The 53,424-nt window shown below is 43.5% G+C and overlaps 1 protein-coding gene across 2 annotated transcripts; it reads right to left on the reverse strand.

Annotated features, from left to right (window-relative positions):
- Positions 1-1,267: 1,267 nt before the first annotated feature.
- Positions 1,268-50,691, reverse strand: LOC125277554 (polyribonucleotide nucleotidyltransferase 1, mitochondrial). 2 transcript variants are annotated; one of them, XM_048206019.1, is made up of 28 exons: positions 50,486-50,691; positions 49,437-49,497; positions 16,745-16,819; positions 16,440-16,545; positions 16,262-16,311; positions 15,367-15,430; positions 15,247-15,294; positions 15,040-15,153; positions 14,769-14,955; positions 14,400-14,451; positions 14,270-14,327; positions 14,086-14,182; positions 13,897-13,999; positions 12,325-12,395; positions 11,896-11,932; positions 11,755-11,821; positions 11,586-11,675; positions 11,453-11,506; positions 11,217-11,326; positions 11,073-11,144; positions 3,229-3,292; positions 3,069-3,152; positions 2,907-2,990; positions 2,021-2,127; positions 1,878-1,930; positions 1,723-1,801; positions 1,570-1,617; positions 1,268-1,481 (listed from the first exon to the last, which is right to left on the reverse strand). In XM_048206019.1, exons 1-28 carry the CDS (start codon positions 50,590-50,592, stop codon positions 1,332-1,334), a joined length of 2,292 nt encoding a protein of 763 aa, XP_048061976.1. In that variant the 5' UTR covers positions 50,593-50,691; the 3' UTR covers positions 1,268-1,331. The 2 variants fall into 2 exon arrangements, with proteins under 2 accessions (XP_048061976.1, XP_048061974.1); XM_048206017.1 differs by having other exon boundaries at positions 1,878-1,933; positions 50,486-50,690.
- Between the last annotated feature and the right edge of the window lie 2,733 nt (positions 50,692-53,424).

The following is a 53,424-nucleotide window of genomic DNA, read 5'->3' on the forward strand; positions in this document are numbered from 1 at the left end:
ACAATTTTTTGTCATGATTCGAGCGTTTAGAAAAAATTATGAGACAGCTGTTGTCAGATTTCATTGGTGATTACAAATATGTAATTTAATCGAAAGCTTGGCAAACAGCTTTGGAAAATTTGATGTTTCCCCATTCAGAGATATAGGAGCTGCACTTGAATGCCTGATAAGTGTTTCAAAGATGGCCACCGAGTGAAATGACTTGTCTTAAAGGGACAAGTACATGGGGGGGACTCTAAAGTGCTACCATTTAAATTAATCATTTGATAGTGCACTTATTGTGTACATGTTTTTACATTGTACTTATATTTAATGAATACCTGCATGTAATTACAGCTGTAATTAAAGGATTAGTTCACTTTCAAATTAAAATTTCCTGATAATTTACTCACCCCCATGTCATCCAAGATGGTCCTCAGGTCAAAGTTTGAACTAATTTGTCATATACAATATGCTAGTGCAAGTATATAACAATTAGTACAAACTTTGACCTGTGGAGGGCAGTAATACACTTAACAGTGTCTACACTGCTGGAATTCTAATAGAGAAGAAGAAGAGAACTAGTTCAAGATGAGCATTTATGGTTAAAACTTATATAATTTTTAAAAAAAAATTCGAAAATGGCTGATGGTTTCTCTAGATAAGACCCTTATTTCTCGTCTGGGATCATGTAGAGCTCTTTGAAGCTGCACTGAAACTGTGATTTTGACCTTCAACCGTTTGGAGGCTATTGAAGTCCACTATAAGGAGAAAAATCCTGGAATGTTTTCATCAAAAACCTTCATTTCTTTTCGACTGAAGAAAGAAAGACATGAACATCTTGGATGACATGGGGGTGAGTAAATCAGGAAATTTTAATTTGGAAGTGAACTAATCCTTTAATTTCTGTACTTCACTGTTGCACACCTGTCCTAACCTCACCTGTATCCCACCACATCAACACAGTAGGTAAAGACACCTAATATAAATCTGGATCCTTTCTTTGTGTTTCATGTCTTAAAACTTTCCCATGAGGATTTATTTTCTAAAATGCTTCTGGAGAAAATGAGCTCTCTGTTGCTCTCCATTCGACACATGTGCACAGTATTCTACATTTAACGGACATAACATCCCTACGTTGTGTGTGTGGGATGCTTTCTTTCATTAGTACAACATTTGGACTGTTTCTCATTTGAAACAGCTGCAGGACAGATGTTAACACTTTCACGTGTTTATTTGAGAGTTTTGCGCCCTTTTGCAAACAAGTAATGCAGAAGTTCAAGCTGTGTTGTGAGGATAATGTAAGCAATAAGACCGTTTATTATAAAATATACAGTGTACAAAAGTCAGCTCTAGGAGTCTGGGATCTGCTCGCCGGGCGCTCCTATAGAGATGCTGTGTCTGTCGCTCAGACTCCTCACCACCGCCGCCGCCGGAGACTGAAGCACCTTACGAGAGAGTCTCATTCTGCCGTCCGTCGGGTCCCGGCCGAAATACTTCACCTGAAAGAGCCAAACACGTTAATGAAGAAGCTCAGCCGTGAGTTCACGAAGGATTCAGCTGTGTTCATCACGGGAAATCTCACGGCACCTGGATCTGCTGGCCGACCTCCAGTCCAAGAGCGCTGGGATGCTTAATCTGGAGAAGACAACAAACAATCCTTCAGAACATGACTGCGTTCCCAGACAGCGCATGTGTGAGAGATACGGCCGGGCTGATGATATTAGGGTGACGTGTTCTCACCCGTTTGTGGTCCAGCTGTGAGTTGTGTAGGAGCACGGCGCTCATGTTGGGATACAGCTTCACCATCACGCCAATGTCCCTGAAACACAAAATCAGCTTCAAGCCAATGATAAAATCTGTGGAGACTGAGCTGCCGTGAGAGGCTGCGGCACTACCTGATCTCTGTGATGGTGGCGGTGTAAACGGATCCAAACTCCAGCTGCTGCTCCTGCTACAGATACAGACAGAAGACCAGCGTCAGCGTCTCACACAACAACACACGAGAGAAGAGTCAGACGAAAAGCAGCTGCGCACGTACATCATCTTTACAGATGTCACGGATGAACTCCTGGGCTTCGTTCATGGCACTGGGTGTCGGAGCAAACACGGAGAACGTCTCCTCGTCCACCTGACTGATCGTCACACCTGACGGACGTAAGAGCAGAGCTTCATCAGCTGGTGCTGGCTAGGTTACTTACAAATCGTAGTCTGTTATCGATTTCAAATTACAAGACGAAAATTGTTGTAAGCAATATAATCTATTACATTACATATTTTAGGTAATATACTTACAACTGAATCGGATTACTTTTTGATTACATTTGTCTGTATCGGATTACTTTTCGATTACATTTGTCTGTATCAGATTACTTTGATTACATTCATCCGAATCGTATTACTTTAGGCTGAATAAGATACTTTTAGATCACATTTGTCTGAATCGGACGACTTTCAACCATATCGGTTTACTCTTACATTATTTTTCGAACAAATCAGATTACTTTAGGTTACATTTGTTTGACTCGATTACTTCTAGACTAAGTTTGTCCGAATCAGATTACTTTTAGATTACATTAACCCAAATCGGATTACTTTAATCTGAATCTGATTACTTTTAGATTACTTTTGACCTAATTGGATTACTTTTTAGATTGCTTTTGACCTAACTCATTTAAATCATACTGATTGAATAGTATAATGTTGTACCATATTGATGTAATACAAAGAGAAAGAAAATATAACCATATTTATATAATGCCTTTATATATAAATCTCAACACTTGTAAATATGAAATGGCAATTTGTGCATTTTAATAAATTATAAACAATATACTGCCATTGTGTGAATAATGTAATCAATAAAAACGTAGCTGTAATTTAATTATGAGCATTTTAAAAGTGCTTGAATCTGATGTAATCCTCACCTGTCTGAGCCTGCAGTCTGCGCAGATTAAATCCTCCTGGTCCGACAAACCGAGCTCGTCTAGATAAAGGCACACTGACGTTCTCTGTGGAAGAGAGTTCACAGCAGGATCAGAGAAATACAGCGGGAATACAAACCGAACACGAGGAGGAACTGCTCATACCCACGACCGGACCGTTCTCCTTCCTGGAGCTCCGGGGTTTGGAAATGCTCTTATTCATGATGCCTAGAATCTCTCTTTTGGCCACTGAAAGAAAACACAGGAAACGGCACGTCAAACACTCACTGTGTGCGTCCCATGATGCTCGTGGAGTGACGCGTACCTGTCGCCTGCTGTATGGCCTCCATCACGATCTTCAGAGGAAGTCCTGGGATTTTAATATCAGCCTGTGGGAAACAGCAGTGACCGATCACCAAACATGACATGATGGAGCATGAGGAGTATTACAGAAACATTCTGTCTTGAGATCTAAAAAGTTCATTTCAGATTTTTCTCATTCGTATTACAGAAGCAAATCTTAACTTGATTTAGGAATCCAACTCTTTCTTACAAAATCGTATCTTATCTGAAGTTAGGAAATCTTAAAGTACTCCATTGAGTTCAGTAATCTACTCATATATGTCGCAGCTCTGATTTTAGGTAATGTACTTTCAACTGTGTAGTGACTCTTCTTAAATTGTCCTGTTAGTCACTTCTTGGGTCTGCTGACTGTTAGACGCTTTCTTTGCCCGAAAAATTCATTGTCCACCAAGTTGCACATGCATTTCTTGCTGTTTATTATGAGCTTGATTACAGGAAAATTAAACTGAGAAAATAAACTGATAGAAAAGGTAATACAAACTTAATGAAATCAAACAACTTTGGCTGTCAGACAAACAGAAGGCAAGGTCTAAAGACCACGGCTGCGTTCCACTCCAGTTTTAGACATGCACTCGCAAACTTCCCTAAGCACTTCCCCTCGGGGGAATCCCTGCCACCATTTTTAAGTGCGTTCTCACTCCGTAGAGGGAAGTTTATATGGACAGACCCTCGTCCACTTGATTTTGACCGAAGGAGTGAGTCTACTCTGATGTACACTTCAAGCAGCTCTATATCCCACAATTCAACTTGATTGTGACATCACAGCAGATCAAGCTTAACTGAAGTGTATGATATATTCTTTATTTTAAGAATCAATCAAATAAGAGTCTATAATATATTAATCGCATAATACTTGTAGCTACCTTATGTTCACAGTCAAAGTTTATACTATTGATATTTTGTTTCATTTGTGTAATTTTATTTTTCTCCAACAGCTCATATACCTATAGAATTTTATATATTTTCTCCAACAACTTATAAGCATATAGAATGGTGCATAAAACAAATTCATAAGTAGAAAAGGGGTTTAAATAATAAATCAGCTCCATACTGAATTCTAAGTGATCAAGGGCTTAGTGTGTTTCATTTAAACCTTGTGTTCCTCCAGTAGTGTGCACTCGTGAAACGTAAGCAATGATGCACATCCAAGTCCACGAGACGGAGGGAAGTTAGCGAGTGAAGGGCATTAAAATTTGGGCGCACATCTCAAGAAAACAAAGATTAACAATTATCCTTCAAATAAGGCAAATAAATGGCTCCTAAAACTGGCCCCTAATTGTATTTGGAATATTTACAAAAACAATTACATATAATTAAAGATATCAAAGTAGTCATTGCTATATCTACAGCATCTACAGTATGTACAAAAAAGAAAAAAAAAAAACAATACTTATCTTTGCTAATGAAGGGGAAGTTGATCTTAACCTTTGTGTAACGGACATATTTTGGTTATGGGTTGTTCTAGGATGTTAATGGAAGTCCATTTCTGTCAGGCGTGACCTCTTCAATTCTTCCAAGAATACAAGAGCCACGAGGAGCAGTAGAATCCACCACCAACTCTACATCACCAACTACAACGTTTTTTCTTGTCTTATTCCATTTTTGAGTTCTTGTATAAGAGGCAAGAATTCATGAGTCCAACGTTTCCAAAATATGTCCGCTATGTATTGGACTTGCATCCAGTGGCATCTTACATCCAGGTCTGTCTTGCGAAATAATCCAGGTGGAAAGACTGGTTGGAGTGAGAGGCTCTAAATCTTGAGGATCATCAGATTCTGTAGATATTGGACGACTATTTAAAATAGCCTCTACTTCACATATGTATGCAGTCCTTCTTCAGTTAAGTGTTGTTGTTTTAAGACAGAGAGAAGTACCTGTCTAATGGACCTGATCAGACGCTCCCATACTCCTCCATGATGAGATGCTCCTGGGGAATTAAAACTCCATTCTATTCCATGATGACGCAAAGCCTTTTGAATGTGATCTTGGTTGAGAGCAGCAAGGGCCTCTCTTAGTTCCCCTTCTGCAGCCACAAAATGTGTTCCATTGTCAGATCTTATGTGTTTTACTTGGCCTGAAACGCCTAATGGCCTGGATGCAGGAATCTGTGTCAAGTGAATGAGCAACTTCAATATGAACAGCTCTATGGTCATACAGGTGAATATTACTCCATAACGTTTCATTGTAATTCATCTCTTTTTAATTTCGATGGGCCCAAAATAATCTACACCCACATTACTGAAAGTGGGTAAATCAGCAACCAAACTTTCATAAGCATAAATCAGCCATTTTCTGTTGTCCTATTTTTGGCTCGGTTTCTTCTACACACAATGCAATCAGTTATAATTTTACGTGCTGACGAATTGGCATTGATGATCCAAAATCTTCTGTGAAGTTCAGAGAGCATTAGATTTCTTCCTGCATGCCCCAATTTCTCATGTATCTGCCTGAGAATTGATGTAGATATGTGGGTTAGGTTGAGCAAAATAGCAGGATGATTTACCTTTTCTGGAAGAGCAGCTTTTGATAAACGCCCTCCTACACAAAGAATGCCATCTTTCATCATTGGATCAAGCTTGTAAATTGGACTTGCTTTCCTGATGTTTCCTTGAAAATCTCTTTAGCAAAATGTTTTGCTTGAATGTACTGGATTATAAACTGCTCTGCCATCTCCAAGTCAGAAACATTTAGGCTCTGTTTACCCAGTAGGATTTTGCTCTGCTTACTTTTTTGTTGGAACTCATTTTCCACGCTTTGTGTAAATGGCCTTGAATGACTGACTGTTGAAATTTGGTCCTTTATTTTGAGCGCCAAGTCTTTCAAGATTTTTTTTAGTCTCAGGTACCAGGCTACTGTGACTTTAAACTTAGTCCAACTTGAAAAATAGGACACCAATTTGTCTGTAGGGTTGATTTCATCTTTAACAATTACATTCACAGTTTGCCTTTTCCTTATCTCTGGATCATCTTCGGACAGAGAGTGGATTTCTGTGTGCGTTACTGAGGGCCAATCACATTCTGCTCTCCAAAGGATGTCTGGACCATGAATCCATCTTTTATTTTGCAGGAACCTTTCTGCATTCGGACCTCTCGAGACTTCATCATCAGGGTTTGTTTTTGTGCCTACAAATTTCCATTGCGTCAATTCTGTAGCATCTCTTATTAAGGAGACTCGTTTTGCAATGAAGGTGTGGAATCTTGTGTGTTCATTAGCTATATATTTCAGTACAGATTCACCATCTGTCCAAAAAAAGGAAGGTTCCAAGTTCAGATGCAGCTCAGCTTTGATTACCTTGTCTACCCTGGCAGCTAGAACTGCTGTGGATAGCTCCAATCTGGGAACTGTCATCTTTTTCAGAGGGGCAACTCTGGATTTCCCCATCAGGAAGGTAACATGCACTGCATTTTGTTCATTCACAAGTCTGAGATGACTCACAGATCTATACCCTTGCTCACTTGCATCAGCAAAGTGGTAAAGTTGTGCTTTTGTATGTGTGCCAAAGTGTTTTGGCTTTACACACCTGCTTGCTTGGAAGTTGGTTATTTGCCCAAGATCATCTTTCCATTTCACCCAATTATCATTTAACCTCTTTGGTATCTTATCATCCCAGCCGATATTCATTCTGCAAAGTTCATGTAACAGCAGTTATCCCCTGTAAAAGGAGCAAGAAACCCGAAGGTCATAAATTGAACTTGTGGTGGACAATATTCCCAGTCTGATATGTGGTTGTGGTTGGACTGTGACAATGACTGTAAAATTATCACTTTCCATACACCAATACACTCCCAGTGCTCGCTCTAATGGAAGTTTGTCTTTATCCAGGTCTAGGTTTCTTACTTCCCTAGTTCGATCAGGTTCTGGAATGCTGGACAGCACCAATCGACTGTTGCTTACCCATCTATAAAGATGAAATCCTCCTCTTTCACAAACATCTGTCAAGTCTTGGATAAGCAAGATTGCTTCCTCCTCGGTGGCTACAGACTTCAAACAGTCATCCACATAGAAATGAGATAAGATGGTGTCAATGACTTCAGGCCTGTAATACTGCTGTTTTTCTAAGTGCATAACTTGCACAGCTGGGTGAGGATACGGCTCCAAAGATATGTACTGTCATGCGATACTCTAAGGGAGTGAGACTCACAGCACCTCCTGGCCACCAGAGAAACCTTAAGAAGTCAACATGTTCTTCTGCTACCTTTACCTGGTGAAACATTGCTTCAATGTCACTCATGATTCCAACCGGTTCCTGAGGAAATCTCATCAACACTCCAGTGGGTCTATTCGTAAGATCAGGGCCCTGAAGCAACTCAGAATTGAGAGAGGTACCCTTGAATGAGGCTCCACAATCAAAGACTACCCTTATCTTTTTCTTTGGATGTCATGATTAGGTATATACCAGACTTTCCCGTTTGTACCTTTGAGCTCCTCCTTTGGCACAATTTCTGTAAACCCTTCGCTAATAACATCAGAAAGAAAGCTGGCATATTCCTCATGAAATACAGGGTTTCTTTTGAATTTTCTTTTTAGGCCTTCAAGGTGCTGCTCAGCCATTTGTCGATTGTTTGGTAATGCAACATCATTCTTCTTGAAAGGTAATTTGAGGCTGTAATGTCCATTAACAATTTTAGCAGAATCTTCATCAATTTTCATGAATTGCCTGGCCTTTACTGAAGTCAGCATTATATTGTGATATCATTAAATCATGCAGGCTCACCAGTCATATTCGGTTGACTTGAACCGACTTGCATCGGCATCATGTCCACTGCCTGTTCCACTTAGTGGGGCATTAACCCCCCATCCAAGTAATGTCCTCACTGCGTATGGCCCATCATTTCGGCTGTTGATAATTTCCCAAGGCTCTAGGACCTTGGAGGCATTGGTGCCAATTAAAAGGCCAATATCTGAATTGATTGTGAGAAGTGACACCTTTTTTTTTTTTTTTTTAGGTATGAGCATCTTGATAATTAATTTTGTGTTGAAATGTTGCATTTGTTGACAGGCATGGAAGTTAGTGTATACACATCTGGAAGGGTAATAAAAGTGTTCACATGTAATGCACTCACTTCCAAACCAGATATCATATGACTAACTGCCTTGTCTTGGTTTATCGTTCACAATAGTATGTTGGTTTGGAGTGAGAGGCCAAGTTGATTTATGAGAGCTGTGGTGCAAAATGTGGCAGAGCTGCCCGGGTCCAGAGATGCATAGGATTGTTCCCATTTGCCTTCACCTTCACTGGCACAGTTTCTAGTACATCATCATCCTTTTCACCTGCCCCAATATGACCACAAGTGTTAGAAGAGATTGTCTGATTGGCATCAAGAGGTGGTTTTTCAGTTACTGTTCCTTTACCTTCTATCTTCCCTACGTGTTTTTGATTGTAAATGTACATGTTTGCGTCTTGTGTAGGCTTTACTCATGTGGCCTTTAACAAGACAGCCAAAACATATTCCTTTTTTCTTTAGGCATTGGATCTTGTCTTTGTGCATTTTCTTTTTAAACAGAGGACACTCATCCAACAGATGGACATTTGTACAAAACAAGCAAACAGGATCTTTAGAGAATTTTATACTGTGGGTTTTCAGCAGATTTCACTGCACTGTCCACAGTGGTAGCCAAACTACTTAATGAAATCAAACAACTTTGGCTGTCAAACAAACAGAAGGCAAGGACTAAAGAGCATATGCTCCCAGCAGGCCACACCCAGACATCTAAGCTTCTCCTGTCCTGCAGAGGGCGCACATCTCAAGAAAACAAAGATTAACAATAATCCTTCAAATAAGGCAAATAAATGAACTGTCATCTATAGAGGCCCACTCTATTCCAATTTCTTTGAATTTATATTTATATTCAACAGATGCTAAAAAGTTAAATAAGTGTACTAAAAACCCGTATACCAGAAATACCATAGCAGTTTGGTTTGGATCTAGGGGAATCACCACAACTCTCACCAGTTTTTGGTAATGAAAATTTTCATCCTGGTAGAGCTGATCCAGGCTTTAAATTCTGGTCAAGTCAAGGTATTAGCAAGGTGTGTGATCTTTATAACGAGGGAAGATTTATGTCCTTTGAGGAAATTAGGAAAAGGTTTGGAATTCCACAAAAGCACTTTTGACTGAGTCTGACTGAGCCTACTCTTTCTACTTTGAGGAATACCACACAAAACTGTTTGAAAGGAAGAGGTCAGATTTCTGTGCTATATAAACTGTTTGTTGCCAAATCAATTTCATGATAGACTTCAAGCATGGCGGTCCGACCTGCAGGCTGACATAACTGAGGAAGAATGGCAAACAGCCCAAACTCAGACAATGAAAACCCACTTGAGACTGCTTCAGTATAAATGGTTGAGTAGACAATATATTACTCCAGTTAAGCTGCATCATTTCAACCCAAATATTCCTGATAAATGTTTTAAATGTAAACAAGAGAAGGGAACTTTATTCCACTGCATGTGGGAATGCACTAAAGTTAATTGCTTTTGGGTTAAAATAATATCATAAGCCTAATCATTGGTAAAAGAATTCCTCTTGATCCAAAGCTGTGTATACTGCATGTCTGCCCTCTGAATTTTAAAATCCCCAAACATGAAAGATTATTGTTAACTCTTTGTTTGCTAGAAGCTAAACATGTAATAGCATGTACTTGGCAAAAAGAAGAAAGTCCTGGCGTGTCTCAATGAATAAAGGGGATGACCTCATTCCTTGCCTTAGAAAAGATTACCTTTTTTCTGAAAAACAAACTTTATACCTTTTGGTCCATCTGGAAAGTGCTCTATGAGAGTCTAGATGGTGACTCCTTTGGAATTGATGGACACAGAGTATATAGACAAATATGTTATTGATGTCTTTTTAAATTATTATTATTATTGTTATTATTAGTTTTATTTCTTTTTCTTTTCTTTTATCCAGTTATAATGGAAAAATTTAAATGTTGTTTAAACGTGTGATAATTTGATAAATAAAATTGTTGTTCAAAAACAAAAACAAAAAAGAAAGAAAAGACAAAGCTTATCTACGGAAGAGGATTAGGGCCAAGCAATATTAAAAAAATAAAACCATCTCGAGATTAAAGTTGTTAAATTTTGAGAAAAAAATCGTTAAATTTCGAGAAAAAAGTCGAGATAAAATGTTGAGAATAAACTCGTTAAATTACGAGAAAAAACTTGTTAAATTTCGAGAAAAAAGTCAAGATAAAATGTTGAGAATAAACTCGTTAAATTACGAGAAAAAAACACGTTAAATTGTAATTTAACGAGTTTATTCAACATTTTATTTAGACTTTTTTCTCGAAATTCAACAACTTTAATCTCGAGATGGTTTTATTTTTTTATTATTGCTTGGCCCTAATCCTCTTCCGTACTTATCACTATATTTTGTGAGCATCTGTAATTATTTTTCAGTGTTTTGTGGTCAAAGAGCAGCACATCACTCGAGTCTTCAAAAGTCTTTCCACCATTAAATGTAACAGTTGTTCTTCATCTTGTAATATTATTATATTAATAAATGAAATGCCACTTTCAGACACGGCTACTGTAATGTGATTTTTACTGTTGGCTTTTAAATAAGTTTAAAGTGGGGTAAAGTGGGACACCAGTGGAGTAATCCTAAAGTTAAGACAGTTTTTAGGAGTTTTTGTCAAGTTAGGATGCTTCTGTAATACCCTTTTCCTATCTGTTCTTAAGATAAGATAATGCACTCAAGAAATGTTCTTCTATAATAGCTTTTGTCTTAAATGAGCTCCTAACTGAAACTGACAAAACAGATAATACAGGATTCTAAAGTGAGGATCTTTCCTTAATTCGTTTACCTGTAGAGCCGTGATGCCTTTGCTGCTCCCTGCCATCTTGAAGTCCATGTCTCCGTTGTAGTCTTCTATTCCCTTCATTCATAAACAAACAGGATGAACACACGGCTCAGCTGACGCTCTGAGAACAGATGCTGACGCACCTACCAGAATATCAGTCAGGAGTCTGTAGTCCTGAATCTCTGATGGCTTCTCAGGACTGGCTTTAGAGATCAGGCCGATGGCGACGCCGGCTACAGCCGAGGAGACGGGCACACCTGAACAAACACGAAACACACCTGATGAGTCCATTACATGAGCAAAACAATCCAGAATCAGTTCAGATCTTTAAAGAGCACTAACAGGATCGATCATAAGACTGCTCTGCTGTCATGTGATCATACCTGCATCCATGAGTGCTAAACTTCCGCCACACACCGACGCCATCGAGGAGGATCCTACAGACACACAGAAGACAGACTCAGGACACGTTCATACAGACGGCTGAGAGCAGCGTGTGTGTGTGAAGTGCCGTACCGTTGGACTCCAGCACCTCAGATGTCACGCGGATGGTGAAGGGAAAGTCTGCAGGAATGACGGGTCTCAAAGCTTTCTCTGCCAGCGCTCCTAATGTCACACACACAGCAGACATAGCTGAGGTTTAGAGGAGAAACAGCTGAGGTTCGTACGCTGGAAACACACTCACCGTGACCGAGCTCTCGGCGGTTCATTCCTCCCATCCTCCCGATCTCATTGGTGGCATATGGAGGAAACTGAAAGAAAACGCTCAGTGAATGAGCTGCACTTCACAGCCTGAGATAAACATGAGACTAAAGCGCTCACTCACTTCATAGTGCAGCATGAAGTTCTTGTCTTTGATTCCACTGGAAGAGAACAAACATCCGATCAGAACGGTCCAACCTTCACTGTGTGAAGCTGTTTCAAGACTTTATTTCTTTATTATTATCTACTATAATTTTGTATTTATATTAATCATGTTTATTTATTCCTTTATGTTTAATCATTTATTTAATAGATTAATAACTAAATATTTAATCACTCATTTATTTGAACGTATTTATTTACTTATTTATTTTAATCTTATTTTTTATCTATTTATTTAACTTGTTTTGTTTTGTTCATCTGTAGACCTCTCCAGACTCCAGTTTGAAAAGCCCTGATTTAAATGACTGATTTGACGTGACTCACTCAACGAGCAGGATCAGCTCAGGTGTGTGGAACACGTTTAAATCATGTGTTTGCATGTGTTACTGACCTGAGCGCTGTGGTTATCACGTCAGTCTTCATAATGGACTCCAGAGAGTCAAAGGTCACCGTGCACAGCACCTGCACAGACATTCACTGACCATAACCACAGGTCTGTTGACCATATCACTCCACTACAATATTTAATAGAGATGTAACGATACACTCATGTCACGATTTGGTACTGACCACACTATAAGATTCTCTCATAATACCTTAAAGCCAAAATAGAGTTAAAATGGTACTTCTTTTATTACTACTTCTAAGACGTAGCATGTTCTGTAGCGTGTGCTGTAGCGTGTGCTGTAGTGTGCTGTATCAGGTGCTCTAGTGTGTACTGTACCGTGTGCTGTAACGTGCTGTAATATGTGCAGTAACATGTGCTCTAGCGAGTGATGTACCGTGTAGTGTAGCGTGTGCTGTAACACGTGCTGTAGCGTGTGCTGTGACGTGCTGTAACACGTGCTCTAGCGAGTGATGTACCGTGTAGTGTAGCGTGTGCTGTAACACATGCTCTAGCGTGTGCTGTAACACGTGCTGTAGCATGCTGTAATATGTGCAGTAACACATGCTGTAGCGTGTGCTGTGACACGTGCTGTAGTGTGTGCTGTAACACGTGCTGTAGCGTGCTGTAATATGTGCAGTAACACATGCTGTAGCGTGTGCTGTGACACGTGCTGTAGTGTGTGCTGTAAAACGTGCTGTAACACATGCTGTAACACGTGCTCTAGCGAGTGATGTACCGTGTAGTGTAGCGTGTGCTGTAACACATGCTCTAGCGTGTGCTGTAACACGTGCTGTAGCGTGCTGTAATATGTGCAGTAACACATGCTGTAGCGTGTGCTGTGACACGTGCTGTAGTGTGTGCTGTAAAACGTGCTGTAACACATGCTATAACACGTGCTCTAGCGAGTGATGTACCGTGTGCTATAGCGTGTGCTGTAACACGTACTGTAGCGTGTGCTGTTACATGCTGTAGCATGTGCTGTAATGTGCTGTAGTGTGTGCTGTAATACATGCTCTAGCGTGTGCTGTAACACGTGCTGTAGCGTGCTGTAATATGTGCAGTAACACATGCTGTAGCGTGTGCTGTGACACGTGCTGTAGTGTGTGCTGTAAAACGTGCTGTAACACATGCTATAACACGTGCTCTAGCGAGTGATGTACCGTGTGCTATAGCGTGTGCTGTAACACGTACTGTAGCGTGTGCTGTTACATGCTGTAGCATGTGCTGTAATGTGCTGTAGTGTGTGCTGTAATACATGCAGTAACACATGCTCTAGCGTGTCCAGTACCATGTGCTGTGACGTGCTGTAGCGTGCTATAACACGTGCTCTAGCGAGTGATGTACTGTGTGCTGTAGCGTGTGCTGCACAGTGTGATCTAGCATGTGCTGTAAACCGTGATGTAGCGTGTGCTGTAGTATGTGCTCTAGTGAGTGATGTACCGCGTGTTGTAACGTGCTGTAATGCATACAGTACCGTGTGCTCTAGTGTGTGTTGTAGCGTGTGCTCTAGTGAGCGTGTGCTGTGACACGTGCTGTTGCATGTTATCTAGTTTGTGTGATGTACCGTGTGCTGACCTGTGTCTGACCCCTCTGAAAGAGAGCCGAGCCATGGAGTGGTTTAAACACGTCCACCTCGCAGGAGATGTTGCGTAGAGATGTGAGATCTCTTCCATCACACCTGTCACATGAAGCAGCACACGCGTGTTACAAAACTCGCCAACACAACATCAGCGCTTACATGAAGAGCTTGAGTATGAAGGTTACCGTCTGTATTCATGAAGAACCAGATTCCTGAAGATCTCTCTGGAGACGCTGCTGAAGGCCTCCACCACCTCAAACGTCTCCGCCTGCGGAAACTTCTCTGCAGACATCAAACAGCACCAGCATTACAAAGTGTGAACACACGATTTAGAAACGCTGATGAATGAGCGCATCCGTCGTCACACACCTCTGATCTGCTCCTCAGCCTCCAGACGGATCTTATTAATCGCGTCATCTCTGGATGTCTAAGGAAACACACACACATTTAATACCACATGAGATCAGACACAATGCGCCGGAGTGGTGCTGACTCTCACCTTGTCATGTGTGAAGTCTGTAAACACAGCGTAGATCCTATCAGACGTCAACCTGAGGAGAAAACAGCCAATCACACAGCCATTCAGTGTCTATAAACTCAAAAAACAACTCAAGAGGAGCATTTTGATAAATGTATCAATATATTGCTTATTGAAGAACAGATCAAGTAAAAATATAATAAATATTTAAAATATGTTTGAATAAATCTGTCATGAAACAAGTGTTTATTAAACAAATCTGAATCAAATTGTGAAATGTGTGTCAATGCCCAGCACTAACAAACACAGCAGTTTTATGGGTCAATGTCACGAAGAAAAGTCCAGCTCATATTATTTCACCCCCAAAATGCATAAATCATTGAGCCTCACTGTCGTGTGAAATCCACCATCTCCGCTGCGGCAGTGAAGAGTTTGGCAGGAGTGCGTTTGGTCACTTTCATCTCTCGGCTCATCTGCTGAATGGCCTGAATGATCTGCTGCGTGTGTTTGACGCCCATCTTCACCGCGTGACTGAAGTCCTGTTGTAGGATGTTCTCTGCCGCAGCCTCTATCATCACTACGCACACATGACACAACCACCATCAGCACGAGAGCACGGAGCATTGTGGGTAAAGTTGAGCTCTGCTGAAATCTCACCGACCCACTTGGCTGGACGGGGCTCCGGCGATCACGAGGTTCAGCGTGCTGCCGTTCATCTCTGAGCGTGTGGGATTGATGATGAATTCTCCGTCCACCAGGCCAACGCGCACCGCACCTGAAACGAGCCACAGCGGGAGCTTCACTTCACAAACACACACACACACACACACAGCATTCACAAACACAAGAGTACAAGCGGCGGACTCACCGATGGGGCCGTTCCAGGGAATATCAGACAGAGCCAGAGCCGCAGATGCTGAGAGACAATCAACAAGCATCAGACACGAAAACACACATTACAGACATAATAGTGCAGAGATACTCATACCTCCATTGATGGCCAGAACATCAGGGTCATTGACTCCATCAGCGGCTAGTATGTTACACAGCACCTTCAGCACAAACACACGCAGAGCGACCTCATCACAAACACTAAATACAGGTGTGAATGGGTTCAGAAACACTTATACTATGCACTACTCTGGCGTCTAGTGGATGAATTTTAGATGGTTATTTTGTGATAATCTGACAGTCCCGCCCCCTTCATCTATGTAATTAAACTGCAACGGTCGAATGCATGAAGTGTCCAACATTCGATTGAAGTGGATCATCCAGGTATTTGAAGTGACCTTTCTCTTGTTGGAATTTTCAGTGTGAAAACACTACTTGCACTGTACTACAAAATGACAGAATAGTGCATAAGTATGTGAATTAGGACACATTAGGACGCATTTTAAACGGCTTTAAAGTCACCATGAAATCAAAATGCACAACTTTTCTTGGAATATTGCAGTGTTTATTCTAAACGATTTATCGGTGCATATCATTATTGTGTTAAATTCATATTCCTCATAATCTTGAATCAGAATATCTTCTCCTCCCTCTTGCAGCATCTCTTCTCTGATGATGAGGGCGGGGCAACCTGTCACTCACATGAGATCCACCAATAGGAAACCACAACCATCCAATCAATTCCCCACAGACTAAATCAAGCCCCGCCCTACATTTGTTCTTGCTCCAGAAGCGTTTTCACTTGGATATATACGGCACAATAGGGAAGAAAAGATCAGCCCAACTTAAGTTTCATGATGACTTTAAAAAAAGAAGATTCATGTGATCCAAACGTGGAACTAAAAAAAAACTATCTTGAGTATCAGTGTTTCTGACTCATGTGAAGCTCAGTGACTGCAGCTACTGCATGAGAGATGAGATGAGTGTCACACCTGTGTGTCATAGAAGTATCCGGTGGGAAACAGCGGCCTGATGGAGCGATCTGCACAAACACACAGCAGACACAGTGTCAACAGGACACAGGGAATGCATTACTGACTCATATGCGTTTATGTGTGTGTGTGTGTGTGTGTGTGTGTGTGTGTGTGTGTGTGTGTGTGTGTCTCTGACCGATCAGCCGACTGGTCAGGATCTCGGAGTCTGTGCTGCCCATCTCTCGCCTCAGGTAGTTTGTGGGGATTCGTCCTGCAGCCGCCGCTTTCTGCCTGTAATCCACCTGATGATCTCACAGAAAACACAGTCAGTGTGACATGGTTCACAGAGACAACAAACACACTGTAAAGTTTCAGTAGAGTCCCACATCTGTGATAAAACTGTGTGATGAGCTTGATCCAGAATCATGTATGTGTATATATGTGTGTGTGTGTGTGTGTGTGTGTGTGTTGTAAACATGCTAGAGCTGAAGTGCGTCTCACCACAAGAGGCATGAAGAGAGTAGAGGATGGTTTGCTCTTGCTGACTGCTGTCACCATCACTGACGTCTCGCCCAACTGCAATCATAGAGACAGTGATCAGCACTAAACACACATGCTACTGGATCCAGCAGACTCACCTCAGACTCACTCACCCTGACCACTGCAGACTCACAGCAGACTCATTGACCACTGCAGACTCACTCACTCACTCTGACCACTTACACATTTTCGTTATATATTCATCATACTGTATAATGGTTAAAATGATTAAATATATATATATATATATATATATATATATATATATATATATATATATATATATATATATATATATATATATATATATATATATATATATATATATATATATATATTGTTCAATTTTAATTGCAATGATTGTCGTCATTTGGGTAATTTATTTTTGCTCTTTCACCAATAAGCACAAATCAACAGAACAATTCATATGCATCGTGTTGCCCTTTCAGAAATGTAACTTTCAAATATCTCCTTTATTTTTGTTGATATATATTCTCAGGTAAAATGTGAAGTTCATAATTACTTTTCTGTTTATCTACCTCATTTGTAAAAATGAATATTATTTGTTATGTGGTGATGATGTCACTGCCCTGTTTAGTCACTTCCTCATCCTTCCTTCCTGGTTCTGCATGAAAACAATGAGACAGACACATGCCCTGCGTTCCATTCGGAAGGGCTCATCCCTATGCCCTAATCCCTTCAAAGGGTTTACCCTCCGGAGTGAGAGCTTCGAAGGGATGAAGGGTGTAGGGGTCAAAAAAACTCTTCTTTTGGAACGCACTTCAGCGTCATTTTAACGAGACAATCAAGGAGGAGTAGACTGTGCAAGCTGCGCCCTTTGTTTAACGTTACTTTATTTATTTATTTATTTTAGGTTTATTGCACCATGTATATTGTATCTATGTATTTTAAACATTTAAATGGACTGATAAAAGGAGCTGTAAAGTATTTTTGTTGAAGTACAATGTCGTTTTGACCATAATAATGTACCAAATCGAACTCGTTTAAATATTATAGTAGTATAGAAAAATACTATACATTTATAGGTAAAATCGAACTCCTAACCTCCTGTTCCCATTCTGTGACGTCAAACAACTTCCCTGTGCAAAGGATCATGGGGGGCCGAAGTGTCCATCAGTTGTACCCTTCGAAATCCTTCATTCCGAAGGGCCCTTTGAAGTGGCCAGTTTTGAGCACTTCGGTTTGGAACGACCCTTCAATATGGCGGCCATAATTATTTTCACTCCGAAGTGCCCTTCGGAGGGCGATATATCCCGTTTGGAACGCACCGATAGTGTGCTCACACTAGTAATCCTGTGCATCAACTATAACCCATCATAGAGGCAATTCCGTAAGTTCATCTACGTGACATTAGGCATGTTAATTATAATATATTAGTAAGAATTCTGTTAAAAAGATGTAATAAGTTGTTAAAAACAAGCCCACAGTGATGCTAATAGCCATCATAGCGGCTACTACAGTGAGAACAACTGTGATTGTTTATGTTACAGACTAGTGTTGTCACAGTACCAAATTACCAGTAGCCGGTACTAGAGCTGTGAATCTTTGGGTAGACAGCGATTCAATTCGATTCACAAGTCATAGGTGTTCGATTAGATACAAGAGCGATTTTTGAAAAATCAGAATGAATCGATTCGAGATGATTCACATTAAAATTCGATGTGATTCGATTAATTCAATTAGATTCTGCATTTTAATATGCATTCATTGCGTTATTGAAATGCTACTCCATAGACTATCTATTGTGCTCCAAGGAACTTCTGAACTCTTTTGATCAGACAACGATACTACCAGCAATTCTTTCAGATCACAATCCCATAATGGCAGATTTTGAATGTAATTGGTTTGCTGAAAGATCTTAACATCTCACATTTACAGAATAACCAGTTCTATTACTTCAGTGGTGCTAGACCTAGCAAACCTTTAGCCCTAAGACTGAAGCAAAGTCAAGGAAAGCCTACATTGACATAATTAAGCACCCATCTAAAGGACTGGTAAGGAACAGCAAAGAGATTAACTCTGCATTTTTCTAAATTCTGTACTTCCAAACTCAATCCCACAAGTCCAAGCTGTACTACTTTTTTGCAATCTCTTATTTTAAGAAGCTGAACTTTTAGGACAACCAGTTACCTTGGAGGAACTAAAAAGGGCATTACAAGGTGCTAAGAAAGGCAAAGCGCCAGGATTAGCATTTATTTCTTAAATGCTTTGATTTACTCAGTCCTGTCTTCCTGACAGCCATCCATGCGGCAGTAGAGGTGGGTGCTTTCACCCACAGATGAATACAGCACTTGTATCGTTGATACCCAAAAAAGGGAAAGATCATTCAGACTGTGCAAATTACAGACCCATTAGTTTGTTAAATACAGATATAAAAATGTATGCCAGAATTATGGCTTTACGATTGCAGCGGTATATATTAATAAATTAGTGAACCCCGTCTGGTCCGGATGCATGTCAGTTCAATTAGCGGCTGATAATATTTGGAGACTACTGCATGTCATACATGAATCCCGGGCTTGTCCCACTCCCGCTGCAGTTCTTTCTTTGGACGCGGAGAAGGCGTTTGATAGGCTGGAGTGGGATTACCTCTGGTCTGTTTTGGATGCGTATGGCTTTGGCAAAGGCATTGTGAATATGATAATGGTTTTATGTAAAAACCCCACTGCTTCTATTATAACTAATAGAGTGCACTCTCTGCCTTTTAACTTACAAAGAGGTACAAGACAGGGGTGTCCTTTATCCCCAATGCTGTTTGCGCTGTCACTCGAGCCCCTAGCCCAACTGATAAGACAGGAAAATGTCTGTTCAATTTCACTCTTACAAACAACACATATCGCTCTATGCGGATGATATTTTACTGTTTATTTCAGATCTCCATGTTTCATTCCCCCAGATACTGAAGGTATCTGGAAAGTTCAGTACGTTCTTCAGGTACAAAATCCTCTTTGCTTCCACTTAATAGTATGGCTAAGAAAGTTAAACTGCCTTGTAATATTCCCGTACAAACTTCAGTCAGTTACTTAGGAATTGTTGTTCATTCATCCCTCCATGTTACACTTTCAAGAACTGTGTGAGCAGTATGGAACAGAACTCTCTTCTCTGTTTTTATATTTGCTCTTAAGGTCGGCCATGAAGGCCTATGGGGTGCCCTGGGGGGAAACGCTTCCCAAACATGCGATCATCGCTTGGTTTGATTTGTCCTCTTCTAGTCGCTTTACTTCATGGATGTACAGGAAGGCCTTAGTGGCTACAGCAAGTCGTTTAGCTATACAGCATACATGGGAAAGAGACTGTCAACAAGAGGAAGGTATTATGGATTGGGAAAGAGTGTGGCAGAACATTTTTACTTCATCTAGAAATCCAAATTACCAAATGATCCATTATAACTTCTGTCTGTTATGTCCTGTTTGTTATCCCTATTTGTTACAGTTGCCTGGTAACCTACTTGTGACCAATTGGTTAATTGATGACACCTGAAGGGAGCCATTTTAAATCCAGGACACCAGCTCACTCTCGCTCTCTCTCTGGATTTGCAGTCATCACTGCAGCAGCAGTGTTGCCTACTCAACAGTCCCCTTTTTCTTTTATAGTTTAATAAACCTAAACTTTGATTGGCAGATTTTGGTCTCTGTGTCCTTTATGTTGCTTCCCTAGAGCCAGGGTTGTAACATAATGGGGGCTCATCCAATTTTGTTGGTAAAACCATTTATTTTTTTCTTTTGATACTTTGAAATTCTACATTTTTTTTTATTCCCTTTGATTGAGAGCTGTTGGTGAGTATGGTTGTTTGAGTATCTTTTATTATATATGCATGAGTTTCCCCGGTTAGGTAGGGTGAGAGTTCCAGCTGGGTTGAAGATTCAATCCTTCCATCGGTTCACTCTTTTGTTGTTTTTCCTTTTTTATTTTCGAGGTTATTCTGGGTGGAGACTTGTTCTCTGTCGGGGGTAAGCAGTTCACAACTGTATGACCATTGATTATATGGCCTACTGTTGTTGAGTTTTTGCTTTTAAAGTCACCTCATGCCCGGTACACCTCAGAAGATAGATAGGAGTTAGAAAATGATAGGCAGGTATCCGGGTGTCTCTCATGTGTTTTGTAATGTTTGGGCTCAACAACCATGCTCACTTTATTTTTTTCATTTGTAAGGGACTGAAAGGTGAATAATTAAGTTAGGTGAGTTAAACATTGAGGAACGTTTGGGTTTTTTTTGGTCCATGATCCTAACTTTAGTGTGTTAGCAGCTGTTGTTTGTTAGTTCCTTTGTGGGCTTTAGTGTAGACTAATGCCCAGTATTTAGGTTTTTGTGGTTACTGACAAGTTGCATTAAAGTGTTTTCTTGTCTGAGGTGAGTAATCTTCAATGTTTGTAGTTTGCTGGGATTTCTAGTTCTACTTCTGTGTTTAAAGCTTTAAAAGCTTTGTTTGAGAGAGCATTTTTGCTGCTTATTGTTAATTTTGTAGCTGTGTGCTATTGTGGACCTGTTGTGTTGGCTGCACTTTAGTGTAGAGTTGAGTTTAGTAATGGCTTCTTTAGAAGACTTCCTTAAAGAACCTTCTGAAGAGTTACTTGAGTTTTTCACAAAAGATCACTGCTCTTACAAAGTGTTTTGGTGGGTAAAGCTCAGGAAGCTTATTCTGCTCTAAGCCTTGAGAAGAGTACTAATTATGAAGTTAAAGCAGCTATATTGAAGGCATATGAGCTTGTTCCTGAAGCTTACCGCCAGCGCTTTCGTAGTTGTACCAAATTTGCTCACCATACTTATGTTGAGTTTGCAAAACAGAAGGAGAATATGTTTGATCGGTGGTGTACATCTCAGAAGGTGGAAAGTAAGGAACATCTTAGACAACTCATTTTGCTTGAGGAATTTAAAAACTGTCTGCCTGAGGTTGTATCTGTTTATTTGAATGAGCAGAATGCAGTCTTTAGACTTTAGAACAAGCTGCAATCTTGGCAGATGAGTTTGTTTTGACCCATAAGGTAAATTTTGGTGACAAACAGGCTGAGATTCAGGCAGAGTAAGCCTAATAGATCTCGGTTTGTAAAATCTGTGCCCCTTGCTGCCTCACCTGTCAAGAAAATAACTAATGATGGTTCAATTTCAGAAAGGGCTTGTTTTTATTGTAAGAGACCAGGTCATCTTATTGCAGACTGTCCAGTTCTAAGCAAGAAACAGAAATCTACAAAAACTGTAGCTTTTGTAAGTCCTGTGCCAGGTCTTCCTTTAGCATCTTCTGTTGCTAATGTTCCATGCAAGAAAGGTGAGTTAGCTGGCTCCTCATCATTTTTGATGGATGGTTTTGTGTGTTTGTCTGCTGACTCTGAACAAAGACAAGCTATCAAGATCTGGAGAGATACTGGAGCTTTTCAATCTGTGATTCTTCGTGATGTCTTGCCTTTTAATGATGCATCAGCTCAAGGTTCAGAGGTGCTTGTCAGAGGTTTTGGTGGAGGATTTTTGTCTATGCCTTTACATGACATTAATCTCCAATCCGATTTAGTCTCTGGTGATGTTGTTGTTGCACTCTGTTCCCAGATTCCTATAGATGGTGTGTCCTTTATTCTAGGGAATGATTTAGCTGGGGGTAAAGTGCTAGCTGTTCCTGAAGTAACCTGTACTGTCCAGAAGTCAGATAGTCCAGATGAGCTTGAATTGGCATTTCCAGAAATGTTTCCTGTTTGTGCAACTACTCGTGCCATGTCAACCAAGAAACATGTTGAAGGTAAGCCTTCCAATAATCAATCTGTCATTCCACTTTATGATACTTTCATGGCCCAAGGTGACATGAATTTGACAGGGTTTGGAAAGATGTTTCCATCTCGTGAGCAGTTAATTGTTGAGCAAGAACAGGACCCTACTTTGTCACCAATGTTTGAAGATGTAGTGTCAGATGAAGCACTATCAAATGTAGCTTCTGGTTATTTTATTAGTGATGGTGTTTTGATGAGAAAGTGGACAGATCCAAAACTGTCAAGTGAGGATGACTGGAGTAGCGTGTTTCAGGTAGTGGTTCCAGAAGTTTATCGGTCTGACATTTTGTATCTTGCTCATGATTTTTGTCTGTCTGGCCACTTGGGTATGAGGAAGACTTTGGATCGTGTGTTAAGGCATTTTTTCTGGCCTGGAGTAAAATTACTGTAAAATTGGAGTAAGTGTGGCTCAGTATTGCAGATCGTGTCATGTTTGTCAGATTACAGGTAAACCTAACCAGTCTATTCCTGTAGCTCCACTACATCCTATTCCTGCCATTGGAGAGCCATTTGAACATGTTTTGATTGACTGTGTTGGACCTCTTCCATGTACCAAGTCAGGTAATCAATATCTTCTCACAATCATGTGTGCAGTGACACGGTTTCCTGAAGCCGTCCCATTGCATAAGGTCACAGCCCCTGCCATTTCTAGAGCCCTTATTACGTTTTTCACAGTGTTTGGGCTACCAAGAGTTGTTCAGTCTGATCAAGGGTCTAATTTTATGTCCCGTCTTTTCTCCCAGGTGTTAAAGCAGTTGTCTATTCAGCATAACGTCTCATCTGCTTATCATCCAGAATCTCAGGGTGCACTTGAGAGATTCCATCAAACACTCAAGACAATGCTGAAGATCTACTGTAAAGAGTTTGAGAGAGACTGGGATGATGGTGTTCCACTACTCCTCTTTGCAGTTAGAGAGGTTGTTCAGGAGTCCATTGGCTTCAGTCCAGCTGAACTTGTGTTTGGCCATACTGTGAGGGGGCCCTTGAAATTGGTAAAGGAGAAGTGGTTGGATGTTGAGCATTCTACTCCTACTAACCTCTTGGACTATGTGTATCTATTTTTCAAGTCTTGGTATGACCGAAAGGCTAAGCATCGTGTGTTCTGTTCAGGAGACCAGGTGCTTGTGCTCTTACCAATACCGGGTTCTGCATTGCAGGCTCAATACAGTGGTCCATATGCCATTGATCGGCAAGTTGGTGAGTGTAACTATTTGGTTAAGACTCCAGATCGTAAAAGGAAAACCCGCATGTGCCATGTGAATTTATTAAAACCTTATTTTGATCGTCATTGCACAGATGTTACAGAGGTCAAGGCCTTGGCTGTACTTGATGTTCCATCTATTGAGACCGAAAACAATGTCGCTGTCACTGAAATTGCTCAAAGTAGATTGGCAAATTCTGAAATTCTGGCTGATTTGGACTCTCATTTTGTTCTTTCTTAATCTTCCTGAGCGCTCTGATATTATCCAGTTAATTGGGCAATATATGGCCTTGTTTTCTGATTTTCCAACTTGTACCAACGTGCTGGAACATGACATTGATGTGGGCCAAGCTGTCCCTATTAAACAACATCCATATAGGGTCAATCCAGTTAAACGCCAACTTTTGCGTAAGGAGGTAGAGTATATGTTAGATCATGGGATAGCTGAATCAACCTCTAGTGCCTGGAGTTCACCATGTTTATTAGTTGAGAAACAGGATGGGTCTTTACATTTTTGTACAGATTTTCGCAAGGTGAATGCCATCACTAAACCTGATTCATATCCTCTTCCACGACTAGATGATTGTATTGATCAAGTGGGTTCTGCCTCTTTTGTAACTAAGTTGGACCTGTTAAAAGGATATTGGCAGGTTCCTCTTAGCCAGCGAGCTCGTGAGATCTCTGCTTTTGTGACCTCCGATGATTTTTGCCATTATAACGTTATGGCATTCGGAATGCGAAATGCACCCGCCACTTTTCAGCGCCTGGTCAATAAGGTGTTGGAAGGGATGGTAGGTTGTGAAGCATACCTTGATGACATCGTTGTCTACAGCGCTACTTGGTCTCAACATTTGGACCAGCTTCGTGATGTGTTTAAGCGGTTGACAGGTGCAAATTTGACTTTGAACCTTTCTAAGTGCAAGTTTGGACAAGCTACAGTAACTTACCTGGGCAAAGTGGTTGGCCATGGTCATGTGTCTCCAGTAGGAGCTTTTGCAAGAATTTTGCCACTGTTGCTGTACCTCTAACCAATCTGCTTAGTCCAAAGGTTCCTTTTGTGTGGACCGAGTCATGTCAGGTGGCCTTTGACAATCTAAAGGCACTGTTGATTAGTTCTCCTATCCTTGCTGCTCCTAATTTTGACAAGCTGTTCAAGTTAGCTGTGGATGCTAGTGATTTTGGGGTTGGTACTGTTCTTCTCCAGGATGATTCAGTAGGTGTTGAACATCCTGTGTGTTTTTATTCAAAGAAATTTGATGTCCATCAGAAGCACTATTCTACCATTGAGAAAGAAGCATTGGCCCTTATCCTTGCTTTGAAACATTTTGAGGTGTATGTCTCATCTAGTGTTCCACTTATTGTTTACACTGACCATAATCTTTTAGTGTTCCTCCACAGCATGAGAAACTCTAACCAGCGCTTAATGCGGTGGAGCCTGTTTTTGCAGGGCTATGACCTTGTATTCCACCATATTCGTGGGAAGGATAATGTTTTGGCGGATGCCCTGTCAAGGTCATAAGTGCTTGTTTTATTTTATGTACATGTTAATGTTGCCATAGGTTATCCTATAGCAACATTTTAAGGGTGTGGGTGTTATGTCCTGTTTGTTATCCCTCTAGTGTCCTGTATTACCAGTTCTAACCTGTGATTTGTTACAGTTGCCTGGTAACCTACTTGTGACCAATTGGTTAATTGATGACACCTGAAGGGAGCCATTTTAAATCCAGAACACCAGCTCTCTCTCTCTGGATTTGCAGTCAACACTGCAGCAGCAGTGTTGCCTACTCAACAGTCCCCTTTTTCTTTTATAGTTTAATAAACCTAAACTTTGATTGGCAGATTTTGGTCTCTGTGTCCTTTATGTTGCTTCCCTAGAGCCAGGGTTGTAACACTGTCACAGAACTTATTGGACCCCACTCAAAAGATATCGTATTGACTCCACTTTTAATCCCTTCTATGATAAGTGTCCCGACCAATAACTTGGATCTTTTTCCATATGATGTGGAAATGTGAAAAAGTTTAAAAATTGTGGAAGGAGGTATGTGCTATTTCATCAAAAATGCTTCAATGTCCTATACCGATGAACCCCTCTATATTATTACTGAATGACGACACTCAGTTGAATTTTCTAAGCTGCAAAAAATTGTCTGGCTGGCCGGTTTAACATCTGCGAAAAAACTGCAAGCACAACATTGGCTTCTGCCTCATTTAGGTATGTACTCACTTAGGTACTCACACTATGTATACAAGTGGTTGTTTCAACTTTGGGACGTTATAATGTTGGAATTATCCACGGCTTGGGTGAATTCGGCACAAATCTCTACATTAAAGATTTGGACTATAGCTGCTGAAAATATATCCAAGTATATTGCACAAAGTAATGATCAGGACTCAGAATGAATACCTTAATACTGTATTTTTTCCTTTTTTTTTATTCTAGTTTTATGATTCTTGTGACTTTGTTTTTCTGTTGACATTTCCATGCATTATGTACCCCATTGTATAGAGACTGCTGGGTTACGTTGGGTGGAAGATAAGGTTTGGATTGGTATGTTTTCATACTTTTGTCTGTTGTAAAAAATTAAAAAACGCAATTAAAAAAAGAAAAAGAAAAAAAATGCTTCTCCTAATGCGTCTTAGTCAGGATGAGAATTACACAGCGACCTTCAGGAGGTCAGAGTAAGTGCAAAAAACAAACAAACAAAAAACCTTTTGCCCATTGTTAATGTTAGTTCATGTTAGTTCTCAATGATGTTACATGACTATTTTAATAGCCTATAAAAATTGGCATTTGTGGAAATTTACATAAGCCAAAACTTTAAAAGGGCTTTAAAAGTGTTGTTAGGCCTAGTTCATGTTAACTATAGTGCAGGATAGTGTTAATGGCTACACAACCTTATTAAAGTGTTCCAGGTACATTAAACATTCTAATGCTTACATGGAGAGACGACCCTAGAATATGCACTTTCCCAACTAATCCTAAACTAACTTTTCTTCACGGAATAGTTATAAAAGTCCTCTTTATACTGATAATTTTCCTTACGATTCTGAAAGAAAACGCGCTGGGTTTATACTGTTGCTATAGTAACGAACGCAACTTTACCACGCATATGATTGATAGATAAACCACAAACTTATTTCAGTGTTGTTAATGTTGTAGTTATTTCAGCAGTTTTCTTCGCACATTCAGTTTAACGACATTAAGTTCATAATTTCATTTATCATTCATTGAACTGTGCGTATGCATGTAGACACTTACATTATGTGTTTGTTCCATCCATGCAATAAATGGGCACCCTGAAACTGCTCAGGTAATGTCATTGACCCATTTCCTTAAAACTTCAGTATTTTATCTTATAGAAAATAACGCAATAAAAGTGTTTTATTTCAACAGTAGTGACCACGCAATGACTTGGCAGCTTTACCAATGGCTTGAGCGGTTTGACTATTGCTGTCTTAATAGAGAGCGGTCATCTGCTCATGTGAATAGCAGTGGCCGTCCTGGGGAGAGCTCAAACGTGGGAGAGCTACGGACGGAGCACGAGCGCAATCCAGTGAGAGGCGGTAAGAGTGCAGAGCGTGTCAGTGATGGAGAGCTGTGAGGGTGCAAATGACAGCGCACAACGTCTCCATCAATTCAGGAAATTAAATAATTTAATGTTTATATATTTTAAAGCACTGAATCGCTATAGAATCGCAATTAATCCGTTTTACTTCGATTATCGACCGAAATTGATTCACGATTCAAAAAACAGATTCAAAATAGATCACTGGTCAATCACTGCCATGACGTTCCTTGTGAGTAACTTTCCACACTCCACAGGCGCTGCATGCAATGTTTTTGTCCGGAGACAGGAGTAACAACTGCAGATTATGAGTTACCTGCGGTGAGTCCGAAATAATGAATCCACTAACACAACACAGCGAATGCCGGTGGTAAACACTCGTGTTCCAATACGAGTGTTTACGAGTTTTGGGAGGAGTTCCTTCGAAGGAGGGGGGTTGTTCTTACGCATGCGCTCATTTCAAAAACTCAGTAACAGTCTTTGGTTTCTCAGTCGACGAAAAGATCCTCTTTAGCACCTTTAATGAAATAAATTTTGAAATATAAAAAATAAAAATAAACAAATGCTCAAACATTGATTTTGTAACAGACATGCATGTTTATTTTAGCTATTCCATCAGTGAAATGACACACTACAGCCTGTAAAACTATGAAATAAATATCAGTAAATAATGGTAACCTAAATAATAAGAAAGTTAATGTTATGTTAAAAGCAGTTTTTTATTTCCACACAAAGATGCGTCATATAGCCGCTATGCTCTTTGAGAGGGATGTGGGACACGAGCAGGAAAGAGAGCATCTCTTTAATAATATCTTCATGTTATCTTCTGATGTTACAAGCAACTGACACTTGTTGTAAAAAGGTCTGAAGAGCCAGTTTTATCTTCAACTGGGGCAAAACACTCAAGCTATGCTTGATTTTGTGCTGCCAGAGAAAGCTAAAAAAAAAAAAAAAAAAAAAAAAAATCAAGAAAGAATCGTTTATAATCTCCTGCGTGAGTAAAGATTTGTGAAAATAAACAGAGATTCCATGTTCAGTGGAATAACTAATGGAATATTGTTAAATTATCTGATAATCGGGTGACCAGATCGCGATTCACAAAACAGAATACAAAGCTGACAAAGCTTAAATGTATGGACTCGCGTACCTCTCTCATTCAGCATGAACCAAAAGGTTTCCATGGCTGCGATGTCACATTTAATTGCTAGCCTATTATTTCTTCTGTAGGCTAACAAAGCTTTGTGCTTCACTCATTTCATATTCACATAAATAGTGGCACAGCCCCATCAGTGGGTACTGACTATACCCTCCCGGTACTACAGAAATGCTGGTATCATCACATTTTCAAAATTTCAGTACCGACTTGGTACCAAAGTACCGGTACTTTTGACAACACTATTACTGATGTTTATAATTGCATGATTAATCAAGACATAGAATATTGTTGTATTGTTTTATTATAGTTTTCACCGCAACATGTTAATGATGAAGAGGATGAATAAATGATTAACCTTGCTATGACTGTCTTCATTGGCTACGATTTAACTTGCCATTTAGTCAGAGTTTCAATACACTGCACAAGAACAGTGACAAGGCACCGTTTGATGTTTAAAGTGGTTAAGATGGCAACAAGCAGGAAGTCATCTGTGTGCAGTGCTAGAAGCAGCAAGTCATCTGCATCATCTGCGAGTGAGGCCCATGCCCGTGCCAGAGCTGAAGTTACAGAAGCGAGAGCGTCATATGCCAGCCAAGAGGCTAAACTGAAAATGGAAAAGGCTGCAAGAGAAGCTCAAAATTAGCTGGAAACAGTAAGAACAGACACTGAGTTGGAAGTGTTAACACTACATAGAGAAGCTGATGCGGCCACAGTGGAGGCACAAGTGCTGGAAGATGCTGAACTATCAATGCATGTTGCAGTTGAAAGAGGAAGATCTGAATCAGAGAACGTTAAAATTTAACGTACCAGTGAATATGTCAATTCTCAAATCAACCTTTAAAGTCATTCTCCCTCTCAACTCTTATCAGCCTTACCTGTCGCTCCTCCATTCCACGCTGACTCACATAACAGCTTCATAACATGGAGTCCGCCTGCGAAAGACATTTCATGTACACAGTCTATCAACAAGCCAAAGTCTGAGAAAGCTGATAATATGCACTTACCTGCAACAACCTGTTTGTCTGCAGGTGCAATGAAGTCTGAAGTCTGAAGGCCCATCATGAATGTGCATGCTAAGCCATATGTTCCTCGATACAATTCTCCAGCTAGCACGCCACCTCAGGCAGAGCCTTTGGCATAGTATTAAGCACAACGAGACCTTGTTAATTCAGGACTGCAACAATTTGATGATAAGCCTGAGAATTATTGGCCATGGTATTTTCATTCACCAGTGCAGCTCGTGAAGTGCACCTCACAGCAACCCAGAAATTGGACCTCATGACAATATGGTTGGGAAAGGAATCTGGCGAAACGGTGAAACACATCTGCTCAGTGCATGTCAGCAACCCCAATCTCGCTTTACACAAAGCATGGGAGAGACTATGTGAGTGCTATGCTGCACCAGAAATCATTGAAAAGTCATTATTTCAGCGGTTGGACAGTTTTCCTTGGATTTCAGCTAAAGACCACACCAAATTATGTGAACTCTGGGAATTGCTTATGGAAATCCAAGGTGCTAAAGAAGATGGTTATCTCACAGGTCTGTCAAGGCTCCTTCACCATCACAAGAGGACGGCGGGGAGGGAGAAGATCATTCTAACATGGCTGTTGTCAGTACAACCTGTACAGAAGTATGCGGTCCAGGTCAGTGGAGCCGCTCATGCTCAAAAATCTGCCTTGTGAAGATTTACCCCAAGGGTTCCAAGGACATGGCCATCAAAGTCTATGTAATTCTGGATGACCAGAGCAATCGCTCATTAGCCAGATCAGAGTTCTTCGAGCTGTTCAGGTGGAGAGCAAACCATTCTCATATAATCTCAGAACTTGCTCTGGCATCGTAGAAACATCCGGCAGGAAAGCAGAAGGTTTCCAGATTGAGTCATTGGATGGAAAAGTTCTCATCCCTCTTCCATCACTCCTTGAGTGTCATGAGATCTTTAATATTCAGTCTGAAATTCGCCAAGTGCAGTTCTACACCAGCCTCATCTCTGACACATTGCCAAGCACATTTCAGAACTGAAACCAGAAGCAGAAATAGAATGTTGCAATCCTAGCATACATTCCACTGTTTCTTGGTGTATGAAGACCATCGCAACTTCCTACGTTTTCTATTGCACAAGGACAATGATGTCAACAAGGAAATTGTTCAGTATTAAATGAAGGTCCACGTCTTTGGAAATGGGCCATCTCCTGCTATGGCCATTTACGGGCTGTGAAGAGCCATCAGAGAAGGCGCACGGGAGCATTGTGCTGATACCGTCAAGTTTGTGGAAAGACATTTCTATGTTGATGATGGTTTGTTAGTTATATGTACCGTCTGAAGCTGAGGCAATCGATTTGCTCCAACAAACACAGGCCTCACTAGCTGAGTCAAACCTCTGCTTACACAAGTTTGCTTCAAACCCTCAGACAGTCATGGAAGCTTTCCCACCCAAAGATTGTGCCCCAGTGATCAAGGACCTAGATCTGATTGGAGAAACTTCACAGACACAACGGAGTTTAGGTCTGCTGTGGGAAATCACAACCAACACACTGACCAACTCCACTGACACCTGTTACAATCCAGGGAAGAGCCCTTCTCAGAAAACTTACCTCTGAACTGTCAGACTGGGACACACCCCTCCCGGAGAAAAAACTAAGCAGATAGGAAGCATGAATAGATTCTCTCCAAGACCTAAAACAGCTTCATGTTCGACATACATATACAAAAACCTCACTGAAGCAGTGCACACAGAATTGTGTGTATTCTCAGATGCATCGACCAAGGCCATAGGTGCTGTGGCGTATCTGAAAGCACTTCAGAAAGATGGGCAAGTTGAAGCAGGATAAGTTATGGGTGAGGGAATGCTAGCACCCCTGTCCGAACCTACAATTACAAAGGTTTGAACTGTGCATTGCTGTCTTAGCAGTAGAGATGGCAGATCTCATACAGGATGAGCTGGATTTAGAGTTGAACGACAAAGTTCTTTACAGACAGCAAAGTGGTGCTTGGCTACATTCATAAGTCAAAACAATTCTACATGTATGGACTCTATTGTGAACAACGTATCCATCAGTACTCAAATCTGAGCAGTAGCACTATGTACGTACAGAAGAAAACCCTGCAGATCATGTGTCAAGATCCTTACCTGCATCCTGCCTGGCGCAGACTTCTTAGTTCACCGGTCCCTTCTTCCTGCATCAGCCACCTGCAGAGAAAACACAAACGAATGAGACATTTGAGCTAATTGAACCTGAAAAGGACTCAGAAATCCGGCCACAAGTACAAACATGTGCTACTAACCTGGAACAACCAAAGCTTACCTCTGATCGATTCCAACGGTTCTCCGCCTTCACCTCCCTAGTAAGACGAGTACCATTTCTAGTTCACATGGCAAAATCCTGCAAACACACAAACCAAAACAGCAAATGCAAATGTGACTTACCTCATACTCCGGATGAAATGGACCAAGCAAGGAACGTTATCCTTAAAGCAACACAAAAAAGCTGCATTTGCAAAAGAACTGTCAGCCCTCCAAGCAGTATCCAAAAGTAACCGCTTGTGGATTTTGCTTGTGTGATTTCATTTGTGTTGGAGGACGACTAAAGCACTCTCAGGTTGCAACTGCAGAAAAGAACCTAATAATTCTGCCCAAAGATAGCCACATCTCCCTACTGCTCACTCGACATCATCACGAGCAAGTGAAACATCAAGACCGTCACTTGACAGAAGCAGCGATCAGGGCAGCAGGACTGTGGATCTTGGGAGGCAGGGCGCTAGTCAATTCAGTACTCCACAAATGCATAACCTGTCGCAAGCTGCGTGGAAAGCTGGAAGAACAACGCATGATGGACCTGCCATCTGAATGCCTCAAAGCCTGCCTTCCCATGTGGGGCTCAATGTTCTGGACCAGTTCTGGACCCGCTGGAGCTGTGAATATTTACCTTGCTTGCAACACAGACAGAAGTGAACAGTACCTCGCAGAAACCTTCAAGCTGGAGATCTAGTTCTGCTCAGGGACAAATAGATAGCCCACAACTGCTGGACCATGGCCAGAATCACTGCCATATTCCCTGGAAAGGATGGACGTGAAAGGTTGAGGTGAATACAAGTGACCAATGCAAAATAAACTTCTACCCAAAGACTGATCTAGAGGTTAAGGTTCAACACTCTCACAAATTCATAGTGACCTCCCATAGGTCAGGCAGGGAGTGTGTTGCCCTTTAAGAAATTGAACTTTTAAATATATGCTTTATTTTTGTTGATATATATTCTCAGGTAAAATGTGAAGTTCTTAATTACTTCTCTGTTTATCTACCTCACTTGTAAAAATGAATATTATTTGTTATGTGATGATGTCACTGCCTATTTAGGTCACTTCCTATTTAGGTCACTTCCTGTTAATCCTTCCTGTTTCTGCATGAAAACAATGAGACAGACACATGGTGTGCTCGCACTAGTAATCCTTTGCATCAACTATAAACCATCATAGAGGCAATGCCGTAAGTTCATCTATGTGACATTAGGCATGTTAAAGATTATATATTAGTAAGAATTTTGTTAAAAAGATATTTAATAAGTTATTAGAAACAAGCTAACAGTGATGCTAATAGCCATTAGAGCTGCTACTACAGTGAGAACAGCATTGATTGTTTATGTTACAGACGTTTATAACTGGATTATTAATCAAGACATAGACATTGAATATTGTTGTATTGTTTTATTACAGTTTTCACTGCAACATGTTAATTATGAAGAGTGACAGTAAATGATCAACCTTCTTATGACTGTCTTCATTGGCTACGGTTTAACTTGGTATTTAGTCAGTTTCAACACTGCACCAGAACACAACATGCATGGTTTATTTTAACTCATCTAGAGTACAGATTTATTAAAGCCTATCAATTATAGCCTAAGCTAAATAAACACCACAGACTTAAGATATACACTCACCCCGTCTACATTATGAAAACTGGTAAAACAAAAACCTACTCTCAAATATTATAACAGAAATTCCTAATAGTAATTCCAATAAATAATGCATTAATGTTTCTCTATTAAAACAATGGCAAAAAAGATTGTACATATTGCCACACAGAGGTTGCATAAGTACAATCAGCAACCAATTGCACATAACAGAGACTAAATGACACTTTCATTTTAACAGAATACCTCAGAATACAGCTCGGCCGTATGTCGGTGTTTTCAGATCATGGCACCTCCACAGAGAACGTGCGTGAATGGTTGACAGATTGTGTAAAGCAAAAAGCCGAGCACGTATTCATTTAATAGAAAAGCTCTGATTGGAGGATTTGAGCTCTTGATATCTGGCAACCGCAAACATGAACGCTTGCCTAATAAAGTCTGGTACAGAAGTCTGAAATGTTTTGACTCCTCTTTTTTCAACAAAAGTAAAGTTTTTTTTTTTTTTTTTTTTTTTTTTAAACTACATTTAATCTAGTCTTTTTTCATCAACAATGTTGATATAGTCACAGTTGTCGTTTAATGGCCTTATTATCATCTCTTCATTGACTTGTCTTATGAGAAAAATTTTGTTGACAAACATTTTTAATCATAGATTTCGTTAATGAAATTAACACTACACCGCAGACTCACTCACTCACTCACCCTGGCCACTGCAGACTCACAGCAGACTCATTCACTCACCCTGGCCACTGCAGACTCACAGCAGACTCATTCACTCACCCTGACCACTGCAGGCTCATTTACTCACCCTGACCACTGCAGACTCACTGCAGACTCATTCACTCACCCTGACCACAGCAGACTCACTCACTCACCCTGGCCACTGCAGACTCACAGTAGACTCATTCACTCACCCTGACCACAGCAGACTCATTCACTCACGCTGACCACAGTAGACTCATTCACTCACCCTGACCACAGCACTCATTCACTCACTCTGACCACTGCAGACTCATTCACTCACCCTGACCACAGCAGACTCACAGCAGACACATTCACTCACCCTGACCACTGCAAACCACTGCAGACTCATTCACTCAACCTGACCACTGCAGACTCACTCACTCACACTGACCACAGCAGACTCATTCACTCACACTGACCATTGCAGACTCAGTCATTCACCCTGACCACAGCAGACTCACAGCAGACTCATTCACTACCCCTGACCACTGCAGACTCACAGCAGACTCATTGACCACTGCAGACTCATTCATTCACCGTGACCACAGCACTCACAGCAGACTAATTCATTCACCCTGACCACAGCAGACTCACAGCAGACTCATTCACTCACCGTGACCACAGCAGACTCATTCACTCACCCTGACCACTGCAGACTCATTCACTCACCCTGACCACTGCAGACTCACAGCAGACTCATTCATTCACCCTGACCACAGCAGACTCACAGCAGACTCATTCACTCATCCTGACCACAGCAGACTCATTCATTCACCCTGACCACTGCAGACTCACAGCAGACTCATTCACTCACCGTGACCACAGCAGACTCATTCACTCACCGTGACCACAGCAGACTCATTCACTCACCCTGACCACTGCAGACTCACAGCAGACTCATTCATTCACCGTGACCACAGCACTCACAGCAGACTAATTCATTCACCCTGACCACAGCAGACTCACAGCAGACTCATTCACTCACCGTGACCACAGCAGACTCATTCACTCACCCTGACCACTGCAGACTCATTCACTCACCGTGACCACAGCAGACTCATTCACTCACCCTGACCACTGCAGACTCACAGCAGACTCATTCACTCACCCTGACCACAGCAGAATCACAGCAGAGTCACTCACCCTGACCACTGCAGACTCACTCTCTCACCCTGACCACAGCAGACTCATTCACTCACCCTGACCACAGCAGACTCACAGCAGACTCATTCACTCACCTTGACCACAGCAGACTCACGGCAGACTCATTCACTCACCCTGGTCACTGCAAACCACTGCAGACTCACAGCAGACTCATTCATTCACCCACCCTGACCACAGCAGACTCACAGCAGACTCATTCCCTCACCGTGACCACAGCAGACTCATTCACTCACCCTGACCACTGCAGACTCACTCACTCACTCACCCTGACCACAGCAGACTCACTGTAGACTCATTCATTCACCCTGACCACTGCAGACTCATTCACTCACCCCGACCACAGCAGACTCACGGCAGACTCATTCACTCACCGTGACCACAGCAGACTCGTTCATTCACCCTGACCACTGCAGACTCACAGCAGACTCATTCACTCAACCTGACCACAGCAGACTCACGGCAGACTCATTCACTCACCCTGGTCACTGCAAACCACTGCAGACTCACAGCAGACTCATTCATTCACCCACCCTGACCACAGCAGACTCACAGCAGACTCATTCCCTCACCGTGACCACAGCAGACTCATTCACTCACCCTGACCACTGCAGACTCACTCACTCACTCACCCTGACCACAGCAGACTCACTGTAGACTCATTCATTCACCCTGACCACTGCAGACTCATTCACTCACCCCGACCACAGCAGACTCACGGCAGACTCATTCACTCACCGTGACCACAGCAGACTCGTTCATTCACCCTGACCACTGCAGACTCACAGCAGACTCATTCACTCAACCTGACCACAGCAGACTCACAGCAGACTCATTCACCCACCCTGACCACAGCAGACTCACAGCAGACTCATTCATTCACCCACCCTGACCACAGCAGACTCACAGCAGACTCATTCACTCACCGTGACCACAGCAGACTCATTCACTCACCCTGACCACTGCAGACTCACTCACTCACTCACCCTGACCACAGCAGACTCACTGTAGACTCATTCATTCACCCTGACCACTGCAGACTCATTCACTCACCCCGACCACAGCAGACTCACGGCAGACTCATTCACTCACCGTGACCACAGCAGACTCGTTCATTCACCCTGACCACTGCAGACTCACAGCAGACTCATTCACTCAACCTGACCACAGCAGACTCACAGCAGACTCATTCACTCACCCTGACCACAGCAGACTCAATCACTCACCCTGACCACTGCAGACTCACTCACCCTGACCACAGCAGACTCATTCACTCACCCTGTCCACTGCAGACTCACAGCAGACTCATTCATTCACCACAACCACTGCAGACTCACTCACCCTGACCACTGCAGACTCATTCACTCACCCTGACCACTGCAGACTCACAGCAGACTCATTCACTCACCCTGACCACAGCAGACTCATTCATTCACCCTGACCACTGCAGACTCACAGCAGACTCATTCACTCACCCTGACCACAGCAGACTCATTCATTCACCCTGACCACAGCAGACTCATTCACTCACCCTGACCACAGCAGACTCATAGCAGACTTATTCACTCACCCTGACCACAGCAGACTCATTCACTCACCCTGACCACTGCAGACTCACTCACTCACCCTGACCACAGCAGACTCACTGTAGACTCATTCATTCACCCTGACCACTGCAGACTCATTCACTCACCCCGACCACAGCAGACTCACGGCAGACTCATTCACTCACCGTGACCACAGCAGACTCGTTCATTCACCCTGACCACTGCAGACTCACAGCAGACTCATTCACTCACCCTGACCACAGCAGACTCATTCACTCACCGTGACCACAGCAGACTCGTTCATTCACCCTGACCACAGCAGACTCACAGCAGACTCATTCACTCACCCTGACCACAGCAGACTCATTCACTCACCGTGACCACAGCAGACTCGTTCATTCACCCTGACCACAGCAGACTCACAGCAGACTCATTCACTCACCCTGACCACAGCAGACTCATTCATTCACCCTGACCACAGCAGACTCATTCATTCACCCTGACCACAGCAGACTCATTCACTCACCCTGACCACAGCAGACTCACAACAGACTCATTCATTCACCACGACCACTGCAGACTCACTCACTTACCCTGACCACTGCAGACTCATTCACTAACCCTGACCACTGCAGACTCATTCATTAACCCTGACCACAGCAGACTCACTGTAGACTCATTCATTCACCCTGACCACTGCAGACTCACAGCAGACTCATTCACTCACCTTGACCACTGCAGACTCATTCACTAACCCTGACCACTGCAGACTCATTCATTAACCCTGACCACAGCAGACTCACTGTAGACTCATTCATTCACCCTGACCACTGCAGACTCACAGCAGACTCATTCCCTCACCGTGACCACAGCAGACTCATTCACTCACCCTGACCACTGCAGACTCACTCACTCACTCACCCTGACCACAGCAGACTCACTGTAGACTCATTCATTCACCCTGACCACTGCAGACTCATTCACTCACCCGACCACAGCAGACTCACGGCAGACTCATTCACTCACCGTGACCACAGCAGACTCGTTCATTCACCCTGACCACAGCAGACTCACAGCAGACTCATTCACTCACCCTGACCACAGCAGACTCATTCATTCACCCTGACCACAGCAGACTCATTCATTCACCCTGACCACAGCAGACTCATTCACTCACCCTGACCACAGCAGACTCACAACAGACTCATTCATTCACCACGACCACTGCAGACTCACTCACTTACCCTGACCACTGCAGACTCATTCACTAACCCTGACCACTGCAGACTCATTCATTAACCCTGACCACAGCAGACTCACTGTAGACTCATTCATTCACCCTGACCACTGCAGACTCACAGCAGACTCATTCACTCACCTTGACCACTGCAGACTCATTCACTAACCCTGACCACTGCAGACTCATTCATTAACCCTGACCACAGCAGACTCACTGTAGACTCATTCATTCACCCTGACCACTGCAGACTCACAGCAGACTCATTCCCTCACCGTGACCACAGCAGACTCATTCACTCACCCTGACCACTGCAGACTCACTCACTCACTCACCCTGACCACAGCAGACTCACTGTAGACTCATTCATTCACCCTGACCACTGCAGACTCATTCACTCACCCCGACCACAGCAGACTCACGGCAGACTCATTCACTCACCGTGACCACAGCAGACTCGTTCATTCACCCTGACCACTGCAGACTCACAGCAGACTCATTCACTCAACCTGACCACAGCAGACTCACAGCAGACTCATTCACCCACCCTGACCACAGCAGACTCACAGCAGACTCATTCATTCACCCACCCTGACCACAGCAGACTCACAGCAGACTCATTCACTCACCGTGACCACAGCAGACTCATTCACTCACCCTGACCACTGCAGACTCACTCACTCACTCACCCTGACCACAGCAGACTCACTGTAGACTCATTCATTCACCCTGACCACTGCAGACTCATTCACTCACCCCGACCACAGCAGACTCACGGCAGACTCATTCACTCACCGTGACCACAGCAGACTCGTTCATTCACCCTGACCACTGCAGACTCACAGCAGACTCATTCACTCAACCTGACCACAGCAGACTCACAGCAGACTCATTCACTCACCCTGACCACAGCAGACTCAATCACTCACCCTGACCACTGCAGACTCACTCACCCTGACCACAGCAGACTCATTCACTCACCCTGTCCACTGCAGACTCACAGCAGACTCATTCATTCACCACAACCACTGCAGACTCACTCACCCTGACCACTGCAGACTCATTCACTCACCCTGACCACTGCAGACTCACAGCAGACTCATTCACTCACCCTGACCACAGCAGACTCATTCATTCACCCTGACCACTGCAGACTCACAGCAGACTCATTCACTCACCTTGACCACAGCAGACTCATTCATTCACCCTGACCACAGCAGACTCATTCACTCACCCTGACCACAGCAGACTCATAGCAGACTTATTCACTCACCCTGACCACAGCAGACTCATTCACTCACCCTGACCACTGCAGACTCACTCACTCACCCTGACCACAGCAGACTCACTGTAGACTCATTCATTCACCCTGACCACTGCAGACTCATTCACTCACCCCGACCACAGCAGACTCACGGCAGACTCATTCACTCACCGTGACCACAGCAGACTCGTTCATTCACCCTGACCACTGCAGACTCACAGCAGACTCATTCACTCACCCTGACCACAGCAGACTCATTCACTCACCGTGACCACAGCAGACTCGTTCATTCACCCTGACCACAGCAGACTCACAGCAGACTCATTCACTCACCCTGACCACAGCAGACTCATTCACTCACCGTGACCACAGCAGACTCGTTCATTCACCCTGACCACAGCAGACTCACAGCAGACTCATTCACTCACCCTGACCACAGCAGACTCATTCATTCACCCTGACCACAGCAGACTCATTCATTCACCCTGACCACAGCAGACTCATTCACTCACCCTGACCACAGCAGACTCACAACAGACTCATTCATTCACCACGACCACTGCAGACTCACTCACTTACCCTGACCACTGCAGACTCATTCACTAACCCTGACCACTGCAGACTCATTCATTAACCCTGACCACAGCAGACTCACTGTAGACTCATTCATTCACCCTGACCACTGCAGACTCACAGCAGACTCATTCACTCACCTTGACCACAGCAGACTCATGGCAGACTCATTCACTCACCCTGACCACAGCAGACTCATTCACTCACCCTGACAACTGCAGACTCATTAACTCACCCTGACCACAGCAGACTCATGGCAGACTCATTCATTCACCCTGACCACAGCAGACTCATTCACTCACCCTGACCACTGCAGACTCACAGCAGACTCACTCACTCACCCTGACCACAGCAGACTCATTCACTCACCCTGACCACAGCAGACTCATTCATTCACCCTGACCACAGCAGACTCACAGCAGACTCATTCACTCACCCTGACCACAGCAGACTCATTCATTCACCCTGACCACAGCAGACTCATTCATTCACCCTGACCACAGCAGACTCATTCACTCACCCTGACCACAGCAGACTCACAACAGACTCATTCATTCACCACGACCACTGCAGACTCACTCACTCACCCTGACCACTGCAGACTCATTCACTCACCCTGACCACAGCAGACTCATTCACTAACCCTGACCACTGCAGACTCATTCATTAACCCTGACCACAGCAGACTCACTGTAGACTCATTCATTCACCCTGACCACTGCAGACTCATTCACTCACCCTGACCACTGCAGACTCACAGCAGACTCATTCACTCACCTTGACCACAGCAGACTCACGGCAGACTCATTCATTCACCCTGACCACAGCAGACTCATTCACTCACCCTGACCACAGCAGACTCATTAACTCACCCTGACCACAGCAGACTCACGGCAGACTCATTCATTCACCCTGACCACAGCAGACTCATTCACTCACCCTGACTACAGCAGACTCACAGCAGACTCACTCACTCACCCTGACCACTGCAGACTCACAGCAGACTCATTCACTCACCCTGACCACAGCAGAATCACAACAGACTCATTCATTCACCCTGACCACAGCAGACTCACTCACTCACCCTGACCACCGCAGACTCACTCACTCACCCTGACCACAGCAGACTCATTCACTCACCCTGACCACAGCAGACTCACAGCAGACTCATTCATTCACCATGACCACAGCAGACTCATTCATTCACCCTGACCACTGCAGACTCACAGCAGACTCACTCATTCACCCTGACCACTGCAGACTCACAGCAGACTCATTCACTCACCTTGACCACAGCAGACTCACTGCAGACTCATTCACTCACCCTGACCACAGCAGACTCATTCACTCACCCTGACAACTGCAGACTCATTCACTCACCGTGACCACAGCAGACTCATTCATTCACCCTGACCACTGCAGACTCATTCACTCACCCTGACAACTGCAGACTCATTCACTCACCCTGACCACAGCAGACTCATTCACTCACCCTGACAACTGCAGACTCATTCACTCACCGTGACCACAGCAGACTCATTCATTCACCCTGACCACTGCAGACTCACAGCAGACTCATTCATTCACCCTGACCACAGCAGACTCATTCACTCACCCTGACCACAGCAGAATCACAGCAGACTCATTCACTCACCCTGACCACAGCACTCATTCACTCACCCTGACCACAGCAGAATCACAGCAGACTCATTCACTCACCCTGACCACTGCAGACTCACTCACTCACCCTGACCACAGCAGACTCACTGTAGACTCATTCATTCACCACAACCACTGCAGACTCACTCACCCTGACCACTGCAGACTCATTCACTCACCCTGACCACTGCAGACTCACAGCAGACTCATTCACTCACCCTGACCACAGCAGACTCATTCATTCACCCTGACCACTGCAGACTCACAGCAGACTCATTCACTCACCCTGACCACAGCAGACTCATTCATTCACCCTGACCACAGCAGACTCATTCACTCACCCTGACCACAGCAGACTCATAGCAGACTTATTCACTCACCCAGACCACTGCAGACTCACTCACTCACCCTGACCACAGCAGACTCACTGTAGACTCATTCATTCACCCTGACCACTGCAGACTCATTCACTCACCCCGACCACAGCAGACTCGTTCATTCACCCTGACCACAGCAGACTCATTCATTCACCCTGACCACAGCAGACTCATTCACTCACCCTGTCCACTGCAGACTCACAGCAGACTCATTCATTCACCACGACCACTGCAGACCCACTCACTAACCCTGACCACTGCAGACTCACTGTAGACTCATTCATTCACCCTGACCACTGCAGACTCATTCACTCACCCTGACCACTGCAGACTCACAGCAGACTCATTCACTCACCTTGACCACAGCAGACTCACGGCAGATTCATTCACTCATCCTGACCACAGCAGACTCATTCACTCACCCTGACCACAGCAGACTCACGGCAGACTCATTCATTCACCCTGACCACAGCAGACTCATTCACTCACCCTGACCACTGCAGACTCACAGCAGACTCACTCACTCACCCTGACCACAGCAGACTCACAGCAGACTCACTCACTCACCTTGACCACAGCAGACTCACGGCAGACTCATTCACTCACCCTGACCACTGCAGACTCACAGCAGACTCATTCATTCACCCTGACCATAGCAGACTGACTGCAGACTCACTCACTCACTCACCCTGACCACTGCAGACTCACAGCAGACTCATTCACTCACCCTGACCACAGCAGAATCACAACAGACTCATTCATTCACCCTGACCACAGCAGACTCACTCACTCACCCTGACCACCGCAGACTCACTCACTCACCCTGACCACAGCAGACTCACAGTAGACTCATTCATTCACCATGACCACTGCAGACTCACTCACTCACCCTGACCACTGCAGACTCATTCATTCACCCTGACCACAGCAGACTCACAGCAGACTCATTCATTCACCCTGACCACAGCAGACTCACAGCAGACTCATTCACTCACCCTGACCACAGCAGACTCATTCATTCACCCTGACCACTGCAGACTCACAGCAGACTCACTCATTCACCCTGACCACTGCAGACTCACAGCAGACTCACCCTGACCACAGCAGACTCATTCACTCACCCTGACCACAGCAGACTCACAGCAGACTCACAGCAGACTCACAGCAGACTCACAGCAGACTCACAGCAGACTCACAGCAGACTCACCCTGACCACAGCAGACTCATTCACTCACCCTGACCACAGCAGACTCACAGCAGACTCACCCTGACCACAGCAGACTCATTCATTCACCCTGACCCCAGCAGACTCATTCACTCACCCTGACCACTGCAGACTCACAGCAGACTCATTAACTCACCCTGACCACTGCAGACTCACGGCAGACTCATTCACTCACCCTGACCACGGCAGACTCATTCACTCACCCTGACCACAGCAGACTCACAGCAGACTCACCCTGACCACAGCAGACTCATTCACTCACCCTGACCACTGCAGACTCACAGCAGACTCATTAACTCAACCTGACCACTGCAGACTTACAGCAGACTCACTCACTCACTCACCCTGACCACAGCAGACTCACCCTGACCACAGCAGACTCACCCTGACCACAGCAGATTCACGGCAGACACACTCGCTCACCCTGACCACAGCAGACTCACAGCAGACTCATTCACTCACCCTGACCACAGCAGACTCACTGCAGACACACTCACTCACCCTGACCACAGCAGACTCACGGCAGACACACTCACTCACCCTGACCACGGCAGACACACTCACTCACCCTGACCACAGCAGACTCACGGCAGACACACTCACTCACCCTGACCACAGCAGACTCACCCTGACCACAGCAGACTCACTGCAGACACACTCACTCACCCTGACCACAGCAGACTCACACTGACCCTGTAAGAAAGGTCATCAGCGTCTGAGTTGCCTTAGGAAGCTTGCCAAATTTCACATTGACAGACACATGCTGTCATTGTTTTATTCTGCTTTTACTGAATCTATTATGTCATTTTCCATTGTGGTGTGGTATGGGAGTCTGTCAGTGAGGAACAAGAACTCCTTATATCAAATTGTCAAGTGGGCGAGTAAGATAATAGGAGTAAAGCAGACTCATTCACTAACCCTGACCACAGCAGACTCATTCACTAACCCTGACCACTGCAGACTCATTCACTCACCCTGACCACTGCAGACTCACAGCAGACTCATTCACTCACCTTGACCACAGCAGACTCATTCACTCACCCTGACCACTGCAGACTCACAGCAGACTCATTCATTCACCCTGACCACAGCAGACTGACTGCAGACTCACTCACTCACCCTGACCACTGCAGACTCACAGCAGACTCCTTCACTCACCCTGACCACAGCAGACTCATTCATTAACCCTGACCACAGCAGACTCACTCACTCACCCTGACCACCGCAGACTCACTCACTCACCCTGACCACAGCAGACTCATTCACTCACGCTGAAAACAGCAGACTCACAGCAGACTCATTCACTCACCCTGACCACAGCAGACTCACAGCAGACTCATTCATTCACCATGACCACTGCAGACTCACTCACTTACCCTGACCACTGCAGACTCATTCATTCACCCTGACAACAGCAGACTCACAGCAGACTCATTCACTCACCCTGACCACAGCAGACTCACGGCAGACTCATTCATTCACCCTGACCACAGCAGACTCACTCACTCACCTTGACCACAGCAGACTCACGGCAGACTCATTCACTCACCCTGACCACTGCAGACTCACAGCAGACTCATTCACTCACCTTGACCACAGCAGACTCACTCACTCACCCTGACCACTGCAGACTCACAGCAGACTCATTCACTCACCCTGACCACCGCAGACTCACAACAGACTCATTCATTCACCCTGACCACCGCAGACTCACTCACTCACCCTGACCACCGCAGACTCACTAACTCACCCTGACCACAGCAGACTCACAGCAGACTCATTCATTCACCATGACCACTGCAGACTCACTCACTCACCCTGACCACAGCAGACTCATTCATTCACCCTGACCCCAGCAGACTCACAGCAGACTCATTCACTCACCCTGACCACAGCAGACTCACAGCAGACTCACCCTGACCACAGCAGACTCATTCATTCACCCTGACCCCAGCAGACTCATTCACTCACCCTGACCACGGCAGACTCATTCACTCACCCTGACCACAGCAGACTCATTCACTCACCCTGACCACGGCAGACTCATTCACTCACCCTGACCACAGCAGACTCACAGCAGACTCACAGCAGACTCATTCACTCACCCTGACCACGGCAGACTCATTCACTCACCCCGACCACAGCAGACTCACAGCAGACTCATTCACTCACCCTGACCACAGCAGACTCATTCATTCACCCTGACCACTGCAGACTCACAGCAGACTCACTCATTCACCCTGACCACTGCAGACTCACAGCAGACTCACCCTGACCACAGCAGACTCATTCACTCACCCTGACCACAGCAGACTCACAGCAGACTCACAGCAGACTCACAGCAGACTCACAGCAGACTCACAGCAGACTCACAGCAGACTCACAGCAGACTCACCCTGACCACAGCAGACTCATTCACTCACCCTGACCACAGCAGACTCACCCTGACCACAGCAGACTCATTCATTCACCCTGACCCCAGCAGACTCATTAACTCACCCTGACCACTGCAGACTCACGGCAGACTCATTCACTCACCCTGACCACAGCAGACTCATTCACTCACCCTGACCACTGCAGACTCACAACAGACTCATTAACTTACCCTGACCACTGCAGACTCACGGCAGACTCACTCACTCAACCTGACCACTGCAGACTCATTCACTCAACCTGACCACAGCAGACTCACCCTGACCACAGCAGGCTCACCCTGACCACAGCAGACTCACCCTGACCACAGCAGATTCACGGCAGACACACTCGCTCACCCTGACCACAGCAGACTCATTCACTCACCCTGACCACAGCAGACTCACTGCAGACACACTCACTCACCCTGACCACAGCAGACTCACGGCAGACACACTCACTCACCCTGACCATGGCAGACACACTCACTCACCCTGACCATGGCAGACACACTCACTCACCCTGACCACAGCAGACTCACCCTGACCACAGCAGACTCACTGCAGACACACTCACTCACCCTGACCACAGCAGACTCACACTGACCCTGTAAGAAAGGTCATCAGCGTCTGAGTTGCCTTAGGAAGCTTGCCAAATTTCACATTGACAGACACATGCTGTCATTGTTTTATTCTGCTTTTACTGAATCTATTATGTCATTTTCCATTGTGGTGTGGTATGGGAGTCTGTCAGTGAGGAACAAGAACTCCTTATATCAAATTGTCAAGTGGGCGAGTAAGATAATAGGAGTAAAGCAGACTCATTCACTAACCCTGACCACAGCAGACTCATTCACTAACCCTGACCACTGCAGACTCATTCATTAACCCTGACCACAGCAGACTCACTGTAGACTCATTCATTCACCCTGACCACTGCAGACTCATTCACTCACCCTGACCACTGCAGACTCATTCACTCACCCTGACCACTGCAGACTCACAGCAGACTCATTCACTCACCTTGACCACAGCAGACTCATTCACTCACCCTAACCACTGCAGACTCATTCATTCACCCTGACCACAGCAGACTGACTGCAGACTCACTCACTCACCCTGACCACTGCAGACTCACAGCAGACTCATTCACTCACCCTGACCACAGCAGACTCATTCATTAACCCTGACCACAGCAGACTCACTCACTCACCCTGACCACCGCAGACTCACTCACTCACCCTGACCACAGCAGACTCATTCACTCACCCTGACCACAGCAGACTCACAGCAGACTCATTCACTCACCCTGACAACAGCAGACTCATTCACTCACCCTGACCACAGCAGACTCACAGCAGACTCATTCATTCACCATGACCACTGCAGACTCATTCATTCACCCTGACAACAGCAGACTCATTCACTCACCCTGACCACAGCAGACTCACGGCAGACTCATTCATTCACCCTGACCACAGCAGACTCACTCACTCACCTTGACCACAGCAGACTCACGGCAGATTCATTCACTCACCCTGACCACTGCAGACTCACAGCAGACTCATTCACTCACCCTGACCACCGCAGACTCACAACAGACTCATTCATTCACCCTGACCACAGCAGACTCACTCACTCACCCTGACCACCGCAGACTCACTAACTCACCCTGACCACAGCAGACTCACAGCAGACTCATTCATTCACCATGACCACTGCAGACTCACTCACTCACCCTGACCACAGCAGACTCATTCACTCACCCTGACCACTGCAGACTCACAGCAGACTCATTCACTCACCCTGACCACAGCAGACTCACAGCAGACTCACCCTGACCACAGCAGACTCATTCATTCACCCTGACCCCAGCAGACTCATTCACTCACCCTGACCACTGCAGACTCACAGCAGACTCATTCATTCACCCTGACCACGGCAGACTCACAGCAGACTCACCCTGACCCCAGCAGACTCACCCTGACCCCAGCAGACTCACAGCAGACTCATTAACTTACCCTGACCACTGCAGACTCACGGCAGACTCATTCATTCACCCTGACCCCAGCAGACTCATTCACTCACCCTGACCACTGCAGACTCACAGCAGACTCATTAACTTACCCTGACCACTGCAGACTCACGGCAGACTCATTCATTCACCCTGACCACGGCAGACACACTCACTCACCCTGACCACAGTAGACTCACCCTGACCACAGCAGACTCACCCTGACCACAGCAGATTCACGGCAGACACACTCGCTCACCCTGACCACAGCAGACTCACAGCAGACTCATTCACTCACCCTGACCATAGCAGACTCACGGCAGACACACTCACTCACCCTGACCACAGCAGACTCACTGCAGACACACTCACTCACCCTGACCACAGCAGACTCACTGCAGACACACTCACTCACCCTGACCACAGCAGACTCACACTGACCCTGTAAGAAAGGTCATCAGCGTCTGAGTTGCCTTAGGAAGCTTGCCGAATTTCACATTGACAGACACATGCTGTCATTGTTTTATTCTGCTTTTACTGAATCTATTATGTCATTTTCCATTGTGGTGTGGTATGGGAGTCTGTCAGTGAGGAACAAGAACTCCTTATATCAAATTGTCAAGTTGGCGAGTAAGATAATAGGAGTAAACCAACGGACTCTAGAATACATTCATACAACTCAGTTGTACAGGAAGGCAAGTACTATTTTAAGTGATGAGCTGCATCCCTTAAGCAACGGGTTTCAGTTACTTCCCTCGGGTTGCCGGTTTGTGGCCCCGAGATGGATAACGAGACGCTACAGGAATACTTTTGTTCCTGCGGCAATTGAGGTTTTAAATAATAATAAGAAGAGAGATGTTTTATTATGCAATAGATAGTTAAATGCAAGAAGGGATATGCATGTGTTTGGTGCAGCCTGTCATGGTGTTATTAACTGGTATGTTTGTTGTGAATTGTTATGTCTTGTATGTGTTTTCTCTGGACAACGAAATTCTATTTATCTGCAAAACAATTTTACCTGCGGGTACGAAATAAAGATACCTTGACCTGACCACTGCAGACTCACAGCAGATTCACTCACTCACCCTGACCACTGCAGACTCACACTCACCCTGACCACTGCAGACTCACAGCAGACTCACTCATTCACCCTGACCACTGCAGACTCACAGCAGACTCACTCATTCACCCTGACCACTGCAGACTCACTCATTCACCCTGACCACTGCAGACTCACAGCAGACTCACTCATTCACCCTGACCACAGCAGAATCACAGCAGACTCATTCACTCACCCTGACCACTGCAGACTCACTCACTCACCCTGACCACAGCAGACCCACTGCAGACACACTCACTCACCCTGACCACAGCAGACTCACAGCAGATTGACTCCCTCACCCTGACCACTGCAGACTCACTCATTCACCCTGACCACTGCAGACTCACAGCAGACTCATTCATTCACCCTGACCACAGCAGAATCACAGCAGACTCATTCACTCACCCTGACCACAGCAGAATCACAGCAGACTAATTCACTCACCCTGACCACAGCAGACTCACTCATTCACCCTGACCACAGCAGACTCATTCACTCACCCTGACCACAGCAGACTCACTCATTCACCCTGACCACAGCAGACTCATTCACTCACCCTGACCACAGCAGACTCATTCACTCACCCTGACCACAGCAGCATCACAGCAGACTCACTCATTCACCCTGACCACAGCAGACTCACTCATTCACCCTGACCACAGCAGACTCATTCACTCACCCTGACCACAGCAGACTCATTCACTCACCCTGACCACAGCAGACTCATTCACTCACCCTGACCACTGCACAACCGTCAGCGAAGCGTGCCAGCTTCCCCGTGGAGATCTCCAGCCTCCTGCACACAGTACATCACACACTGTATTTTAAAATAAGTTTTCAAAGTTTCATGCAAAGTTGCATGAAACAAAGATTATTAGAGTATGTTTTACAAAAGAACCCCACTATTTTAGTTTTCTACCTACATTTCACTTATGTCTCTTCTTATAACTTTTAATCCAAGAGTGAAAACTGTTTCTAGACCAGTTTTTTCAGTACACATTCTGACCATGATGCGGAGATGGTAATACCACAGTACTGCTGGATTAACACTATACCAGTGGTACTTAAATGGTACTGTAATGTTTTTCAGAAAAATTTATTAATGCTGTGATGATAATATAGATAATATGTTATTTCTCATGGTGATGCTGTTGTATGTATTGGTATAAAGAGACTCTTGTCCATAATGAAGACTCTCCTCTGCCACAGGGGTTTTCACACAGGGGTCCGGGGGAAGTTCAGAGGGAAAAAAACTAACTAAATTATTTATTTATTTATTTCAAAGAGGGACAGTGTACATTAGTCAACAACATTCATGAATGTAAATGCCCCCAAATTAGCCCGATGGCTAATAAATACATTTGAATGAAATAAAAAATATATATTTAAAATAAATAAGTGTAAAATGGATTTAAATAAATAATAAAATACATTTGATTTAAATAAATAAAATAAATGAATTTGACAAAACTTACTAAATTAATAAATAAATCTTGATTAAAATAAATTAAAATAAAAAGCAAAGAGAAAAATGTAAAAATAAAGATTAAACAAACTAAATAAATCGATTAAAATAAAATAATTAGATAAAGATAAATTAATTAATAAAATACATAGAGTACTAAAGTGAGTATAAAATCGCAATTATGTAATGTAATTTAACATAATTTTTTTCCACAGTATTAATTGGGTTCTTCTACATGAACATGTATAAATGCCTTTCAAATATTAGTGTTTAAATAAATATTGATAAACATGATGAAGAGTCTCCTGAATACTCTCACCTTTCCCCTAAACTCACAGCTACAGTCCGCTCATGAAAGCCTCTGACAGCAGCGAGCCGAACCCAGCCGAGCCGAGCCTTCATCACACACCTCATCATCACACTCATCCTAGCGACACACACAACACACAGCGATCTTCATAACACACACGCATGCAGCAGACACAGGGCCGCCATGACAGCGACAGTAATGAACTCTCGCGAGAAGAGACTTACAGCGCTTCGATTCAAAATAAAAGTCACCCATTGCGTGATCTTCTGAAACGAGGTCTCCGACTCCTCACACATATGCGTTTCACTAAAAAAAAGGAAAAAAATAAGGGTCAGGAAAAGGAAAATATATAATTTACGTTACACTAACAAGAATATATTAAAATATTGTTTCTTAAAACCAAATCACATCAAAAGATCATAAAGTTAAATGTGTTTTAAATAGGCCCACTTTATATTAGGTCTTGACATTATTCTCTCACATAGGTTACAGTGATAACCTTGACAAGGACTTGCATTACATATCATCTGATAAAGATGGAAATATCAAAACTTATACACTGTCTCAGTATGTTTACAAATCAAGTCTCTCAGGCTTTTAACTGTGCATGATGGTCAAGATCAATCTTCTAGATCAGGGCTTTTAACTCTTTCAGATGATGCCACATTAAAGAGATCATATTACACAACAGATTGTTTTCCTAGCAGCTTTACCCATGTTGATCGTATTTGGGAGTCCGTGGCATCTGAAAGAGGCCTAAAAATGATCAACATGGGTAAAGCTGCTAGGAAAACAATCTGTCTGGTATAAAGCACTATGTAAATAAACATGATGTACACAGATTTACAGTAATTACTGAGGCCATACAGTACAGGTGTGAGGTAAAAATCAGCAGAAGAAGCAACATTTGTTTGTTTTTCGCTGGAACTGCAGAACTGAAGCGACTTCCCACTTCTTGTGCTTATCTGTCCGAATATGATCTCCAATGTCTGCCAATAAAAAACATCAGCTTCAGCGACTGTAAAACACTCGACTACATCAATAATTCCTGCAGACACCAGCTGACAGAGAACGTTCTGCCAAGGTTCTCTCAAAGTCGTGAACAAACGTTCTTCCAGTAACGTTAATAGAGCGTTCATTCATGGTCTTTAATGTTCTCAAAAAGCACAAAAACATTATTTATACATCGTTCTTGAAACGTTTTTCCTGAAAGGTTTCATTAGATGTTCGTCTAACGTTTAACATTGGATTTACATCCACACACTTTGTCATGACTGACTGTCTCACACATTCACAGACAGGGACGGATGATGTGGACAGATGCCCTGCTCAGTGTTCTCCTACACAAATGCTTTACATCCATGCAATATATTTGTGTTTAATTTATCTTTTTGCGGGTGTTTTCACACTTTTGCTTGGTCAGACTTTCCTTGGTGTGACTGGTTAAATGAACTTGTATGTATAGTGCAGTTAAACCTCTTCAACATGTGAAAAACTATCTTCTGAGTCCATGAATTATGAATGCAGTATTGTGTTCTGTTTTACGCTGCAAATTTGCTAGAAAACGCAATCTAGTGAAAATGAATAAGGCAAATCAATAGATGAGGTGTAAAGCATGTTTAAAGCAGCAGACAGACAGAAGACAACTGTACAAAACAAATGTGTTCTCACGCAAACAGATAAAGCTATATACAAATAATAATTATGTATTTGCACTATTTAAAATAAGTTCATAATGTACACTCATACAGTTCACAGATATAATCATTTATTTTACATAAACTGAGCAAAAATATATACTCATTTTATACATCCGAGTGAACGAGACAGAGGGAAGTTAGAGAGGGAAGGGCCCTACCCTGCGTCCCAATGTCTATCAGTCTCTGTGAGATTACAGTAAGTGTGTCCCAAAGCATATCGAAAAGATTATGCCAGAAGTCCCTGGATGGTCTATTTCTGCTAGATTTTCCAAGTGTGGATCCGTGCACACTGTAACGGCTAATATTACCCACAACCCATTGAGCTTTAGAGGAGGATTCAGTTCAGAACTACAAACACTAGTAAAAAGTGTTTTAAAAAACTACAAACGTGCGCAACTGATGTTTAAGTAGAGAGGTTTAGCTAAAGGGGTTTGAATTACTAATAATCAACATTTAACCTGATAAAAAAATATTTATTTAAAGTTATCCATGTTATATTGCATCTGCAACAACCGTTAACCTTTGGCCATTGACTTTTAAACGCATCATTGCGCAAACACATGAGAGTGTCCGCACGAAACGCAAAATGGCTTTCGAAGTTGTCATCTGATTGGTTGAATTGTCCAGGATTCCCATGAGACGTGTGTTTCGCGTTCTTTAACGGTCTTCCTGGAAACAAAGCCATCATGATGTCAAACCCCCTCATGGAAAAAGAAAGCAGAATGAATTAATGATCTATGGTTGTACGCCGGTCTGTTATTGTACACATTCACGCCCCTAAACGTGATGCTGAACAAAACGGACTGTGATTGGCTGGCCTCTGGGAGCTCCTCGGCCAATGAAAGCTGCGATGGAGTCCAGACCTTCTCAGTCTTGTCAAGTGTTTTCTAGACTATTTTAGCGATTGCATGAAATAATTGTACATTGATAACACATGAAACTGTTGCAGATGCTGATCGGTGCATGTTATTTTAGCCTGCAGAAATTACTTTATTAAAGCTCTTTACCTGCAGTTACAATATCAATGTATTAGAATTTGTATTAATATATCATATGAATAAAGTCCAGACAGATAATGCAAAAAAAAAGTAAGAATCAAATCAAGGACAGATATGTTATAGCAGGTAAGATGCAGCAGTGCGTGTCAGTGTTTGACTGTGAAGAAGATCGAGCAGAAGATGACCTGTGACCTGTAGAGGGCAGCATAGAGCTGTGTCATCATTACACACCTTCAGACTTTACAGGATG

Source organism: Megalobrama amblycephala, linkage group LG10, assembly GCF_018812025.1.
Source record: "Megalobrama amblycephala isolate DHTTF-2021 linkage group LG10, ASM1881202v1, whole genome shotgun sequence".
In the NCBI taxonomy this organism is placed as follows: domain Eukaryota; kingdom Metazoa; phylum Chordata; class Actinopteri; order Cypriniformes; family Xenocyprididae; genus Megalobrama; species Megalobrama amblycephala.

What these genes read in the sequence shown, in the direction of transcription:
- LOC125277554 (XM_048206017.1), bottom strand. Translation starts at nt 50,592, where the DNA reads ATGAGTGTGATGATGAGGTGTGTGATGAAGGCTCGGCTCGGCTGGGTT. An exon ending in ATGGTGGATTTCACACGACA is followed by an intron (nt 14,452 to 14,768) that starts GTGAGGCTCAAT and finishes TTTTCTCCTCAG; the next exon opens with GTTGACGTCTGATAGGATCT. An exon ending in GTTCTTCATGAATACAGACG is followed by an intron (nt 14,000 to 14,085) that starts GTAACCTTCATA and finishes TTCATGTGACAG; the next exon opens with GTGTGATGGAAGAGATCTCA.